Source organism: Xenopus laevis, chromosome 9_10L (assembly GCF_017654675.1).
Source record: "Xenopus laevis strain J_2021 chromosome 9_10L, Xenopus_laevis_v10.1, whole genome shotgun sequence".
NCBI classification, from domain to species: Eukaryota; Metazoa; Chordata; class Amphibia; order Anura; family Pipidae; genus Xenopus; species Xenopus laevis.
In genome coordinates, this window is record NC_054387.1 from 137,333,799 (window position 1) to 137,388,506 (window position 54,708).

General features: G+C 41.9%; 1 protein-coding gene across 2 annotated transcripts; it reads left to right on the forward strand.

Annotated features, from left to right (window-relative positions):
* The first annotated feature begins 6,276 nt into the window (after positions 1 to 6,276).
* On the forward strand, positions 6,277 to 25,411 carry atp2a1.L (ATPase, Ca++ transporting, cardiac muscle, fast twitch 1 L homeolog). 2 transcript variants are annotated; one of them, XM_041576072.1, is made up of 22 exons: positions 6,277 to 6,600; positions 10,999 to 11,016; positions 11,420 to 11,502; positions 12,598 to 12,702; positions 13,189 to 13,327; positions 14,794 to 14,874; positions 14,973 to 15,058; positions 15,582 to 15,879; positions 16,045 to 16,211; positions 16,337 to 16,425; positions 16,887 to 16,989; positions 17,367 to 17,498; positions 18,117 to 18,242; positions 18,361 to 18,579; positions 18,851 to 19,186; positions 19,690 to 19,910; positions 20,010 to 20,212; positions 20,333 to 20,418; positions 20,782 to 20,915; positions 21,086 to 21,203; positions 22,144 to 22,261; positions 24,886 to 25,411. In XM_041576072.1, the coding sequence occupies exons 1-22, from the start codon at positions 6,483 to 6,485 to the stop codon at positions 24,894 to 24,896; spliced, it is 2,991 nt and encodes a 996-aa protein (XP_041432006.1). In that variant the 5' UTR covers positions 6,277 to 6,482; the 3' UTR covers positions 24,897 to 25,411. The 2 variants fall into 2 exon arrangements, with proteins under 2 accessions (XP_041432006.1, XP_041432007.1); XM_041576073.1 differs by lacking the exon at positions 24,886 to 25,411 and adding an exon at positions 22,934 to 22,974.
* Positions 25,412 to 54,708: the final 29,297 nt, after the last annotated feature.

Genomic DNA, 54,708 nt, shown 5'->3' on the forward strand with positions numbered 1-54,708 from the left:
CTGCAGGCTGAGTTATACAGGGAACTCTGAGTATCACTCATGTATTATAAGGGATAATGTACCCCCTACTGTAAATAATAAGGATATTAGAAGTCACTGACGGGTTGTTCTGTGACCATATAAAGGCACAAGGCTGCAGGCTGAGTTATACAGGGAACTCTGAGTATCACTCATGTATTATAAGGGATAATGTACCCCCTACTGTAAATGATAAGGATATTAGAAGTCACTGAGGGGTTGTTCTGTGACCATATAAAGGCACAAGGCTGCAGGCTGAGTTATACAGGGAACTCTGAGTATCACTCATGTATTATAAGGGATAATGTACCCCCTACTGTAAATGATAAGGATATTAGAAGTCACTGAGGGGTTCTGTGACCATATAAAGTCACAATGCTGCAGGCTGAGTTATACAGGGAACTCTGAGTATCACTCATGTATTATAAGGGATAATGTACCCCCTACTGTAAATGATAAGGATATTAGAAGACACTGAGGGGTTGTTCTGTGACCATATAAAGACACAAGGCTGCAGGCTGAGTTATACAGGGAACTCTGAGTATCACTCATGTATTATAAGGGATAATGTACCCCCTACTGTAAATAATAAGGATATTAGAAGTCACTGAGGGGTTGTTCTGTGACCATATAAAGGCACAAGGCTGCAGGCTGAGTTATACAAGGAACTCTGAGTATCACTCATGTCTTATAAGGGATAATGTACCCCCTACTGTAAATGATAAGGATATTAGAAGTCACTGAGGGGTTGTTCTGTGACTATATAAAGGCACAAGGCTGCAGGCTGAGTTATACAGGGAACTCTGAGTATCACTCATGTATTATAAGGGATAATGTACCCCCTACTGTAAATGATAAGGATATTAGAAGTCACTGAGGGGTTGTTCTGTGACCATATAAAGGCACAAGGCTGCAGGCTGAGTTATACAGGGAACTCTGAGTATCACTCATGTATTATAAGGGATAATGTACCCCCTACTGTAAATGATAAGGATATTAGAAGTCACTGAGGGGTTCTGTGACCATATAAAGTCACAAGGCTGCAGGCTGAGTTATACAGGGAACTCTGAGTATCACTCATGTATTATAAGGGATAATGTACCCCCTACTGTAAATGATAAGGATATTAGAAGACACTGAGGGGTTGTTCTGTGACCATATAAAGACACAAGGCTGCAGGCTGAGTTATACAGGGAACTCTGAGTATCACTCATGTATTATAAGGGATAATGTACCCCCTACTGTAAATAATAAGGATATTAGAAGTCACTGAGGGGTTGTTCTGTGACCATATAAAGGCACAAGGCTGCAGGCTGAGTTATACAGGGAACTCTGAGTATCACTCATGTATTATAAGGGATAATGTACCCCCTACTGTAAATGATAAGGATATTAGAAGTCACTGAGGGGTTCTGTGACCATATAAAGTCACAATGCTGCAGGCTGAGTTATACAGGGAACTCTGAGTATCACTCATGTATTATAAGGGATAATGTACCCCCTACTGTAAATGATAAGGATATTAGAAGACACTGAGGGGTTGTTCTGTGACCATATAAAGACACAAGGCTGCAGGCTGAGTTATACAGGGAACTCTGAGTGTCACTCATGTATAAGGGATAATGTACCCCCTACTGTAAATGATAAGGATATTAGAAGTCACTGAGGGGTTGTTCTGTGACCATATAAAGACACAATGCTGCAGGCTGAGTTATACAGGGAACTCTGAGTATCACTCATGTATTATAAGGGATAATGTACCCCCTACTGTAAATGATAAGGATATTAGAAGTCACTGAGGGGTTGTTCTGTGACCATATAAAGACACAAGGCTGCAGGCTGAGTTATACAGGGAACTCTGAGTATCACTCATGTATTATAAGGGATAATGTACCCCCTACTGTAAATGATAAGGATATTAGAAGTCACTGAGGGGTTGTTCTGTGACCATATAAAGACACAAGGCTGCAGGCTGAGTTATACAGGGAACTCTGAGTATCACTCATGTATTATAAGGGATAATGTACCCCCTACTGTAAATGATAAGGATATTAGAAGTCACTGAGGGGTTCTGTGACCATATAAAGTCACAAGGCTGCAGGCTGAGTTATACAGGGAACTCTGAGTATCACTCATGTATTATAAGGGATAATGTACCCCCTACTGTAAATGATAAGGATATTAGAAGACACTGAGGGGTTCTGTGACCATATAAAGTCACAAGGCTGCAGGCTGAGTTATACAGGGAACTCTGAGTATCACTCATGTATTATAAGGGATAATGTACCCCCTACTGTAAATAATAAGGATATTAGAAGTCACTGAGGGGTTGTTCTGTGACCATATAAAGGCACAAGGCTGCAGGCTGAGTTATACAGGGAACTCTGAGTATCACTCATGTATTATAAGGGATAATGTACCCCCTACTGTAAATGATAAGGATATTAGAAGACACTGAGGGGTTGTTCTGTGACCATATAAAGACACAAGGCTGCAGGCTGAGTTATACAGGGAACTCTGAGTATCACTCATGTATTATAAGGGATAATGTACCCCCTACTGTAAATAATAAGGATATTAGAAGTCACTGAGGGGTTGTTCTGTGACCATATAAAGGCACAAGGCTGCAGGCTGAGTTATACAGGGAACTCTGAGTATCACTCATGTATTATAAGGGATAATGTACCCCCTACTGTAAATGATAAGGATATTAGAAGTCACTGAGGGGTTCTGTGACCATATAAAGTCACAATGCTGCAGGCTGAGTTATACAGGGAACTCTGAGTATCACTCATGTATTATAAGGGATAATGTACCCCCTACTGTAAATGATAAGGATATTAGAAGACACTGAGGGGTTGTTCTGTGACCATATAAAGACACAAGGCTGCAGGCTGAGTTATACAGGGAACTCTGAGTGTCACTCATGTATAAGGGATAATGTACCCCCTACTGTAAATGATAAGGATATTAGAAGTCACTGAGGGGTTGTTCTGTGACCATATAAAGTCACAAGGCTGCAGGCTGAGTTATACAGGGAACTCTGAGTATCACTCATGTATTATAAGGGATAATGTACCCCCTACTGTAAATGATAAGGATATTAGAAGACACTGAGGGGTTGTTCTGTGACCATATAAAGACACAAGGCTGCAGGCTGAGTTATACAGGGAACTCTGAGTATCACTCATGTATTATAAGGGATAATGTACCCCCTACTGTAAATGATAAGGATATTAGAAGTCACTGAAGGGTTGTTCTGTGACCATATGAAGGCACAAGGCTGCAGGCTGAGTTATACAGGGAACTCTGAGTATCACTCATGTATTATAAGGGATAATGTACCCCCTACTGTAAATGATTAGGATATTAGAAGTCACTGAGGGGTTGTTCTGTGACCATATAAAGGCACAAAGGCTGCAGGCTGAGTTATACAGGGAACTCTGAGTATCACTCATGTATTATAAGGGATAATGTACCCCCTACTGTAAATGATAAGGATATTAGAAGTCACTGAGGGGTTGTTCTGTGACCATATAAAGGCACAAGGCTGCAGGCTGAGTTATACAGGGAACTCTGAGTATCACTCATGTATTATAAGGGATAATGTACCCCCTACTGTAAATGATAAGGATATTAGAAGTCACTGAGGGGTTGTTCTGTGACCATATAAAGACACAAGGCTGCAGGCTGAGTTATACAGGGAACTCTGAGTATCACTCATGTATTATAAGGGATAATGTACCCCCTACTGTAAATGATAAGGATATTAGAAGTCACTGAGGGGTTGTTCTGTGACCATATAAAGGCACAAGGCTGCAGGCTGAGTTATACAGGGAACTCTGAGTATCACTCATGTATTATAAGGGATAATGCACCCCCTAAAAAACAACATTAGGCCTGCACCAATCCGAAACATCCAACAGAAGTAGATTCCAAGAGCCAAAATTTGTATATAAAAAATATAATACTTTATTTTACATTACATCTAAAAAGATAATGCCTGACGAGTTTCGTGCTGCGCAGGGACACTTAATCATATGCCTGTACTGAAGGTCTGGGGCATGAGCAACCGGACCCAACTGGGAGAGCGGGAAGCTTATCCTAATGATCCATAAGATTTATGCTTTTCATTGTATAATGAACCCCCTACTGTAAATGATAAGGATATTGGGAGAGAAGGAATAATTCTCATACAAAGATGCAGAAAATATAGAAATGGGGAGCAGGTTGGGGCTGGGTCAGAATCCTGTTAGCTGATAGATAACGTGTGAGCAAGTTGGGGAGTCTGATGTGAGGCCGCATATTTGGGGGAGTTGCAGTACATGGGGTTCAGTAGTGAAGGTGACTATGATCCTTATAATGGGGCAGCTGGTGGGGGCCGTCAGTAACAAATTAGAAGTAAAGGCCAAGACTTCAATGAGCTCAAGTTAATTTGTGACCTTCACAGAGAGACTGGAGGGGTCGGTAGCAGCACGGGGGGGGGTATATTTCTACAATTAGGGTCTCAGAGTAGAGAAAGGCCGGGCTGACCTAGTGGCTGGGATTTGATGTGAGGGGCCCGGTCTCAGGGACCACATTGGGGGCATGGGAAGGAGAAGAGACATTGGGCAGGGGCTTCACTTACATCCCCTCCTTATATGGCAAAAATGATGAATCTCCCCCTCCTGAAGGATCCGTGGGAATGAGAACAACATATGGGCCTGTGCTCCTTCCTAATCTGTCACAACTGAGCCCAAAACTCCCTGCCCAAACAATGTGACTCCCTGAGACCCCTGCCAACCTGTTCCTCTCCTCACTGCTCTCCGTGGGGGTCGCACAGTGAGAAGGTTCAGCAGCTGGGGACAGGGGGGATATTTACACAAAACTGGTTGTTCCTGGACCTTCTAAATAAAGCAACGCCTTGTAACTCACACCTGTGAAAATAAAGGCCACACAATCAGGAACAACATGGAACACAAGAGCTTGCAATCTATAAGTAGGATTTATTATCATTATTATTATTATTATAGGGGCTGCTGTGCTATTATGTGCCCTCCGATCTTCCTTCCTCCTCGTCTGCCTGTAATAATAATAATAATAATGATCGTCTGGCCCTAGCGTAAAGGAGAGGGTTGGACTGTCAGCTCATGGGACAAAACAAGTCACTTATTTGCAGAGCTTGGCTGGGGGGTCTGGCCAAGTTATCTTAGAAATAAAGAGCCACTTTTTCTGACTCTGATATTGAGCCAGTGCCTAGTGGTTAATGAGCTGTGAATGTAACAGAGTATCATCTGCGCCATGAGAATCATCTGCCCCATGAGTATCATCTGCCCCATGAGTATCATCTGCCCCATGAGTATCATCTGCCCCATGAGTATCATCTGCCCCATGAGTATCATCTGCCCCATGAGTATCATCTGCCCAATGAGATCTGCCCCATGAGAATCATCTGCCCCATGAGTATCATCTGCCCCATGAGAATCATCTGCCCCATGAGTATCATCTGCCCCATGAGTATCATCTGCCCAATGAGATCTGCCCCATGAGAATCATCTGCCCCATGAGTATCATCTGCCCCATGAGTATCATTTGCCCAACTGGGAATGGACTTATATGTAGGGGGGTAGGAGTGCATTGAAAGAACCAGTAGCCACAGTAATATAAAAGCAATGGCACTGGGCTGGGCTAGTGTAACACGTCAGTCCTTTAGACACTGGCACAAAGCTGGGTAATGGCACATTGATACACACAGTGTTGGCTCAGACAAAGTTTGGTATAAGGGATGGTGTCTGGGCACCTGTAACTTGCCATTTTGTATCACTTTGTTGCCCACATTGTGAGTGCCACCTGAATGTACATCGCAGCCCATAAAGCTGTGCCAGGGGGAGGGATGAGCCAATAAATCACTTGGGCGCAGAACTAAAGGAATTTACTAGTGAGGAAAAGGCAAAGATGAAGCGGAAGGAGAATGATGGAAGAGATAAATAAATATATAAATATAAAACAATTATGGACAAGTGACAGAAATAACTTGAATGAGTTTGGGGAGGGAGGGGGACCCCCCAGTGGAGCCATGCCTTTGATTGACAGCTCAGTGTGTGTGTAAGTGTGTGACACTAATACAATGCACACATACAAGTCAGCAAAAAGTCCCATCCAACTGACTGGTGAGCGTGTCCATGCCAAGCTGTGACATCATCAGTGTCAGCAGCCAATGGGAGCCCGGGGCTGGGGTGAGGGGGTCCTAGTTGCCTTATAAGCGCCGCTCCAGCTGAGAGTCTCTCTGACAGCATCTGTGTTGGGTCTGGGCTCTGAGTTGTCCCTTTCTCCTGCTGAGGGACCAGGAGATGAACTGTTGAGCCACGGCTCCAGAAGCAAAAAGCTCAGCTGCAGACAAGGGGGGATCTGCCCATCGTGGGGGAACAAGGAGAACTTTGTTAAACTTACGGACAACGTGAGCCCAGGGGGGCTGAGAGGCAAGGATGGAGAACGCACACGCCAAGACCACCGAGGAATGTCTGGCCTATTTTGGGGTCAACGAGAACACTGGCCTGTCGCCTGAAATTGTCAAGAAGAACTTCGAGAAGTATGGACCCAATGGTGAGAACTTTTGTCTTCTCTTTATGGGGTGTCACTTTGTATGCCTGCGGGGCCCCAGCATGTTCCCCAAACCTTGGATATTCCCTATGGGAATCAGCTGGGGGAAGAGGTTTGGATGATTGAATACAAGAAGCTTATTGATGGGCATCCAATGGCACCAACTTAGGCATCAGCAAAGCTCAGACAGAAGGACAGTGAGACACAGAGACATAGAGACAGAGTGCAAGAGAGTCTGGCAAGGAAAGGGGGGGAAGAGACAGAGTGAAAAGGATAAGGAGAGACAGTAAGAGTGAAAGGAAGAGACTGTCAGGAAAAGGGGAGGATGAGACAGCAAGAGTGCAAGAGAAACTGGCAGGGAAAGGGGGGAAGAGACAGCAAGAGTGCAAGAGAGACTGGCAGGGAAAAGGGGGAAGAGACAGCAAGAGTGCAAGAGAGACTGGCAGGGATGGGGAGGAAGAGACAACAAGAGTACAAGAGAGTCTGGCAGGGAAAGGGGGGAGGAGACAGCAAGAGTGCAAGAGAGACTGGCAGGGAAAGGGGAGCATTAATAGGGTACAAAGGAGAGACTGGCAGGAATAAAGAAACAGCGACAGAGAGCAAGAGATAAGGAGAAGGAGACAGTAAGAGACAGCAGAGCTAGAAGGTTTGTGTATGAGAGACAGAGGGGTGGAATGAGATAGTAGAAGAGAGATAAGCCGGGGGATGCGGGTGAGAAAGTGAGTGCTAGAGAGTGAGACAGAGATCAGGGAGAGAAGTGACAGTCAGGAAGAAGGGGGCCCAGGCTGAGAGTCTCAGGGAGAGATAAAGGAGCCCTTTCCCCCCGGCTTGTTCTGAGCTTTGAAAGCCAAATCAGGAGAGTCAGCTCTGTGGTTCTGACACCTCCCGGGAGAGATAAGTCTGGGGGGGGAGCAGCTGTTTGGGGAAGTGACTGTCTGTACTGGGGGGGGGGGGGATCAGCTCGGGTCTCCCATTTACTTTGCTCATGATTTCACTATTTCAGGGCTGGAGGCATCTGGGTGCACTAAATCCCCCACTTTATGGGACTCTGGGTGATCACTAATGTCTCCACTTTATTCCTCTGCCCTCTCTGTATCATCTGTAACACACTCACTCACTTACTCACTCACTCACACAATCACACTCACTTACTCACTTACTCACACTCACTCATACTCACTCACACTCACTCATACTCACATAGACCTGCACTTGTGATCATGACACACAGAGCCGCTGTACAACATGAAGTGCACACTCACACTCACACTCACACAAGTATCACTAGTGCACTATACAACTCTATATCCCATACAATTCAATGCAAAGTGATACATTTTCCTAGTGTGGCCCTACAGGGGCCTGGGGCCTATTGGCTGAACAGACAGGGGGGTTCCTGGATCCCCCCTCCCCCAGGCTTCCCAATTGCTCTGGCCAAGTCCCTCTCAGTGTCTCGTAATGTTCCTGGGGGTGACTGAGTGGAAATGTCCCATTGGTGGGGGGGGGGGGCTCAGCATTACTATAACGGAGAGAAGAAGAAGCAGCAGCAGCACAGGGGGGCCCCACAGGTGTAATTATATACAGGCAGATACTAAAATAACCCACAGGCTGACTCTTCACTTGTCCCACTCTCCTCACTCCTCAGATGGAGCTGCTCAAGGGCTACAGGGGGTAAGTGATCCTCCTGCCCATGATGTCAGTCTCCTTAAACAGCCGTGTCCTTGTGTCCTTCAGCTATTAATTACTGCAAGGTGCCCCCCTGACTCCTCCTACTTCTTAGTGACACCCTCAGTCTGCCCCCCCAGCGCACCCCAATATCAGACACACACATCGCATGCCACCAACACACACTCACATGTCATCAATGGATCAATAGACAGACAGACAAGCACTTACATACATGAGACACATACATAGAGACATATAGACAGACAGACACACAGCTATAGATATTATAATAAATAAAATAAATACATTTCCCATATATTTACTGTACCATAAAGAAATCCCAGTTTTAGTGAATGTTTCCCAGTAATTGTCGCTGAGTCTCCCACTGCCCCTTAGGGTCTCCATGACAGGGGGCAGTCATATTGGGGGGCTGTTATTCCTGGAGGGAAGGATAATGGTCACCAGACTCTGGTGCAATTGGAATGTGGCTGGGTAAGGGTTAAATATGTTGCTGGTGGGGTCTATGGCAGGGGTAGGGTAAGGGGGGGGGGGTAATCTGTAGCCATAATGGAGGGGCTCCCCACTAACATTAAGATTAGGGTTATTGTTACCCTCATTGTTCTAAGGGGCTCTCTGATTGGTTCTCCTACAGCTCATGGGGTTAATAAGGCAACTGCAAGAGAGAGGCTGTGTAGTTCATCTACCATAAAGGGTTAATACAAAGGCTCCCACAATCCACCCTTACAATGCTGACCCCTATATAAACACTGGCTGCCCCCCCCCCAGTCATTTTTGGGGCAGGATTCAAATATTGTGCTCATGGCCCTCTTGCAGGGTTAATAATAATAATAATAATAATAATAATAATGTCTCTGACAGGCCCAGTTTAATGTATAAAGCAGAAGAAGGAAGGGACTGGCACTGCTTGGGTTAAATAACCTCTTCCTTGCCAGTCTGGGCAGAGGGGGCATGTATCCATCACATGGAAATCCAGGGATAAATGAGCAGAACACGCTGTCCCCCCCCCCCCGTTATACCCACTGGCACCGTCGCTGGGTGATATAACCAGGCACAAGGGGGATTTATACACTTTCAGCTCAGTCCCCATTTAATCAGCTTATCCTGTTACACACGTATTGACCTAACAACATAGTAACAACATAGTAACAACATAGTAACAGCATAGTAACAACATAGTAACAGCATAGTAACAGCATAGTAACAGCATAGTAACAGCATAGTAACAGCATAGTAACAAAATAGTAACAGCATAGTAACATCATCGTAACAGCATAGTAACAACATAGTAACAAAATAGTAACAGAATAGTAACAGCAAAGTAACAACATAGTAACATAGTATCAGCATAGTAACAACATAGTAACATAGTATCAGCATAGTAAAAACATAGTAACAACATAGTAACATAGTATCAGCATAGTAACAACATAGTAACATAGTATCAGCATAGTAACAGCATGATAACAGAATAGTAACTCAGCCTGAGAAAAGACTCTGTCTCAGCTGTTCCACAGTTCTGTGTTAATTGATCCAGAGGGGCAAATACCCCCAGTAGGGCGGCTGCATTTCCTTCCATTCCTGACCCCAAATTGACTATTGGTTCTCTCCCCGGATCAACTACTTCTAATTGTTTAACCTGTCCTTTCTGCAACCTTACATTAAAGAAACCCTTCCTTTGCTGATGGTGAAATCCCCTGTATCAGCCTCTAGATTAAAGGTTAATCAATTCCCCAGTTAATTATCAGCTGCCTCTTGGGCTGGGGTTTCCTAGTCCCTGTGCTTGTTCTTATGGGGCGCAGATTTGGAAGAGGAATGGGCCCCAGTACCAAGACCACATGGCAGTTAGAAGAATGTGTATATTTGAGACCCAGTATCAGTTACCATAGAGACAGGGTAGGGGCACCAGGGGTAGGGGGTGTCAGTATGGATACTCAGTGTCTGGGAGAGGATGAGCAAGGCCTGGCAGTGCAGAGGTTAATGATGATGGAGTCTAATAGCAGCAGATAAACAATAATTGGCGGGGGATCCCAACTGTCAGTGGGTAATTGTGCACTTCCCTTGTGGGACCCTTTCATTGTTGTGCTGATCCCCCCGTCAGATCTTTAAATAGAGACCTCATTCCACCAATCCCATGCCAGCCGGGGGCACTGCCAGCGACCCCTCTATTCATTTATTCCTATACAAGTGCAACCCACTGGGGCTACAATAACCCATAGAACAAAGGGCAAGTAACACCTGATTGTCTCCTAAATGTTCATTTATTGATTTTATTTCTCCTGTGTCGAATTCTTCTACCTGAATCCTATCTGTGCCCAATGAAATGAATGTTTCTCTGTGTATAGACAGAACCAGTCTGGGAGGGTAGTGACAGACATTGGACCTTGCCTCTTGTCTGGCCCAAAGAACTGACAGTGAGACCCTGAATAAAATGAGTCTGATGATCTATGAGCCCAATTGCCATCTCTCCACTGTAACTAATGGGGTAACTCATGCCCAGAGGAGAAAGAGAGGGGAGCTGATATTATAACAATGGGACTGGATCTGAAGAGACTGGTGTCATTTCTTGGGCAGTACCTCTAGTCCCCTGGTGATGCCCCTTCATGTCTGGGGATGGAATCTTGTATCATCTTTGGTTCTGGGGGTCTGAGTATTTTATACTGATTGTCTCTTTCTCTTCTTCTCTCCTCTGCCCAACCTGGTCCTGCCCAACAGAACTTCCAGCTGAGGAAGGTAAGATATATTGATGACATATGGACTGGGCTCCAGACAAACAGATCCAATCTATTTCCCCTACACATGGGATACATTGGTTATAGAGACTTGATGTCTCTGCCATGGAATAAGAATAAGATATTGGCCAACACATGGCTACAGCGGGCAGTAAATACACTGGTAGAGTGTTACAAGTAACTGACCATTCACACAACAAGAGCACAGGCCAAGTTCCCAAGGGCCAATCTGTTGGCTAATAAGTAAATACACTTATGGGTACTACATAGGGCCATACTATATAGGGCCACTCTATTGCAGAAGTATAAATGTATCATATTAATGTACTCAGGATAGAGTGTGAGATGATAGAGGGGTCTGCGCATGGGACCACTCACTAACTCTTTATATTCCCCGTCTCTAGGAAAGTCCATATGGGAACTGGTGGCTGAACAGTTTGAAGATTTACTGGTCAGGATTCTGTTGTTGGCCGCCTGTATATCATTCGTGAGTATCTGCTTTTATAATTACAGCCCACTCTCACTCACTCTCACATTCACACTCACATGTAACTCACATCATACATGCAAACATCTACATGCCAAGCTCAATGTACCTCCTGCCAAGGCTGTGGCTGCCCCCCAGGAAAGGGTTAACCCAACAATCCCCTGACCTTATCTTTTCCCATCGAGTGGCACATTCTGCAAGTTAAATTTGTCTTGAAGAGAACAGGATCCGTACAGGGCCCAGCTCAAGTGTCAGACAGCTGGCGGCGGGGAGAGCTCAGGAGGAGAGGGACGAGGGTGGGCCCCTGGTGAGTGACAGCCCCGGGTGGCAAGTGTTTTCTCACGGAGACAGCTGCTTGGGGCTTGAGAGGGGCCCATAAAATAGCTGTAAATGTAACTCAATGTAACCCAAGAGCTGTTTATAATAAATGAGCAGTGCCACTGCTGTAGCCACTGTAATACTGGTGCCACTGGGCACAAACATGTCATACCTATAATGAATATATCCATATTTCCTGCTGAGCCCAAATTAACTCCCAGCTACTTGGCCATGGTCAGATCATCAGTCCATTAGACACACAACACAAAGACCCCCAATAATTATTTGATCTATTAAAGCTGCTAAAGAGATTCATGATGGACCTGAGGTTCTGTAGCAGCTTTCAGCAGAGGTCACTCACAAGAGCCAAGGTCCAAGTCTTGGTTGTGGTTCATGTGGCTGGGTGGCGGTTTTTTGTTCTACTTGACAGAAGCACCAGAAGACCGATTCCTCGTTTATAAATGTGAGAGGGTTCCAACTAGTTCTACAAAAGATCTAGGAGACTGTTTTCTCTAGGATTATTGTAGGGTGCAAATAAGTAGGTGGGTAGGTTCTGAAAATATCCAGGACACTGTTTTCCTTAGTCCAACAAACCAATTGGTGGGTAAGTTCTTGGCCAAGTCTAAGAAGTAGCAGCAGGTTGTATATCCTGATGGGTTCTAATGCCAAGCTGTGCAGAAGAACGGACAGACTTAATGGCCCAGTGTGACCAGTTTGTGGATACTGACTCATATCTACAGAAGTACCAACCAATGAATAACTAGTTCTCTCTCACAGGTACTGGCCTGGTTTGAAGAAGGTGAAGAGACAGTCACAGCGTTTGTTGAACCATTCGTCATTCTCCTTATCCTCATTGCCAATGCAGTTGTCGGCGTATGGCAGGTACTTGCGCCTTGCAGGCTTCACAACAGTTTCATTTTTCAACAATAAGTGGATGAAAAATAATTGTCATTGCTTGGTTGCTATGGGGAACTACAGTAGGGAAGTTTAGCACCTTTGCTAGTCGATTAGCCCCTCTGACTACACATCTACATAGATGGATGAAAGCTCTACTGAGGCTGACAGCTCTCCACATCACATCGTCTTAGAGCTTTCACCGTCCTGAGCACCAAACAGGACCATGTGCAGGTCTTGGACTGCCTTCAGGCCACACTTTGATGGTCACAGTAGTAGAACTTCTGACCTGCTGTCTTTACGTCCTCTTCTGGGAGTCTATTGGAGCAGTAATGAGGGCATTAATTTACTTTTAACTCTTGGGTCCCTTAATATATTATAAACCTATTAGACAGTAGAAAGAGTGTTTAAGTAGACACCAGCTGATTGTATACAGACCTTCATAGTGACATGTGCCTCTTTCTGTGCCCCTAGGAAAGAAATGCAGAAGATGCCATTGAGGCCCTCAAAGAATATGAACCTGAGATGGGCAAGGTGTACCGTAGTGACAGAAAGTCTGTGCAGAGAATCAAGGCCAGAGAAATTGTGCCAGGAGACATTGTGGAAGTAGCTGGTGAGTTGGAGGAATTCATGTTCTTGGATCTGCTTTCTTCCTATTCTGATCTGTATGAAAGTATAACAGGGAAATTAGAATGCTGTGCCCAGCTTGTACTTTTGGAGGGGGTATCACCATAACCTTCTGATCATTTTATTGGCCCTCTGAAAAGATCCCTCTCTTCTTTCCTTTTCTTCCCTTATTTCGGTCCCATTACATGACACATCCCAATATTCCTATTCTTTCTTCATATACCTCCATCTCTTTTGATTTCTTATTTTTGTTTTTCCTATTTCAAATGCTGCTCTGTTCCATCTTTGCAACCTTACAATATAGTTACATAGTTACATAGTTACATAGTTAAATTGGGTTGAAAAAAGACAAAGTCCATCAAGTTCAACCCCTCCAAAGTAAAACCCAGCCCCATACACACACCCCTCCCTACTGTCACATAAATGATATATCCCCATATCTATACTAACTATAGAGTTTAGTATCACAATAGCCTTTGTATTATGTCTGTCCAAGAAATCATCCAAGTCCCTCTTATAGTCATTAACTGAATCATCACCCGGCAGTGCATTCCCCAACCTCACTGTCCTCACTGTGATGAACCCCCTACTCTGTTCCTTTAAATGAAACTTCTTTTCCTCTAGTCTGAAGAGGTGGCCTCTGGTACGTGATTCTCTTTATGGGTAAAAAGGTCCCCTGCTATTTGTCTATAATGTCCTCTAATGTACTTGTAAAGTCTAATCATGTCCCCTCACAAGCGCCTTTTTTCCCCCAGAGAAAACAACCCCAACCTTGTCAGTCTCCCCTCATAATTTAACTCTTCCCTCCCTCTAACCAGTTTAGTTGCACTTAGTCTCTGCACTCTCTCCAGCTCATTTATATCCCTCTTAAGGACTGGAGTCCAAAACTGCCCCCATACTCCAGATGAGGCCTCACCAGGGACCTATAAAGAGACACAATTATGTTTCATCCCTTGAGTTAATGCCCTTTTTTATACAAGAACTTTATTTGCTTTAGTAGCCACAGAATGACACTGCCCAGAATTAGACAACTTGTTATCTACAAAGACCCCAAGATCCTTCTCATTTAAGGAAACTCCCAACACACTGCCATTTAGTGTAGAACTTGAATTTATATTATTTTTGCCAAAGTGCATAACCTGCATTTATCAACATTGAACCTCATTTTCATGTTTATATCTTTCTCTCCTCAAAAGCTTTACCAAGAGAAATGTTCAATTACAAATATATAGAATACAAACAACATGTATCTAAATAGTTTATGGGAGTAGGGTCGTTTCTCATAGCCAAGTAAATCGAGGTTTTTCTCTTGGTAAGCACTGCATATCTTGACAGTGCTATATAAATAAATCATGATGATGATGATGATGGTTTGGGGCTGTAATTATTCCATTACATGAACTTGGGTGAAAGGTTTTGAATTACATTATTCATGTCTTTCCTCTCTTTCAGTTGGTGACAAAGTCCCAGCAGATATCAGAATTATCAGCATTAAGTCTACCACCCTCCGTATTGACCAGTCCATCCTCACAGGTAAGGTCACAGGCAAGAAGCCTTGCCCAAGTGAACCTTTACGATTTCATGTCTTCCCTGTACTTCAATATTTTACCTCAAATGTCTATCCCTTGTAGGAGAGTCTGTTTCCGTCATCAAGCACACAGAAGTTGTCCCTGACCCCAGAGCTGTCAACCAGGACAAGAAGAACATGCTGTTCTCTGTGAGTAACTCCATTTACCATACTCCCATATAATCCCAAAATGATAGGATTAATTTACCAACCCCTGATGCAAGCACTATTTGTGCTGAAGGGTGCATGCAGTATACTGCTATACACATGCATCGGGCACTGGTGCAGAGTAGGCTGAGGTTTCCATGGAGCCTCCAGCAGATGGCTAAAAGCACACAACAAAGAAGCCCTGTGCAAGTTCAACAACTCAACTTTGTTTTCAAGTTGAGGAGCTGCAGATGGGCGTGGCTTAATTTCTTAGGGATAGGGAAATCTATCTGTGGTAGTTGAACAACATTTTTATCAAGTTGAGGAGCTTCAGATGACTATGGCTTCATAGTATTTCTTATACTCCAGAAATCTATCTGTGGTAGTTGGACAACATTTTTTTCAAGTTGAGGAGCTTCAGATGACTGTGGCTTCATAGAGTTTCTTATACTCCAGGAATCTATCTGTGGTAGTTGGACTTACACCTTCTTCACTGAGATATTCTCATTGTTTACTAATTCCTCAGGGTACCAATGTTGGAGCTGGCAAGGCTATTGGTGTTGTCATTGCCACAGGGCCTAACACAGAAATTGGCAAGATCCGTGATGAAATGGCTGCAACAGAGCAAGATAAGACCCCCCTGCAGCAGAAACTGGACGAGTTTGGAGAGCAGTTGTCCAAAGTTATCTCTCTCATCTGCGTTGCTGTGTGGTTGATCAACATTGGACACTTCAATGACCCCATCCACGGTGGCTCTTGGATCAAGGGCGCCGTTTACTACTTTAAAATTGCTGTGGCCTTGGCTGTCGCTGCTATTCCTGAGGGTAGGTCTCTTATTGCCCCTATATGTATATATATATATAAATATAACCCTGTGCACCTTCGCCATCTTAATTCAGCTTTGTTTGCAGTTAATCACTGACACAGAAGTTTGCGAAGTTCTAATGACCATGTTTTAGAATCTAATCACAATCCATTTCCATGGACAGGTCTCCCAGCTGTAATCACCACTTGTCTGGCTCTGGGTACAAGACGTATGGCCAAGAAGAATGCTATTGTGAGGAGTTTGCCCTCTGTAGAAACCTTGGGTTGCACATCTGTCATCTGCTCAGATAAGACTGGCACCTTGACCACCAACCAGATGTCTGTCTGCAGAGTAAGTTGAGCATTATCTTAGTAACATAGATTATTATTAGGTTGTCCACTTCACGGACTTTTAGTACAGTTGCAATTCAATGGTTGGTCATTTGGAAAACCTAAAAATTGTTTTCTTGACCCTAGATGTTCGTGCTTGACAAAGTTGATGGTGACATCTGCTCCTTGAATGAGTTCTCCATCACAGGATCCACCTATGCCCCTGAGGGAGAAGTGTGAGTCTACTTACTGTCTTTTACATACACATTTTACCACAGACACTCAACATCTTCGCTCCAACACCATTGGATCAAAATAGAACATGCCACATATAGTGTCACTGTGCTGATGGCTAGAATAGAAAAGGAAGCTCTCACTCACTATCAACCCCTTTCATAGTTCAATCCAACCATCAATTTTTCTTTTCTACATTCTAATTATATCAGTACACTATTTATCTTTATTTTCTCTCCTCCCCATGCCCAACTCGTGTCTTGCCTTACCATATGTCACATCCCATGTACACTTTATTATTATTTTATCACCTTAATGTAACCTTTCTGCTTATCTCTCCAATTTTCAGTTAATTCATCTTCCTCTCTCTATTTTTCTTTGTTTTTCTTTCTCTATACCGATCTTACCTTCATGTCAATCTGCACTGCCATGTTCTTTCCAATCTTTATCTGTGATATCTCAGTCTGAAGAATGATAAGACTGTGAATGCTGGCCAGTATGATGGGCTGGTTGAATTGGCCACAATCTGTGCACTTTGCAATGACTCTTCTCTTGATTTTAATGAGGTAAACACATAGATGATTAACATTTCCTACACTGGCATGTTTAGATTTTCCCTTAACCCCTATTTGGTTGCATGCTGAAATGGGCAAGTTCTAGAGGAATACTAAGTTGATAGAAATATACTGGAAAAGTTGTTGTAGTTAATTGTAAAGGTTCTAGGCCAGAACTGCTTGGTGTTGTGATGTCCATACCTGAGTCTTCAGTGCACCCTGCTGTATAATCTGGGTCTGTGGGAGGTATAGGATGGGTCTATAAATGATGTGATTCTGTTTTAGGCCTTTCAACATTTGACATATTGACATTTACAGCAAGTGAGGGTTGTGCTAATTCTAAGCCTCAACATAGAAAATGATACTGACCTTCCTTATTTCCCTGACAGTCCAAAGGAGTCTTTGAGAAGGTTGGAGAAGCCACTGAGACTGCACTGACAACTCTTGTTGAGAAAATGAATGTGTTTAACACAGACATGAGGAGCCTGTCCAAGGTGGAGCGTGCCAATGCCTGCAACTCTGTGAGTACTGATGGAATTGCCAATGTGGAAATCTAGCACCATTGATGGTCAATATAAACTGTACCAGCCTTATCACAAAAGGCCTACTACTTCCAATTCCTACAGCTAATAGCCATTACCCTTTCAACATACCCACATTTCCCCAACTACTATGGGCATATTACTTTGTCATTCCCAGAAATACGCCACATCATGTGATATGTTCCATCAGCTGCCAGCCTGGTAATGTTATTGATACCATATTATGCAACACAGAGCCTGCAATGTATCAGCAACATTGCTACACCAGGCACCTGCCTCCTACTTGTCATGAACAAGAAACTTAATGATAGCATGTTGTAACCTACTACCCCAAGCAGCTGCCATTGTAGAATTATATACAGCCAGCAGAGTGTCATGTAACTCCAGTATTGTAAGCCTGGGACCAGGTCTTTCCAAGCCTCTGCCATCCTAAGGATTTTGGTCTATTGCTGATCAATAAATGCTTATGTAGGAACTAAAAGTCTCTTGATAGACTATAATGTACCCTATAATTCCACAAAAACAACTTCATGTCACACAATGCTTAGTGATAAAGGGAACACCTGTTAACAGAAAAATCACCCCCAATATCCACAGGTGATCAAGCAACTGATGAAGAAAGAGTTCACCATGGAATTCTCCCGTGACAGAAAGTCAATGTCTGTCTACTGCACCCCAGCCAAAGCTTCCCGAGCTGCCGTTGGCAACAAGATGTTTGTTAAGGTGACATTTTGGCATAATTCTATCACTACAATACATGATATAAAGCTGTAGGTCAAGTAAAACATGTTCTGCACCCCCTTTTCTGCCTTCAATCTATATGTATTATTTTATTCGACAGGGTGCCCCAGAGGGTGTTATCGACAGGTGCAACTACGTACGTGTGGGCACAACCCGTGTTCCACTTACTGCAGCTATCAAGGATAAGATTTTGACTGTGATCAAGGAATGGGGAACAGGCAGAGACACCCTGCGTTGTCTTGCTCTGGCTACAAGGGACACCCCACCCAAGAGGGAAGACATGGTGCTTGAGGACTCCACCAAGTTTGCTGACTATGAGGTAGAGTTTAAACTTTAATTGTGGGCTCATCAGTGATAATAATACTTGATTTATTAATTTTCTGTAAACCATAGAAATCTTGAATCATAAAGATACCTTTGTGACTCCTCTGCTAAGCACAAGAGGGCAACTCAACTGTTCATTAGAAGTTATTTTAAGACAATATTAAACATTTAAATTAGGGGATAGTGTACTTTCATATTACTTTAATGAGGTATTTGCAAAGTTGGGTAACTGCAAATAATCATTGACCATGACTCTTGTCTTCCAGATTGATCTTACCTTTGTTGGTTGCGTGGGTATGTTGGACCCCCCTCGTAAAGAAGTTATAGGCTCAATCAAGCTCTGCCGTGAGGCTGGTATCCGTGTCATTATGATTACTGGTGATAACAAAGGCACAGCTATTGCCATCTGCCGTCGTATTGGCATCTTTGGTGAAAATGATGATGTGTCTGGACTTGCCTTCACTGGACGTGAGTTTGATGACCTCCCCCCCGCAGAACAAAGAGAGGCCTGCAAGCGTGCTTCTTGCTTTGCCAGAGTCGAGCCCTCACACAAGTCCAAGATCGTGGAGTTCCTGCAATCCTTTGATGAGATCACAGCTATGGTGAGTACTTCATGCTGAGCTGGGAAAGCTGAATTACGCCACCTCTTTAGTGATGCCTAGAAAGCAATAAATTCCATTCTCCACCCACTATGTGATATGTAGGTGTTCCATGTCTAGTTTACTTTATTTTGTTCTGTCATTGTGTGCAGTCATCTGTTTGTGAATTATGTCTTCGAGCCTAACAGTCATAACGTCTTATGATCAGATCAATACCAGTGGTGGAACAAGACCCCCCCCCCCCCCCAGTGTTGTTATATTTTTCAGACCCCATTTAGTGGAACATTTCTGTAAACTCATTAAATACTTTTATATTTAGAACTAAACACAACCCAGCAGTGGTTGGGAACCTATATGTCCTTCACTAACAATGTTTCCACCCCAAATGTATACTTTTATTATAATATGGGATGGGGACAAGTATCAGTATGTTCAAGCTTGTGTCAAAGAGGATGCAGAGTGTGTGTCTCGATGTGCAAGTCATTGTATCATTTTTCCTTTCACAGACTGGTGATGGTGTGAATGATGCCCCAGCTCTGAAAAAGGCTGAGATTGGTATTGCTATGGGCTCTGGTACTGCTGTGGCCAAGTCAGCCTCTGAGATGGTGTTGGCCGATGACAACTTCTCCACAATTGTGGCTGCAGTAGAAGAAGGCCGTGCCATCTACAACAACATGAAGCAGTTTATCCGCTACCTCATCTCCTCCAATGTAGGAGAGGTTGTCTGGTGAGTACAAACAAGGTCTCTGTTGAATTTCTGCTGTAAGAAAAGTGCATTAGACAAAATCCTTCACTGGTCCTGTTTTACCTTCTTTCCATTCTTCAGTATCTTCTTGACTGCTGCTCTGGGTCTTCCTGAAGCTCTGATCCCTGTGCAACTGCTGTGGGTCAACTTGGTCACAGATGGTCTGCCAGCCACAGCCCTGGGATTTAACCCCCCAGATCTGGACATTATGGATAGGGCACCTCGTAGCCCCAAGGAACCCCTTATCAGTGGATGGCTTTTCTTCCGTTACTTGGCCATTGGAGGTAATGATGCACATCATTTATCACTGCAGCTACCTGAATTATCTCACAACGGATTCTTTAAAAAATAAGGTATAATGGGTCTGTACCATGACTCATCATTGATTCACTTTGTATCTGTAGGTTATGTGGGTGCTGCCACTGTTGGAGCAGCTGCCTGGTGGTTCATGTATGCCGATGATGGACCTGAAGTTACTTTCTACCAGCTGGTGAGGATGCCTTTTTTCATTCCCTGTCCTGTGCCATTCTTCCTTTTACTTTCTGTACATCATTATCCTTCCTGTCTTCTTACAAACAGTTCCAAATTTACATTCTTGTAGCTTTTATTCTCTATCCAGAATAGAAAGATGGAGAATAAACATCTTGTTATGGTGGCACACTATCTAGAACAAATAGCCATACTGATTTTGCACTATAACAATGGCTTTTAGCGTCCATGTGTGGCAGATGGTTCAGTAAATTCCTTTCCCTCTGTAAAAATCCTTTCTTATTAAAATACCAAAATTCTTTCATTTTCTAGCAACAGACATGTTTTCACTATTCTTATTAAAACCACCTTTGCTCCCTTGCAGAGCCATTTCATGCAATGCACTGAGGAAAATGTTGAGTTTGAGGGTCTGGAATGCGAAATCTTTGAGTCTCCTGTACCCATGACCATGGCTCTGTCTGTACTGGTCACCATTGAAATGTGCAATGCCCTCAACAGGTAAGAACCATTTCAAAACTTTCTATTGGTGTCCCATAATGTGTCCCAGTGTAGACTTCTTGCTGTATCTGTGTCCCTTCCACTCTTTTGCACAAAGCCTTGTTTCTCATATCTCATAAAATGTTTGCCCCTAACCCTGCCCCTTTCATTGATGATCTTTTCCTTTGCAGTCTGTCAGAGAACCAATCTCTGATCAGGATGCCCCCATGGGTGAACTTCTGGCTGTTGGGCTCTATTTGCTTGTCCATGTCCCTCCACTTCCTTATCCTCTATGTTGATCCACTTCCTGTAAGTAAACCAGAACCTTCAGACCATCTCTATTTCTATCTAAGGAAATCATTATAAAAAGATTCATTTTGTACTGAGGTTGAGCTTTTGGAGAGTTGTTTCCATATGATTTTGTCTATAGAGCCAAATTATCTACTGATCAGTTTTTATGTATGTCAGTATCATCATCAGTACCAAATAAGCTGTTTCTCAAAAATATCATGATAAATAATAATGACTGCACGTAAAAAACATCTAAGGTATTATGGCTGCTAATCATTAACTCCTATTTCCCTTGGAAGAGATCTTCCAAATGTAGCCTTCCCTGATGCTCTGAACTGATAGCCAGTTAATGAGACACCATGAAGTCCTGATGACGACAAAAAGCAATAAATGGACATTTCTGTCACTCAATTTAATCCAGGGGTCTCAAACCTTTTTTACCCATGAGCCACATCCAAATGTAAAAAGATTTGTGGAGCAACACAAGCAAGAAAAAGTCACTGGGGTGCCAAAATAGGGCTGTGATTGGCTATTTGGTAACTCCTATGATGACTGGAAGCCTAAATGAGGCTCTGTTTGGCAGTACGCATTGTTTTTATGCAATTGAAACCTGCCTCCAGGCCAAGAATTCGAAAATAAGGACCTACTTTGAGGCCACTGAGAGCAACATCCAAGGAGTTGCTAACAAGCCACTGGTTGGGGATCACTGGTTTAATCTGTCTTAATGTGTCTTTTGGTATAAAATGTTAGTAATTTGAGATAGAAAAATAGAGCCATTGGCTAATACAAAATCATGTGAGGCAATTTATTCTATATGATGTTGATGGACCATTTATACAAACAACTTTTGGACATTTAGAGTATTTACCATGAGTAGCATAGTGATTTATGTAAGGTTAGCAGCAGATTTAATTTTCAGAGTTCACGTGATGAACCACTACAACATTCTTCCCTACAGATGATCTTCAAGTTGACTCCTCTGGACCTCACTAAGTGGCTTGTTGTCCTGAAGATTTCCATCCCTGTCATCCTATTGGATGAACTGTTGAAATTTGTTGCCCGAAACTACTTGGAAGGTAAGTCCCGCCTATTCTTTTTGCCATCATTCTCAGAGACAACATTGACCATTTCTAAAAGAACCTTTAAGGACACCATATGCCTTTATATCTGAAATGAGCACTGATACCTGATTTGTACACTCTACCTGTTTGGTGTAGAAACTGGACAAACCTGATTCTCATCACTATGGATAATTACTTCTCCCTCCTTATCTCAATAACAATCAGTTCTCATACTCTGAAGACTGGAGAGTAATAGTCTTTTCTAAACCTTCTCCTTGGTTTCAACATGAAATAGTCAGTGATGGTACCATCCAAATGTCCATATCTGTCCAACCCCTGTCCGTGCCTAAAACAAGGGCTGTTTACGAATCCATGTAGGATCCAACATACCGTTTCTTCTTGACCCACTGTATTTACTTATTGTTATGCCAGCCCAGCTTTACAGGTAGAAGGCAGTCAATAACCCTTTTGTACCTAATGACAAAAGCATAGACTTGAGGTTGAGGTTTGAGGGAGATAAAACCGGTCTAATGAAATTTATGAGAGTTTATTGGATGATTTTTGGTTTATTTCAGTTTGATTTCGGTTACATGGTTTCAGTTCCCCTTTATGTGATATCTCATAAGCAACTTCATCATTATTTACTTTAATCTCTATTATGACTAATCTTTTTATCCTTTCCCTTAGTATAATCTTTACCACTCCACCTCCTTGTTCCTGCCTAACAGGTATCCCATAATTCTTGCGCTTCCTGTCTCAGCCAACTTTATTTTGTGCAACAGGCTTTTTGGCTTCCCATTTTTATTCCTCTCCACTATGCTCCCCCATCACAACCTATTTCCATTGGCTTCTGGTCATGTTCTGATGATTCAGGTGCCTCTTGGGACATCACTCCCTGTATGTGACACCTGGATTCACCATAAGTTCCTGTGATTCTCTCACAAACCTCTTGCCTCCCTATTGTAAAATTGTAGGAAGCTTACAATAAGTTTTATCTCCATGATCTACAATGCCATCATACTTGTGGTCCACTAACGTTAGACTTGCCTTTCACTACAATGACACTTCATAGTTTCCACCATCATGCTGCCTGTTCACTTTGGGCACATTGGAGCACAGAGCAGTTCAGCAAGACTACCCATGATTCTCTATTTCTGTTCCCTAGTATGATAGCCTCACCCACTTAACCATGGCTCTGTTACTAGCCACTTACTATTTGTTAGTCATACACATATTGAATACTATGACACTTTCTGGTCACTTTGATCTTTAAAGAGCCCAACGCAGAAGAGCATCAAAAGTTTTTATGGTTTCTAACTAATCAATACTATTGACTACCATGACTTTTCTACTTCACTTTGTACCCTACTGGGGGAACCCACTATGAATACCTGTGGTTGCCTTACTTGATGTACCTTACAATGATATATTTCTGTAGATCCCCCTAATGTAATACAGTCCCTATACTAAATAGCCCTTTCTCTAAACACTTACCCTCAACAATCACTTCCACTCCACACCTGCTTTATCTGTCCTTTCACCTGATGGTTCCATTCCAGAACAATTGCTGCTCCGCGCCTACTCTTTCTGTGCTAAGGCAAAATGGGGGGTGTCATTGTGCCCATTGGTGGCTATGCTGTGCCACTTGCCTCTGTTTTTGTAAAGCACTTCATGTGTCTGTGCTCTTATGTGGCATCATGTTGTCCTTTGCTCAGATTTACTGCTGCAGCTGATTTTTGCAGGACTCGTGTTAGTAAAGACATGGCACCCCAATATGCCAAACTGACGGGCACATTTATTAGAGACTTTGTTACATCAGGCTTAGGTGTAAAGTTTCCTCTACGTCCTCTACAGTTAATCAATTAAAACTCTTTTCTAGAATCCTGAAGGAACCTAGAATCTCAGCAATAACCAATGAGCTGTAATGACCAATGTGTTGGATATTGTCCTGTGCTATAGACTGGAAATGTAACACTGGTGGGAGTTAATGTTCCATTATAAATCTATATAGATTGTTATGGCTCAGAGGAGACACATGGAAGGGGTCCACTATCTTTCTTTGCTGATATGTATTCTTTTTGGGACCAGTGAGTCAGAGGGGGGTAGATCAGTATTCAGGTCAGGACTGGTGAGGAAGAGGAGGGTACATAGGTATTCAGGACAAGACTGGTGAGGCAGCAGCTTATATTGATGGTTATGCCTTGACTCTTGTACCAATCAAAGTCTAGCATGGAGATACATTCAGAACAAATGTGTCTTAATTTGTGGAAGCTTCTTAATTTGTAGCTTGTCTCAATATTTCAGGTAAGTTGCATGAGATCCATGGTTCTTATCGAAGATAAATATATTAAATGGATATATTAATGAACATATTATGAGTGTGGAAGCCTATAAGTAGCCTCCTTCAACTACACAGCTCAGGCTCCATGGATATTCATTATCATTAGGATGAAAAAAATGACTTCATGACACATGCGGCCACCATGTTGGTTTGCCATTGCTTCCATCGATTCTTGGATATTTAGCGCATGAGGCTTGCTGTTGTGGGGCTGTTGTGGGGCAGTTAAAGGCCATGACGGGGGATGATGTGCATTACGACCCAGAATTCTCATTATCTCTCTTGTTTTCTCTCTTCACAGAAAAAAAGTAAAGTAAAGCGAACTCAACTTTGTACTGATTACAAAAATCAGATCTCAGCCCAAATCCTCATTTCTATTTTTCTTCCCCCCCAACCAACAACTCATCTTTTTCAATTTCATCACTGCCAAACCTTTCCCCCAAACCCCTTCTCCAGAGCCTTCCAATTTGGGGTTCTCTAAACCTGGTCCCGAGGGTGATGGAATTCTTGGGCTGTTGTTCTGTAGCCAAGTGCCTTAATCTTCCATACATGACCCTTTTTATAAAGTGACCCCCCAAAACCACACCAATATACTGTACATATAGAACCGGTCTCCCCAATCCGGACATCTCAGAGCTAAATTCTAGTCGAACTCGGCGAGAGAGAAGAACACATGGTCGGTGTTGTGTAAAGTGCAGTATCACATTGTTGATTCCTCTCCAGCCCCGCGAGGGAGTTGCCGCGTGTAGCAGAGATACGGACGCGAGAAAACTACGAGGAATCTCTTATAGCTATTTATTGAAATTAAAGAATAATTTAAACTCTGAGCTGCCTTGTTTTTGGTCTGTTCATTTGGGATCTCTGAGTGGCAATGGCACTATGGGATAATGCCAAAAAGGAAACATTAGCAATGGTAATATAAAGCTGGGGTGGGACAACCTACCCTTATGGTGCAACCAGTTGGCAACAGGGAGTACTGGGATCCAATAAATACCTGAAACCTGAACCCTTGAGGTGACACAAAGTAACAAAGAACTTTAGTTTGCCTTCAAGAAGAGACTGTAAAGTGATATGTTGATTGGCTGAGGTGGCCTGGGCTACTTAAGCTCTTCAGAGATGGTGTTGCCAATTGGCTATGAGATCCAACCTCAGTGCAGTGTGTGATTGGCCGTAGTGGCCCGTGTGTCTGTGTCTTCAGGGATGGAAATTCTTGCAGATTATTTGCCTGTGTATCAAAATTATGGTCCCCCAACTGTTATCTGACCGGGTTTGGATACATATTCATGGGCAGGAAGTGACATTACTTCAGGCAAGGATTCCCCAACACTGTCACTCTGATGTTCTCTCAATGGGTCTGTTTGTCCCCCAGGGACTAATTCAAAATCAGATAAGACTGGTTTGGGCGAGTTTATGTCCGTAAGGCTACATTCGTTTTCTCTTATATAAAAGTCCTGAAGCACCAGAGTGACACTCACAGCAATGAACTCACTCACTCAAACAGCAAATCTGCCACATTGTAACTCGACTCAAGAGCTGACTATTGTCTACCTCCTGTCAGAATGTAAATAATTTGGTTGGGAATCGTACAAAGTACTAAGTGCTAAGATTTCAGTAAAGTTGCCTGATAAAGAGAGCTGGAACCTCTGATTGTTCCATAGTTACATAGTTAAATTGGGTTGAAAAAAGACAAAGTCCATCAAGTCCAACCCCTCCAAATGAAAACCCAGCCCCATACACACACCCCTCCCTACTGTCACATAAATGATATATCCCCATATCTATACTAACTATAGAGTTTAGTATCACAATAGCCTTTGTATTATGTCTGTCCAAGAAATCATCCAAGTCCCTCTTATAGTCATTAACTGAATCATCACCCGGCAGTGCATTCCCCAACCTCACTGTCCTCACTGTGATGAACCCCCTACTCTGTTCCTTTAAATGAAACTTCTTTTCCTCTAGTCTGAAGGGGAGGCCTCTGGTACGTGATTCTCTTTATGGGTAAAAAGGTCCCTGCTATTTGTCTATAATGTCCTCTAATGTACTTGTAAAGTCTAATCATGTCCCTCACAAGCGCCTTTTTTCCCCCAGAGAAAACAACCCCAACCTTGTCAGTCTCCCCTCCCCATAATTTAACTCTTCCCTCCCTCTAACCAGTTTAGTTGCACTTAGTCTCTGCACTCTCTCCAGCTCATTTATATCCCTCTTAAGGACTGGAGTCCAAAACTGCCCCCATACTCCAGATGAGGCCTCACCAGGGACCTATAAAGAGACACAATTATGTTTCATCCCTTGAGTTAATGCCCTTTTTTATACAAGAACTTTATTTGCTTTAGTAGCCACAGAATGACACTGCCCAGAATTAGACAACTTGTTATCTACAAAGACCCCAAGATCCTTCTCATTTAAGGAAACTCCCAACACACTGCCATTTAGTGTAGAACTTGCATTTATATTATTTTTGCCAAAGTGCATAACCTGCATTTATCAACATTGAACCTCATTTTCCAGTTTGCTGCCCAGTTTCCAGTTTAGACAAATCACTGTGCAAAGTGGCAGCATCCTGCATGGAACCTATAGTTCTGCACAATTTAGTCTCATCTGCACAAATAGAAACAGTACTTTCAATGGCACCTCCAGGTCATTAATAAAAACAAGATTGGTGTGAATATACTGGCAATAATAATAATAATAATAATATGACACAGAGCAAAGTGGTCACTTGAGGGTTATATCAAATATCGCTCTGACTCACTTCATGCAGTCACATGACAAGGTCCACCAAACAGCCAATTGGGAGTGGTTTTCCCTTGGTTTTCCAGGCTATAGCGCATACAAGAAAGAGGGTCATTAAACACTGAAACACGTTCTTGATTAAAAATGTTCTCCTTTATTACATACATGAAAAAATATGCAGCACAGAAAGCCTGTCGCGTTTTGGTCGCTTGCATAACAGCAAGGACAGTAGAACACAAATATAGCGCCATCTAGCGGCACCTGCAAATATACAAGTGCTTACAATGCCAGTACAGTTGACAAAATACAAATATATTGTATTATATTTTATGTACCGGTATATAAAAGTATCTACAAAAAAACACACAAAAATATGTTATAAAAAAGAGAAATGAAAAAAGAATAAAAGAACGAGTAACGTCAGATTGTGTATTAAGAACCAGAGGGCTGAGTGTAGGAGGGTAAAAACCCAATATACTGTAGAAGGTAATGTATCTCCCCATAGTCTTTCAATAACTGACAGTTAAATCAGTCACTCCTTGTCTGATCAGTTTATTTGTCTCTTGTGTCACAATACAGCGCATGAAATGTGTAGGGGGATGTGTATACACTTACATGGGACTAGTATGGGGGGCAATGTGGCATGTGCATGAGTTTAGTCCCCCAGTTTAGATGTGGAAATGATTTGCTGATGATTAACAGATAATGAAGTCCGTTCTGTAGCTGCAGCCTGAGGTTTGGGGTGAGAGAGGCGCAAAGACAAGTGAGAGGCTGCAATTCACTGAATTAACCCACCAGTAATAATCATAAATAATAATCATATCAATGGCTTTTTCTTTCTAACGCTGATATATATGAGTTTGTAATGATTGAACCCCAACACCAGGGGGCTCTGAAACACCAATTAGGAGTCAGTTAAAGGGATCCTGTCACGGGAAAACATGTTTCTTTCAAATCAGTTAATAGTGCTGCTCCAGCAGAATTCTGCACTGAAATCCATTTCTCAAAAGAGCAAACAGATTTTTTTATATTCAATTTTGAAATCTGACATGAAACAGTCCTTCTCTTTAGATTTAGTTGTGACTTGTGCTCACAACGTACAAAACGTTTAAACAACAGATATACAGAGATACACAACAGATACACAACATATGCACACAGATACACAACAGATACACAAGAGATACACAACAGATACACAACAGATACACAAGAGATACACAACAGATACACAACAGATACACAACATATACACACAGATACACAAGAGATACACAACATATACACAACATAAACACAACAGAAACACAACAGATACACACAGATACACAACGTATAAACGATATACAGAGATACACAACATATACACACAGATACACAACAGATACACAACATATTCACAACATATACAAAACATATACACAGCACAACAGATACACAACATAAACACAACATGAACACAACAGATACACAACGTATAAACAACATATACACAACATATACACAACAGACTGTGCCATACACACAGATACACACACTCAGAGTCTCATACAGGCCCCACACTGACCTGCACCCGCCCGAGCCCAATATCTGGGTTCCTTTTATAGACCTGCCCCACTGATGATGTCACAAAAGGGGCGGAGCAAGAGGAGTGCGTCTATAAAAGTTCAATCCGGAAGTCGGCATTTGGAAGGTTGCTGGTGGGGAAAGCAGTCCGAAAAGCTCAATCGACACCCGCCTGCGACCCAGAAAGAGGCGTGCGAGGTCGGCCCGAAGCTGCCCAACCCTTGGGTCCCGTGGGTATTGGGCCGGCCCGCACATCACTACCCCACCCTGAATCAGAAGAGATTTGTAGTTGTACATATATATAATAAATATTTCAGGATCTCTCAAATACCCACCCAGAATGCCCCGAGTTTCCCAGGGGCAACTGCTCTGCCCCCAGTGCTCTGCTGCTTCCTAAGAAGCTGAAGTTGTTATAGAACAGGGGTCCCCAACCTTTTTCACCCGTGAGCAACATTCAGATGTAAAAAGAGTTGGGGAGCAACACAAGCATGAAAAATGTTCCTGGGGTGCCAAATAAGAGCTGTGATTGGCTATTGGTTGGGCTATGAGGACTGGCAGCTACAGGAGACTCTGTTTGGCAGTACAACTGGTTTTATACAACTAAAACTTGTCTCCAAGCCTGGAATTCACAAATAATCACCTGCTTTGAGGCCACTGGGAGTAACATCCAAGGGATTGGAGAGCAACATGTTACTCACGAGCTACTGGTTGGGGATCACTGTTCTATAGACAGAGAAATGAAATGGCTAAATCATTTGGGCAATGGAACACAAGCACATATATATCTATATATACCTTATAAACGGTGAGTAGTTATGTCATTTCTGTCACATGACTCACTGAAATGTGTGTATTATAATAAATAAAGTACCCCCTGTTGTAAATTATGAGGATATTAGAAGTTACCTCGGACTTCCATGACCTGTAGAAAAGCGCTCTTTCTTTTATATGATCATGAAACTCATAATATCCTTATATTTTACAAGAGGGGGTACTTTATTCACTATATACTGACACTTTTCATAACGTCTGAACTTGAACTCATCACTGGCAACATTATCTGAATCTCCCTGGAGTTCCCGCCTCCTCCTTCTCTTTCTATGTAAGATTGCCAGTGACACTCTCCAATCAGCTTCATTCTGACACAACACACGCCCCCGTTGGACTACTTATTAACTCATGTTGGGTCCAGACCAGACCTGGACTGACAATCTGATGGTTCTGGCAAATGCCAGAGGGGCGGCTGTAAGTTGCCATAGACTCTCACTATTTAGTGGGCTGCTGGGGGGCTGTTTGGGCCCCTGTCTCTGGGTACCTGAAATTCCAGGGCCTATTTTGATTCTCAGTCCAGACCTCGGGGTCAGTCCCAATGATCTCAGCCAACGGCCTTTTCAACGTTTCAATGAGAGAAGGAAGTTTATTGAAGCAGAGAATACAGAAGAATTCGGGGAGAACTCTGTTATATATTTATCACTTATCATATTAAAAGCTTTCTCTTACACATCATTGGTTAAAACATTTCTACATCATAATACTTGGTACCTGGGCACGTGATTCCAGTTAAACCGCATTTACTTTCTTAGCCCGAATTATACGTCATGTGACCTGTTCACAAGGGCTCCACCAAAATACACGGATTTGTTTCCAATAGACAACACTCCAGTTTAAATAAAACCTTCTTTAATGTTTACAGGAGAACAACATGATCACAAAGTCCAGTTGTTTTCTAATTACTTCTATTAGATATTCCATGACCTGGATGAATGCTGCAAATCTTCATAGTCACCAAACAGCTGACCTTCAATACCATGAGGCACACGCCCCCGGGATCATCACATATTTGTACAGAATATATAAGAAAGATACATAGAAATATATCATCATGTGTCTATATAACTTCCTGACATAATTATCTTCAAGTGTATCCATAATACATCACACAGTCCATAATACATCATACAGTCCATAATACATCACACAGTCCATAATACATCATACAGTCCATAATACATCACACAGTCCATAATACATCATACAGTCCATAATACATCACACAGTCCATAATACATCACACAGTCCATAATACATCATACAGTCCATAATACATCACACAGTCCATAATACATCACACAGTCCATAATACATCACACAGTCCATAATACATCACACAGTCCATAATACATCATACAGTCCATAATACATCACACAGTCCATAATACATCATACAGTCCATAATACATCATACAGTCCATAATACATCACACAGTCCATAATACATCATACAGTCCATAATACATCACACAGTCCATAATACATCACACAGTCCATAATACATCATACAGTCCATAATACATCACACAGTCCATAATACATCATACAGTCCATAATACATCATACAGTCCATAATACATATACAGTCCATAATACAATCACACAGTCCATAATACATCATACAGTCCATAATACATCACACAGTCCATAATACATCATACAGTCCATAATACATCACACAGTCCATAATACATCATACAGTCCATAATACATCACACAGTCCATAATACATCACACAGTCCATAATACATCATACAGTCCATAATACATCATACAGTATGTATTATGGACTGTACAGTCCATAATACATCACACAGTCCATAATACATCACACAGTCCATAATACATCACACAGTCCATAATACATCACACAGTCCATAATACATCACACAGTCCATAATACATCACACAGTCCATAATACATCATACAGTCCATAATACATCACACAGTCCATAATACATCACACAGTCCATAATACATCATACAGTCCATAATACATCACACAGTCCATAATACATCATACAGTCCATAATACATCACACAGTCCATAATACATCATACAGTCCATAATACATCACACAGTCCATAATACATCATACAGTCCATAATACATCACACAGTCCATAATACATCACACAGTCCATAATACATCATACAGTCCATAATACATCACACAGTCCATAATACATCACACAGTCCATAATACATCATACAGTCCATAATACATCACACAGTCCATAATACATCAACAGTCCATAATACATCACACAGTCCATAATACATCACACAGTCCATAATACATCATACAGTCCATAATACATCACACAGTCCATAATACATCACACAGTCCATAATACATCATACAGTCCATAATACATCACACAGTCCATAATACATCATACAGTCCATAATACATCACACAGTCCATAATACATCACACAGTCCATAATACATCATACAGTCCATAATACATCACACAGTCCATAAATACATCATAACAGTCCATAATACATCACACAGTCCATAATACATCACACAGTCCATAATACATCATACAGTCCATAATACATCATACAGTCCATAATACATCACACAGTCCATAATACATCATACAGTCCATAATACATCAACAGTCCATAATACATCATACAGTCCATAATACATCACACAGTCCATAATACATCATACAGTCCATAATACATCACACAGTCCATAATACATCACACAGTCCATAATACATCACACAGTCCATAATACATCATACAGTCCATAATACATCACACAGTCCATAATACATCACACAGTCCATAATACATCACACAGTCCATAATACATCACACAGTCCATAATACATCACACAGTCCATAATACATCATACAGTCCATAATACATCACACAGTCCATAATACATCACACAGTCCATAATACATCATACAGTCCATAATACATCACACAGTCCATAATACATCATACAGTCCATAATACATCATACAGTCCATAATACATCACACAGTCCATAATACATCACACAGTCCATAATACATTATACAGTCCATAATACATCATACAGTCCATAATACATCATACAGTCCATAATACATCACACAGTCCATAATACATCATAACAGTCCATAATACATCACACAGTCCATAATACATCACCACAGTCCATAATACATCATACAGTCCATAATAACATCACCACAGTCCATAATACATCATACACAGTCCATAATACATCATACCACATCCACAGTCCATAATACAATCATACAGTCCATAATACATCATACAGTCCATAATACATCACACAGTCCATAATACATCATACAGTCCATAATACATCATACAGTCCATAATACATCACACAGTCCATAATACATCATACAGTCCATAATACATCACACAGTCCATAATACATCACACAGTCCATAATACATTATACAGTCCATAATACATCATACAGTCCATAATACATCATACAGTCCATAATACATCACACAGTCCATAATACATCATACAGTCCATAATACATCACACAGTCCATAATACATCACACAGTCCATAATACATCATACAGTCCATAATACATCACACAGTCCATAATACATCATACAGTCCATAATACATCACACAGTCCATAATACATCACATCAGTCCATAATACATCATACAGTCCAAATACATCATACAGTCATAATACATCCACACAGTCCATAATACATCATACAGTCCATAATACATCACACAGTCCATAATACATCATCCACAGTCCATAATACATCATACAGTCCATAATACATCACACAGTCCATAATACATCACACAGTCCATAATACATCATACAGTCCATAATACATCACACAGTCCATAATACATCATACAGTCCATAATACATCATACAGTCCATAATACATCACACAGTCCATAATACATCACACAGTCCATAATACATCACACAGTCCATAATACATCATACAGTCCATAATACATCACACAGTCCATAATACATCATACAGTCCATAATACATCATACAGTCCATAATACATCATACAGTCCATAATACATCACACAGTCCATAATACATCACACAGTCCATAATACATCACACAGTCCATAATACATCATACAGTCCATAATACATCACACAGTCCATAATACATCACACAGTCCATAATACATCATACAGTCCATAATACATCACACCCAGTCCCATAATACATCATACAGTCCATAATACATCCATACAGTCCATAATACCATAATACATCATACAGTCCATAATACATCATACAGTCCATAACATCATACAGTCCATAATACATCATACAGTCCATAATACATCATACAGTCCATAATACATCATACAGTCCATAATACATCACACAGTCCATAATACATCATACAGTCCATAATACATCATACAGTCCATAATACATCATACAGTCCATAATACATCATACAGTCCATAATACATCATACAGTCCATAATACATCACACAGTCCATAATACATCATACAGTCCATAATACATCATACAGTCCATAATACATCATACAGTCCAAATAAAGTGACAAATAAAGTGAATTGCGCCAGCGTTGGCTAATTTACATACAGCGGGAATTTAATTTCAATGGACGTATATGTAGCAGCAAATACACTACACAAGCCTGGGAAACCTTAATAAAATAAAATAAAGTTGTTATATTGCCCTACACAGGAGCCCAGTGTATAGTTTATGTGCCATATGTTAGGAAATGTAGGGGAGAAGCCGGGTACCCCAGAAAAATGTTATGCTCTTTTGCAGTCTATCACCCTGAAAAATGAAAAGTCTCCAGCGTTTTTTTGGGACTTGGAAAAATTTTCAAGTATTTTTTTTGAGGAACTTCTATCGACTCTATTGCACTTCCCCTGGTCTGAGGTAACGAAGGCAAGTCTGGCGCAAGAGCTAACGTTCAGTAAAATCCGCATCTTAGTGAATTTGCACAGTTATGTCCCTTCGCCAGAGCGCAGATTCGCCAGGCGTTAGGGAGCGAAGTACCACTAGAGTCGATCTCCTTCACTAACAAAGTTACACGGCGACCGTTAGTAAATCGTCAAAGTACTGAAATGACGTCACGCTGGCTAATTTTCACTAACGCTAATCACTTCTCTCTCTTTGTAAATCTGCCCCGTAGTTCCTAATCTCCTTATCCATTCTGCCTCTCTACATAATAATTCCTTATCAGGGTCTCCCCCACGTCTCCTTCTTGGGACTGAAAAACTTGCAAACGATGTGACCACTTTCATTAACATTAATTAACATGTTTAGCATCTGGCTGATCCCATTTGTTCCTAATGGGCGACTTTGTTCTGTAAGTCTGTCCCTCACACACCGGATAGATTTTCTCTCATACGTTTTCACACATGGACATTAATACTATAAAGTGCAGAAGTGGAAGCGCAGGTATAGAAACCCCTGATAGGAATACGGGTGCCCTTCAATGGCCGCGATATCCATTCCCCTTTCAAAATGTTACTGCAACATCCACGGTCCCATTTGTACGTCTTTTCAGAAGTGTTTGTACATTCCTTATAAATGGACCCAATTCTGCTGCAATTGTGTCTGCCTTTATGTAGGACATAACTGGTGGGGATTTAACTGCAATTTTATCTGGAGTCAGCGAGCTCCACACTTATTACCCTACAGATCTCATTGCTTAGCATATTATACTGCTTTACAAATAGAATCCTCTTTAGATTTTCATTCACTATTTTATTATCAGATTGTCCAGGCCTTTCAGTATCTCTCTCAATCCTCTCCAATATTCTATCTGAGCAATGTCAGGATCAGCCGGGACTCAAACCCTTGTTTTTGAGGTTCTGGACACTGGATACTTGCTGCATTTGCCTTGGGAGCCACTGGGGGCTGTTGGGGTTGATCCTGAGCTCTTGTGTTTAATGTTTCTGTTTATCTGCCTGTTCACAGTATGTTTCCTCCCTGTTTTCCACCCACCTCGTTTACCCTCATGTGTCTCCCATTCCTAATCACCTTCCCTTTATAAACCCCACCCTGAGCTTTGCTCAGGGCTGAGTCATTCAATGTAATTTGTTTGTTCCTGAATCCTGTTACCTGTATCGTGTAACCTGGAAACCTTGGGGCAAATTCACTAAGATTCGTAGTTGCGTCAGGCGCAACTTCGCCGCACTTCGCCAGGCATAGTTTCGCCAGCGCTCCGCAAATTCACTAAAATCCGAAGTTGCGCACAGGGGTAGCGTAAGGTTGCAAAGTTGCACTAGCGTTGATTTACTAAGCGAAGCGAAGTTACGCTAGCGAAGGTTAATTTGCATACGGCGCCAAATTCAAATTTCAATGGAGGAATACGTATCTGCACTACAAATGCCTAGAAAACCAAATCAACAAATAAAATGTTTATTTTGCCCTACACATGTGCCCACTGTATAGTTAAGTTGCCATGAGTCAGGAAATGTAGGGGGGAAGGAGGGGAGCCCCAAAAAATTTTTCGATCTTTTTCAGCCTATCACCCATAATATAGAAAAAAACGCCAGCGTTTTTTGGGACTTAGAAAAAAATTGACTTTTTTGGAAACAATCCCTATCTACTCTATTGCACTTCGCCAGGTCTGAGGGGGCGAAGGAAGTCTAGCGTAAAAGGTAGCGTTCAGTACACTGCGCAAGTTAGTGAATTTGCGTAGTTACGTCCCTAGCGAAGATTCGCCTGGCGTAAGGGTGCGAAGTAACACTAGCGAATCTACGCCAGCGTTCGTTAGTGAATTTGCGAAGTAACGAAAATGCCAAACGCTAGTGAATTGACGCTAGCGTTCGGTGCTTCGGCGCTTAGTGAATTTGCCCCCTTGTCTTTGAATACACAAGGGGGGTTGTGGGAGCAGCCGCATTGCTAAGTAGAAATATATATAAGTATAAGCGAAGTGACATAACCAAATGGGTCAGTGCACATTCCCTGGTCCCGTCTCATAAGTAATTCAGTAAATATACAACAAAACAGGGGTTTTTAGTTACAAAGTTCTGATCATAAAGTTGAAAAGCCACCATACCACGTCAAGGAAAACCCCATATGGTGGTCCCTAACTTATTTACCTACCAGTCATAGTATTGAGGATCCTGTGTCTCTCTGCATAATAACAATAGTAAAGTAAAAAGTAAAAGTCTGCTGATCCTTGGTTTCTGTCTGAGGGCTAAATCCTCCCCCGCTGCTGAATTGCAGCTTTTAAGAGAGAGTGATTGCCCAAACCAACGCCCCTTTTTTGACAAAAATGTATAAATATGGTGCAGTTAAAAGCATAGGGCCACTATTAATTAATAGGGGTGGGTATGGGGGGTGCTACAAGCCACAAGAAGCTTAGCCAAAGCTACAGGCTGTAAAAGCAAATACACAAGGGGGGTTGTGGGAGCACCCGCATTGCTAAGTATGAGCACCCGCATTGTCTTTGAATACCTTGTACTTTGTTCCTGAGTGAGTACCTTTGTTCCTGTGTTCCCCATTTTTTCCCTCAACTTGTGGATACCCTGATTAGCCTTTTTGCCTGTTCCTGCCTTTTTGTTTTCTGTGTTCTGACTGCCAATAAACCTACCATTACTTTCATCATCATCATGTCTTTGCCTCCAATCACCTATGGCTACACCCCTGGGCTCCCACCATATCCACTACCCATAGAGTGTCTATCCTCGGTTACAGCAGTTCCCCGTTGTAAACCTTACAGGTACCCTCTTATTCTAAATTTCTATGCGTTTTACCCACAAAACCTGTGGTTTAGGCAGGGATTTTTTTATATGGGGAGGATGGAAGAAATCATATCATAATAATGTATTCCTATCAGTTTATTTCATATATAAGTCGGTATCCAAATGGCCCTCTGTGGTATTTTTCACTATTGCATCTAGAAAGGGGATAGTAACCAAGTCACAATATATAGTGGATTTAATTTAAGGGGTACATCTTTTTAGTCTATCAACAAATTCAATAAGTTCATAATGTCGCCCCGTACAAATTGAAAAGATATCATCTATAGTGATGGGCGAATTTGTCCCGTTTCACTTCACCACGAATTTCCCATGAAATTTGCCGTAGCAAATGTTACTTTTTTTGGGCTCCATCCAGTGAACTATCCCTGTCCAGAAGGCAAATTACCCCCTCCCCACCCCCATCATGTGGAATGAAGGTGTAGAGGCTTTCCTCATCCAGGGTAACCAAAATGGCATCAGATGGTAAATCAGGAATCACGTTGATCTTATTTATAAAGTCCCCACTATCTCTCATATTTGACTTTATGTTTAAAACATATTCCTAAGGACTCTATCCCAGAATTGTGCTAGAAATTTCCCAGCCACAAATGACCTACCAGTGGGTTTGTCCAAATTCTTATGGATCTTAGGGAGGATGTATAAAACAGGTGTAATTGGATTAGTCTGAAGTAAATAGAATCCCAATTTGTTATCAATAGTCTCGAACTGTAAAGCATGATCAACGCATTCTTTGTGCTAGTGTCACAATTGTATTAACATAAAACTTTTTATCCATAACCAGCACTGCTCCCCCCTAGGGATGGGCGAATTTTTTGCCTTGTTTTGCCGCGGAAATGACACCCATAGACTTGTATGGCAACGTGCGGCAAATAAAAAAAAAACAAATTTTTGACGGCCATAAACTTTAATGGGCGTCTGCGCAATTTCGCCGGCTGCAAATTTTTGATGAAATGGGTCAAATTTGCCAAAATCTATCCCTTATCTGCTGGTTTAATCACCACATTTTTATGATTTTGCAAAGACAAAAGTGCTAGTCTTTTTTCTTTTGAAATATTTTCCCTTGGTACATTTATTTCACGCTTTTTATATTTCTCTTCAAGTTTCATCATCTCATCCCAAACCCCCTGTAGATGTAAGTTTCCACTACATGATTGGTTTTAGAGGGCACATACGTGCTTGGATTATACAAATGCCATTCCTGTAGAAAAGAAAGTGTTACGATAGTCATTTGCTTTAGTGCTAATAGTATCCCCATTGTCATTCAGTTCAGCCGACAATCGTGTCCTCCTAAAGAAAGCCTCCAAGTCTATGTTTGTGTCCTCCTAAAGAAAGCCTCCAAGTCTATGTTTGTGTCCTCCTAAAGAAAGTCTCCAAGTCTATGTTTGTGTCCTCCTAAAGAAGGTCTCCAAGTCTATGTTTGTGTCCTCCTAAAGAAAGCCTCCAAGTCTATGTTTGTGTGCTCCTAAAGAAAGCCTCCAAGTCTATGTTTGTGTCCTCCTAAAGAAAGTCTCCAAGTCTATGTTTGTGTCCTCCTAAAGAAAGCCTCCAAGTCTATGTTTGTGTCCTCCTAAAGAAAGCCTCCAAGTCTATGTTTGTGTCCTCCTAAAGAAAGTCTCCAAGTCTATGTTTGTGTCCTCCTAAAGAAAGCCTCCAAGTCTATGTTTGTGTCCTCCTAAAGAAAGCCTCCAAGTCTATGTTTGTGTCCTCCTAAAGAAAGCCTCCAAGTCTATGTTTGTGTCCTCCTAAAGAAAGCCTCCAAGTCTATGTTTGTGTCCTCCTAAAGAAAGCCTCCAAGTCTATGTTTGTGTCCTCCTAAAGAAGGTCTCCAAGTCTATGTTTGTGTCCTCCTAAAGAAAGCCTCCAAGTCTATGTTTGTGTCCTCCTAAAGAAAGCCTCCAAGTCTATGTTTGTGTGCTCCTAAAGAAAGCCTCCAAGTCTATGTTTGTGTCCTCCTAAAGAAAGTCTCCAAGTCTATGTCAATGAGGAAATGTTGTTATAGAAACTTGGTATCTGTGCAGAAAGTTTGCACTTGGCCAGACTTAACTTCTAAGCCACTTCTGTTTCTTAATAACCATTTACCTAATTTATTTATATAACTGTCTGCATCTTAGTAGCTTGAGTTAGTAGGTTCCACGTTTTTTTTGCTCGAAGCTGAATCTTATAAAATACTATTGCTGTATATGGAAATATATGTATTACATGTGATATATCAAAAGGAAAAATATAAAACAAGTGAAAGATCATTTAGGTCCTAAGGTGGGCTGCCAGGTACATCAGGACTCAACAGCACCGCCCCCCATTGAAAATGTATTTTCACACTTTAATCAAGTTATTTAAGTAGTTGGGTAATCGTAGTGGGAATCAGATGGGGTTTCTTGAGGAAAGCGGACATTTGTTAGGAGATTGGGAAACCATACAAATGGTCAATAATGGCAAAAAAGACAACAGGTGGTTCTTCTGTTATGTTTATACCAGGAATAGTATATTAGACATTACCTTGAGTTGGGCATAATGTACATTTGAAGAAGAAGAGAAGGTTTTGGGATTATGTGATTTACGACAGGATTTGGCCTTTAAAATTAGTACTCTTATGAGCAGATTTGATCGGAGTTTGAAGCAGAAAATATTGAGATAAATTCTGACTTTGATAAATAACCCCCTTGGTCATAGGCTAAAGGTGGCCATACACGGGCTGATAAAAGCTGGAGACAGACCGAGTCGGCAGTTTATTGGCCCGTGTATGGGGGCCCCCGATGGGCTTCCCCGATCGAGATCTGGCTGAAACTCGGGCAGATCTCGATCAGATGGAACTAAAAATCCAGTCTGATCGCGGCCGCATCTGTTCGTTGATGCGGTCCCGCAATCCGACCGTCCGTTCCCGTACGTTAGGATCCGATCGTTGGGCCCTAGGCCCTAGGAGGGCATATCGGAGAGAGATCCGCTCTTTTGGCGACATCTCTCCATGTATGGCCACCTTTAGTGACTAAGTGTCCTAGTGACACAAAACGCGTTAGGCGTGAGATGTTTCTATAAAGAAAAAGTTTCTCATTTTTACCTATTATCAGTCTGATCTATGTGTGACCTACTAGAGTGTCTGGCTCCAGCATTTGTTTATCTACAGATGGATTGTGAGCTCCCTTGGGCCTGGGGCTGGAGCAACTAGACCACCTATTTGACTTGGTCAGTTGTTCCATTGGCAAATGGTTATTCTTAAACACATATATTGTATATTTGGTTTGTATCCTAATGCTTTTACTTAGATTTTATTATACTATTTGTTCTTTCAACTAATCCTGATGCTTGCGGTCTATAAGGGGTATGAATTTGTTGTGAGATATTAAGAACCTTAACATTAACATTAAATGGTTATCAAAATGGGCTCCCCTGTTGTATTAATAGGAGTTTTTTCAATAATGGCTCATGGTAATACTCTGATTAAACCCAATAGCTCATCGCAATACTTTGAGAAAGAACTGTATAAAATATAACACAAAGAACTGTTCTACTGTTGAACCCAATGTCGTATATTGAGCCCAATATAGTGTAAAAAGACAACTTTATAACGTATAATTGTGTATAACAAAGCTTTGTATGATAGTATACAAGGCGGCCTTATAATCCATAATCCTGTATAATGAAGTGTTGTGCAAGAGAAATCATGGGAAGGAATCAACTCGATGACCTAATACTTGTTCATTATTCTCATATGTATTATGTCTTATGATTTCTGAAGCCCTTATCAGACTCTTCTTTATTATAGATAGGGACACAATATGCTATTCAGGTACCAGTTAACTAAGATAAGATCTCTGCTGCGGATGTGCTTGTTGGGAGTCTGGCCATGATGAGCGCATGGGAAGCAACATCTGTTATTAACCAAACCATTATATGAATAATATGAGCTATTGATTAAACTACTATATGAGCTCATTGTTTGCTAAGCCTATATAAACTGGGGGTCTACATTCGGTCAGTTGAGATCTCACTTGTGGGGTTGACACGTGCCACCATAGGACCTTCCGTGCTCCGTTTGAGGGATTCAATCTGCTGACTGTTCCGGGATCTCCCAGTCTTGGTTGTAGATTGTCTGCTTCGCTCTTTTACTCATTCGGTAATGTATATTCTTCTTCATTCTATGTATGTAATAAACCTTTGCTTATATGTAGCTGGTGTGTTTGAATTACTTCCGAGAGACTCATAGAACCACAATTAAAACACCTGTCTAAGCTGATTTGCAAGGGGACACTAATTCTACGTATAACTTCTCATAAAATAAGTTCCTATCTCTATCCCTATAGTTCAATTCTTTTTTTCAAAACGTTGCCTCTATACAGATGCAGCCACTTTGGTTTGTCTGTTTGACACAGAATAACTAAACACAGATATCCCATTTATCTCATTTAACACAGAAAACTGTGACACAACATCCCATCTAATTAAAGCATTCACCATTGTGAACAATGGTGCTTTGGTATGCTAATGAAAAGGTTAAATGCATTAAATGAGTTAAGATAACTTTAGATAACACAGTTTCTTCAATTAACTCTGAGTCATGACGCATTTAACTCACAAATCCAAGTGGCTTCATCTGTACATATATATATAATAGTGAGTATTGTTGAGAGCTAGCATTGTACACCGTATCAACCACTATTACATTTAATTATAACCCAAACTATGAATGTTTATAAAAACAGGGAAACGTTGTACAATGAGAAATGTTATTGCAGCTGATTTTATTTGTTAGATGAGAAAACTGTTGACATTTCATGTATGAATGATTTAGAAGAAGGAGATGGGGTATGAGTGAAAGAAAGAGATATTCCATTCTATTATCTGCAGGTAAAGTGGATCAGTAGTAACAGAACCCCAATAGGAAGAAAAGCCTCTCCCTACAGCCCAGTGACTGACAGCAGTGTCTGCCAATCAGCACATCCAGACACACCCACATAAAGCTCAAACTCCCAATGAGATTTATTGGCAAGATTTAGCAATACAGAACATCAGACGGGTCCAGACAGAGAATTTTTTGCTCTTCACACTTTTGTTTTACAATTTTATGCCCAGATCAAAACATTGTCAACATTCTGGATGACGTATTTTACTTGAAACAATCTCATTGGCCATCTGAATTTGAATTTGATGTCATTGGGTTTTATTATTAAGCATCACTTGTTGTGAAGCAGATTGTTCTGCATTAGTCTCTAGACACAACTTTTTCTTATATTATTTATGGTCCTGGGGCTTTTTTTAGTGACAAGCAGAACAATTTCAGTTTCTATAACATTTTGTACACGAGCAAAGACTTGAAGCTTAACCCTTTACTAGACAACATTGTTAACTTGACCTGACTTTGTGTCAGTAAATGGAATCTTACGAATCACTGAATGAGTGATAAGGAACCTTTTGGGTGAGATATAATGTATATTGCAGTGGTATAGAAGATTAGTTAGTTGTTTCAGTAATTATAGGCAGCTCAATAGAGTTCTCTCTATCAACAGCAGAAATGGATGAGTCATGTATTATCAGGGCCGCCATCAGGGGGGGACAAGTGTACTGGGCCTGGGAATGAAGGGGGGCCCGGCAGTGCTGCATAAGATCTGAGCCCCCCTTACGAGCACCCGAGCCGTACGTCTTGCCTGTGAGTTGCCGAATGCGCAAGTGCCATAAAGCCAAAGCCGATGCGCTGAAAAGACCCGAAGTCACGAAAGGAGGCGAAGTTGAAGTCCTGAAGCCACGAGTTCAATTCTGCTGACACCAATGTGGGGTTTTTTTTTAATCCTCTGGCCACCAATGTATTATTTTAATATTCTATAGGTCCCTGACACCAATCTTTTTTTAAAACATTTTTTTTTGGGGCCCCAATTTTTTTTAACTGGTAAGGGGGCCCCTGCCACCAATGTTTTTTTTTTTGTAATTTTTTTTGGGGCCCCAATTTGTTTTTAACTTATAAGGGGCCCAATGGGGGGTTTTTAAAAAAGATTTTTTTTTTTTTGGGGCCCCAATTTGTTTTTAATTTATAAGGAGGCCTCTGCCACCAATGTTTTTTTTAAAAAAAATTTGTTGGGGCCCCAATTTTTTTCAACTTGTAAGGGGGCCTCTGCCACCAATGTTTTTTTTTTTTTTTTTTTTGGGGCCCCAAATTTTTTTAACTTATAAGGGGCCCCTGCCACCAATGTTTTTTCTAAAAAAACATATTTTTTTTTCTATTTTTTTTGGGGGGCCCTGCCACCAATGGGTTTTTTTTTGGGGCCCCAATTTGTTTTTAACTTGTTGAGAGCTAGCATTGTACACCATATCAACCACTATTACATTTAATTATAACCCAAACTATGAATGTTTATAAAAACAGGGAAACGTTGTACAATGAGAAATGTTATTGCAGCTGATTTTATTTGTTAGATGAGAAAACTGTTGACATTTCATGTATGAATGATTTAGAAGAAGGAGATGGGGTATGAGTGAAAGAAAGAGATATTCGATTCTATTATCTGCAGGTAAAGTGGATCAGTAGTAACAGAACCCCAATAAGAAGAAAATGCAGCTTGTGGAAAAGCCTCTCCCTACAGCCCATTGACTGACAGCAGTGTCTGCCAATCAGCACATCCAGACACACCCACATAAAGCTCAAACTCCCAATGAGATTTATTGGCAAGATTTAGCAATACAGAACATCAGACGGGTCCAGACAGAGAATTTTTTGCTCTTCACACTTTTGTTTTACAATTTTATGCCCAGATCAAAACATTGTCAACATTCTAGATGACGTATTTTACTTGAAACAATCTCATTGGCCATCTGAATTTTAATTTGATGTCATTGGGTTTTATTATTAAGCATCACTTGTTGTGAAGCAGATTGTTCTGCATTAGTCTCTAGACACAACTTTTTCTTATATTATTTATGGTCCTGGGGCTTTTTTTAAGTGACAAGCAGAACGATTTCAGTTTCTATAACATTTTGTACATGAGCAAAGACTTGAAGCTTAAACCTTTACTAGACAACATTGGTGGCCCCTGCCACCAATGTTTTTTCTAAAAAAAAAAAAACATTTTTTTTTTTAATTATTTTTTTTGGGGCCCCAATTTTTTATAAGGGGGCCCTGACCATCAATAGCTTTTTATAACTTGTGTGGGGGGGGTTACTTTTTAAGCACTGATGTCTGTGTGGTCTTTTAACTGTGATGTGGAGTGGGCGGGATATGGGGTGGAGCTTGGGCGTCAGTGTGGGCGTGGTCCAGGGGGCCCCAAAAATGTTGCTTTACGGGTCCCCGTATTTTCTAATGGAGGCCCTGTGTATTATGGTCTGATATTAATCAATGTTGGGGCTTGATTCACATGAACTAAGGGCTTTTAATGGACACATTTTAGATAACCAGACAAAAAACCAATGACTATGACTAATCCTTGCAAATGCTCCAAACCATGCACTGCGGTAATGAAATGGTAATGGAATGGTAATAAAATGGTTAACTTGGTTTCTAGGGTTTGAATATGTTTCATTTGTCCTTCAACTCCACCATGATGATCAGTAATACTCGTGCAGCATTCCCAACCAATGAGGCTGCTCTTCATTTCAATCCTTTATAACATCATTCGTTTCATTAACATTTGCATCTACAGCTAGCGGTCTTATTGGTTTTACCGTTTTTCTTTTTTAAGCCACACAGAGACCCCACAGAGACCCCACAGAGACCACACAGAGACCCCACAGAGACCCCACAGAGACCCCACAGAGACCCCACTTAGAGGAGCTCAAGAGTCGTCTTCTTGTGGAAGCAGAGAAGGTACAGACATTTAGACTGCAGCCTATTGATTCTTGTTGGGATTGTTTTACAGGCAGATCCTTTATATTCAGTGTTGGAAACCTGACCCTGATGGTTTGGGAAGGTTAAGCCTCCCCAAAAGCTTCGTTATAATCTGCCCATGTGTGTGACGGGCATTTATATTGTAATTGGCAATTGATTGGCTAATAAGAAATTCATTGAGATGCATGCCGCAGACTGAACAGATTGTTGTGCAGCCATACAGTGTGTGTGTAAATGAACTACTCATTAGCCACAGAGGATGTGATTCAATACAGGCTTTGTATTAAAGGGGTGACAACCCCCCAACACCTGTGTCCAACTGTCAGTTATAGGAAGGAGAGGACTGTAGGGTGGCAGTGGGACCTGAAGTTGGAGGGGGAAGGGAGGCTGAGAGTGAACTGACTGGGGACAAGGAATGATTTTGGGAAGGACGAGGCTGTAAAGCATGGGCTTTCATAAATAGGGGCAAGGGAGGTACTTAATATTAAATTATATTCTCTTACCATATATACAGTAAATATTCTTTTGTTTTGTTATACATTTCTTTTGAGTCCCATTAAAGAGCTGCAAAATTAGGGTTTTTTTCATTCATCCTATATGTCTTCTTTAAGATAAACAGGTCCCTTGGGAGAATTTAGGTTAAAGGGCAATTCACCTTCATAAGCAAAACTGTAATAACTGAAAAAAAAGACAAAAAAATGTGTTCAAACATTCATTACCTGCTCAATTTTTTTTAAAATTTTTAAAATGTACATGGTAATTTGGGTGTCACAAAAATGGGCGTGGTCAAAAAATGTTGCAGCGCTACATACGGAAACTCTCTTTGTCCCTCTTTTTATTTCCAAAATATTGGGAGGTGTTAGTTTGACTACAATGTTCTCCATTTGCCACAAAGCAGATTGGCCCCTTCAGTTCTTTCTCCTACTTCTCATTGACTCTTTTAACTCTATTCACTTCTCAGATTTATATTGATAGTTTTATTCTGCTCTCAGTTCTGTATGTCCCTATTTCTCCTCACTCCTCTATATATTTGTATAGCTATAAATAGCTCTAATATTAGATTTATTATATTAATATATCTACAGTCAGGTCCATAAATCTTTGGACAGAGAGAACGTTTTGTCTAATGTTGGTTCTGTACATGATCACAATGAAATAAAACAACTCAGATGCAGTTGAACTGCAGACTTTCAGCTTTAATTCAGTGGGTTGAAAAAAACATAAAAATGTGAGGAACTAAAGCCTTTTTTTAACACAATCGCTTCATTTCCAATCCGCTTTACACATTTTCCCGTATTCGCATTCTATTGTGTTAACCCCTTTGCAAATGACCTAGAAAGCAGGTTATTGGCAGCCAAAGTACTATTCCCAGCATGCCTAGTACATTAGTGACTTGGGAAGTGTCAGAGAGTAGTTCTATATGAGTATCCGTGTCCTTCACTTACACCTTGTCCCACTCACAGTCCCTCAATATGAATATCTGGATGTAGTTCTGTTCTTATCTGGATCATAAGCAACTTACAAATGTACCTGTCATACAGTAAATGGTTAACTACTTGCACCATCCAGTCTCTCAATCAGGGTCGGACTTTAGATAGCGGGAGAGGGGGTCTGGCCCAGCAGGGGTCCACGAGGGTCGGGGCCCACCGGGTTATTTCCCGACTCTGCTCTCAATCACTATAGTAACACCTCAAAACAGCCCCAGCACCCCAAATACTTGTTGCCACCAATCCCACATTCAATTTGCTGTTGCTCAAACATCACAAGGTCTTGTGAGACAAGTGGCAGTTTAGTTTATTCATTTAAATCAAGGACAGACTTACCAATGTTTAAATCCCAGTTTCCAAGTTTGTCCTTTATCCCCATGTCTCATTCCAGTGTCATATAATGAAATAAATAAAATAATGTGTGTGTGTAACATAAGAGCAAGATGGCTGACACAGTGCTGGGAATCTGCATTCTCATTGGTCACTTCTCTTTCATCTGTAATTAGGTTTTTGGTCAGTAGAATTCTAATTGGAGAATTGGTTTCCATGTGTAATTAGGTTTTTTCTCAACTTCTATAGGGGTGACAGTTATATGGGGTTATATGCTTGGGGTTAGTGAATGAATTGAATATAATTAGTTGATTGCTCTAGTGAATTTGCAGTGTATCTAATGGAATTGCTACGATACATTTGTCAGACTACATGAGGTTATAGGAACATTTATAGTGATATAAATGTAGAGGACACAGTTTGTTTTCTCAATAGCCAACAAGAACCCGCCTTCCACAGCCGCTCTCTTACCTGCAGTGGGGAAAAAGAGTGCAAATCAGCATGGGGAGGAGAGTGGGTGGAGTTGGGTGGAGAGCGGGCGGAGTCTGGACTGAGTCTGGGCAGCCAGTGTCAGACTGGGACACCAGGGGCCCACCCAAAAACCTTTGACTAGGGGCCCACCAATTAATCTTAGATCAGGGGCCCACTCTTAGTACTATTATTCTTCCTTTCCTCACTCATCTATTCTCCTTTTCTTTCCATACTATAATCTATTATTCCATCTATTTAGCCACTTTGTGGAATGGCCATGAAATAGGCCACATGTTTAGCAGCATGAGGGGCCCCTGACACCTTGGCCCACCTGGCCTTTTCCTGGTATCCCTGTGGGCCAGTCCGACACTGTGGGCAGCCATCTTCGGGGTCTTCGTGTCCTCTTCCGGCTCTTTGGCAATTTCCTTCCATTTTGTCGCTGACCGGGAAATTGCTCCACCTGCGCATGCGCCGCTCCACCAGTCTCAGTCTCAGATAAACTGAAGACCCGGAAGATGTCTGCCGTGAACTCCAATCCTTGAATCTGCACCGAGGGGTAAGTAAAAAGTTAGGGGCATTTGCCCGGGGTAGCAGCTAGGCTGGGGGGGAAGAGGGAGGTCTATGTGGGGTAGGGTTTTTTTTAATAAGGGGGTTGTTTCTCCTTTAATAAATAGTGCAATATAAAATGAGATCTGTATAAACAGGTAAAGTATGAGAAATTGTACATCAATGTCATTTATAAAGAAAACCCCTAATGGTGTGTAGCATGGTTGGAAAAATCATAGGGGCAAATTTACTGAAGGGCGAAGTGGCTAACGCTAGTGAAAATTCGCCAGCGTGACGTCATTTCGTTACTTCACCAATTTACTAATGGACCCTGGTGTAAATTCGACAGCGAAGTCGACCTACTCTAACCATACTTCTCAACCTTACCCAGTGTCGGACTGGCCCGGCAGGACACAGGGAAAAAACCCGGTGGGCCCCCGCCGGGTCAGACCCCCTCTCCTGTTGCTCTTTTTTTATTTTTTAAAAAGGATTTACGCGACGCACATGCACGCTGATGGGGCGTCTTGTCTGTATATGCGCCGGGGGCCAAGGCGATGGCGCACAGCAGAGCACAGCACCGCAGGTTGCGCACAGCAGGGGGACAGGGGGCCTGTAGGGGGCCCTGGACTCCAGTCCCAGTGGGCCCCGGGCCCCCCATTCCGACCCTGACCTTACCCCAGGCGAAGTTGCTATCTGGTGAAGGGACGTAACTACACTAATTCACTAAGATGCGGATTTTACTGAATGTTACCACTTGCGCCAGACTTTTCTCGCCACCTCAGACCAGGCGAAGTGCAGTAGAGTAGATAGGACTTGCTTCATAAAAAGTTGACATTTTTTCTAAGTCCCGAAAAACGCTGGCGTCTTTTCTTTTTTAAGGGTGATAGGCTGAAAAAGATCATACCGTCATTTTTGTTTCCTAGTTACTATGGGCAGCACTCACACCTCTGGTTATCCCCGCCCCTGCTTTTAATAGGACAGAAACAATGAAGCTAATTCAATGAACCCATGATTATATATACACCCCTCTCCCCTCAGACCAGTGTCTTCTAAGTCTGAGCTTTCGTTTCTTTGGGAGGGTTTGGCCCATAGTAACCAGGAAACAAAAATTACGGTAAGTATGAAATCGATTTTTAGTTTTTCCTGGTCACTATGGCAACACTCACACCTTTGGGTCAGTACCTTAGCAGTCACCGAGGGTGGGAGAAAAAAATTGAAATAAACCTTTTAACTTGCAGATTAGTGTATTTATTTAGCAGATTTTACTGCTGCCAATACTCTCTTGCCAAATAAAGTATAATCTGGTGAAAACACATTAACATGATAATGTCTCAAGAATGTGTTGGCTGAAGACCAAGACGCTGACTTACAAACTTGCTCCAACGTGATTCTGCCTGAAACGCCCGAGAAGCTCTCAATGCTCTGGTGGAGTGGCCTTTACCCCTGTAGGAATTGTATGGACTGAAGACTGATAAGCCAAGTGGATACATTTTACTATCCATCTACTTATTGTAGATACTACAGCGGCTTGTCCTTTCCTGGTGCCGTCAGGAACTACAAACATTCTGTTACATTTTCTCCAATCTTTTCATCTCCTTAAATATACCGATATGCATCTAACTAGATCTAGAGTGTTCCATATTTGTTCCTGTTCTGAAGCAGGTTCTGGAAAAAGTACTGGCAAGATTGATTCTTGATTTATGTGGAAACCACCTTGGGCAGATACTCCGGCACTGTCCTTAACACCAACCGATGAGGTGGAATAACTGTAAAAGGTGGTTCTGCTGAAAGCGCTTGTAAATCACTTACTCTCCTCCCTGCCCAGCCTCTGCCGTTTCTTGATACCCCTATCAGCCTCATTAAGACAAGCAGTGAGGATGTTTAGAATCTCCACGTCAGTCTCATTGTCGCGCTCAGGCTGCTCCATCTGGAACTTCTGCAAAGCAAAGACATAGCTGGCGCCCAACATGTGGAAGTTATTGCTGATCTTCTCCTGGTTATATGGCACAGTCTATAGAAATATATGGCACTGACTATAGAATTGTATGGCACTGAATATAGAATGATGTGGGGCTGGAACTAGGGGTAGGCAGAGTAGGAGGCTGTCTAAGACGCCATCATTAAATAATATTTTTTAATTTTTTCAAGCGTTTATTTAATAATTAGTTTCAGTAATCATGGTCACTCAGTTGTGTGGAACCCCCCTCCTTCACCTTCTCCCGCTTGCCAGCAAGTAATGGCTCCTTCTGTGCGGTTTGGCAGTGCGTATACGAGTATATGACATCACTGATATGTTGGGGGACAGAGAGAGGCAGAGAGCTGGGGGGCTGCTTGGTGTGACTCTCTCTGCTCTCACACTTGCACAGTTACACTGAACTCAAGACTTTATCTCTATTACTGTAAAGTGTGAAGCCTCCTGCTGGCACAGCCACGTACAGATTTGGGGCACTTATATTTGCTGTTGCTGCTGGGCGCTGGCACAGGTACATAAATACTTGGGGGCAATATGATGGGATCAGATTTATTTTTGGCTGCTGCTGCCACAGGTAAAGATTGGGGGCAATATGATGGCTGCAGGAGGGCTGTATGATGGAGGGCTGCTGAGCTTGCTGGTACAGGTACAGGGGGCAGTAATATAAATGAAAGTCTTGTACATTTTCCTGCTCTCTTTATTTAATAACCATCATGGTAAGGAGGGAAATGGTAATGCAGGACAGGGGGGCACTGATTGAAGCTCTTGCCTAGGGGCCGAACTACCTTGTGTCTGTCCTGCAGGGATGTCACTCATATGGGAAAAAAGCTAAGTCATATTAAATCCATATGCCTCCTCCTCCCCTGTGTATAATACAGTACCCCAGCATATGATTAAACACCTTAGGGGCCACTAACAATCATTTCCAAATGCTAACAAACCCCCAGAACAAATACAAAGTATGAGACACACAGGGAGGGAATACAGAAGAGAGCAGGAGACAGGGAAACCCATCAGGACAAGTCTAATATGTACTACATACAGTGACACAGGTAGAACAGTACAGGGGCTTTAGGATATAAACAATAGAGGGGTCTCAGGTAGAACAGTACAGGGGCTTTAGGATATAAACAATAGAGGGGTCTCAGGTAGAACAGTACAGGGGCTTTAGGATAGAAACAATAGAGGGGTCTCAGGTAGAACAGTACAGGGGCTTTAGGATAGAAACACTAGAGGGGTCTCAGGTAGAACAGTACAGGGGCTTAAGGATAGAAACAATAGAGGGGTCTCAGGTAGAACAGTACAGGGGCTTTAGGATATTACCAATAGAGGGGTCTCAGGTAGAACAGTACAGGGGCTTTAGGATAGAAACAATAGAGGGGTCTCAGGTAGAACAGTACAATGGCTTTAGGATAGAAACAATAGAGGGGTCTCAGGTAGAACAGTACAGGGGCTTTAGGATAGAAACAATAGAGGGGTCTCAGGTAGAACAGTACAGGGGATCTAGGATAGAAACAATAGAGGGGTCTCAGGTAGAACAGTACAGGGTCTTTGGGATAGAAAAACTAGAGGGGTCTCAGGTAGAACAGTACAGGGTCTTTGGGATAGAAACACTAGAGGGGTCTCAGGTAAAACAGTACAGGGGCTTTAGGATAGAAACAATAGAGGGGTCTCAGGTAGAACAGTACAGAGGCTTTAGGATATAAACAATAGAGGGGTCTCAGGTAGAACAGTACAGGGGCTTTAGGATATAACAATAGAGGGATCTCAGGTAGAACAGTACAGGGGCTTTAGGATATAAACAATAGAGGGGTCTCAGGTAGAACAGTACAGGGGCTTTAGGATATAAACAATAGAGGGTCTCAGGTAGAACAGTACAGGGGCTTTAGGATAGAAACAATAGAGGTGTCTCAGGTAGAACAGTACAGGGGCTTTAGGATATAAACAATAGAGGGGTCTCAGTAGAACAGTACAGGGGCTTTAGGATATAAACAATAGAGGGGTCTCAGGTAGAACAGTACAGGGCTTTAGGATAGAAACAATAGAGGGGTCTCAGGTAGAACAGTACAGGGCTTTAGGATATAAACAATAGAGGGGTCTCAGGTAGAACAGTACAGGGGCTTTAGGATATAAACAATAGAGGGGTCTCAGGTAGAACATACAGGGGCTTTAGGATATAAAACAATAGAGGGGTCTCAGGTAGAACAGTACAGGGGCTTTAGGATAGAAACAATAGAGGGGTCTCAGGTAGAACAGTACAGGGGCTTTAGGATAGAAACAATAGAGGGGTCTCAGGTAGAACAGTACAGGGGCTTTAGGATATAAACAATAGAGGGGTCTCAGGTAGAACAATACAGGGGATTAGTGTGAATTTGAGGATTAAACAATACAGGGGCCAGTTAATCTCTGTACTGATACCATTTAAACCTTATATATGGTAATCAGACACAGCAGGCAGACTTTGATATGGAGGCCACATAAGGGGGGGTCGCGTGGCCACCAGTTGCACAGCCCTGGCACAGACTATGGCACAGACTATAGAATGAGGTGGCACAGACTATAGAATGAGGTGACACAGACTATAGAATGAGGTGGCACAGACTATGACACAGACTATAGAATGTGGTGGCACAGACTATAGAATGAGGTGGCACAGACTATAGAATGAGGTGGCACAGACTATAGAATGATGTGGCACAGACTATGGCACAGACTATAGAATGAGGTGGCACAGACTATGACACAGACTATAGAATGAGGTGGCACAGACTATAGAATGATGTGGCACAGACTATGGCACAGACTATAGAATGAGGTGTCACAGACTATGGCACAGACTATAGAATGAGGTGTCACAGACTATGACACAGACTATAGAATGAGGTGGCACAGACTATGACACAGACTATAGAATGAGGTGGCACAGACTATAGAATGAGGTGGCACAGACTATAGAATGAGGTGGCACAGACTATAGAATAAGGAGGCACAGACTATGGCACAGACTATAGAATGAGGTGGCACAGACTATAGAATGAGGTGGCACAGACTATAGCACAGACTATAGAATGAGGTGGCACAGACTATAGAATGAGGTGGCACAGACTATAGAATGAGGTGGCACAGACTATAGAATAAGGAGGCACAGACTATGGCACAGACTATAGAATGAGGTGGCACAGACTATAGAATGAGGTGGCACAGACTATGGCACAGACTATAGAATGAGGTGGCACAGACTATAGAATAAGGAGGCACAGACTATGGCACAGACTATAGAATGAGGTGGCACAGACCATAGAATGAGGTGGCACAGACTATAGCACAGACTATAGAATGAGGTGGCACAGACTATGACACAGACTATAGAATGATGTGGCACAGACTATAGAATGAGGTGGCACAGACTATGACACAGACTATAGAATGAGGTGGCACAGACTATAGAATGAGGTGGCACCGACTATAGAATGAGGTGGCACCGACTATAGAATGAGGTGGCACAGACTATGACACAGACTATAGAATGATGTGGCACAGACTATGGCACAGACTATAGAATGAGGTGGCACAGACTATAGAATGAGGTGGCACAGACTATAGAATCAGGTGGCACAGACTATAGAATCAGGTGGCACAGACTATGGCACAGACTATAGAATGATGTGGCACAGACTATGACACAGACTATAGAATGAGGTGGCACAGACTATAGAATGAGGTGGCACAGACTATGGCACAGACTATAGAATGAGGTGGCACAGACTATAGAATGAGGTGGCACAGACTATGGCACAGACTATAGAATGAGGTGGCACAGACTATGGCACAGACTATAGAATGTGGTGGCACAGACTATAGAATGAGGTGGCACAGACTATAGAATGAGGTGGCACAGACTATAAAATGATGTGGCACAGACTATGACACAGACTATAGAATGAGGTGGCACAGACTATGACACAGACTATAGAATGTGGTGGCACAGACTATGGCACAGACTATAGAATGATGTGGCACAGACTATAGAATGATGTGGCACATACTATAGAATGAGGTGGCACAGACTATGACACAGACTATAGAATGATGTGGCACAGACTATAGAATGAGGTGGCACAGACTATGACACAGACTATAGAATGATGTGGCACAGACTATAGAATGAGGTGGCACAGACTATGACACAGACTATAGAATGAGGTGGCACAGACTATGACACAGACTATAGAATGTGGTGGCACAGACTATAGAATGAGGTGGCACAGACTATGACACAGACTATAGAATGATGTGGCACAGACTATAGAATGAGGTGGCACAGACTATGACACAGACTATAGAATGTGGTGGCACAGACTATAGAATGAGGCGGCACAGACTATAGAATGAGGTGGCACAGACTATAGAATGAGGTGGCACCGACTATAGAATGAGGTGGCACAGACTATAGAATGATGTGGCACAGACTATGACACAGACTATAGAATGATGTGGCACAGACTATGACACAGACTATAGAATGATGTGGCACAGACTATGGCACAGACTATAGAATGAGGTGGCACAGACTATGGCACAGACTATAGAATGTGGTGGCACAGACTATGGC

Coding starts and splice junctions, on each gene's coding strand:
- atp2a1.L (XM_041576072.1), top strand. CDS start 6,483: ATGGAGAACGCACACGCCAAGACCACCGAGGAATGTCTGGCCTATTTT. Junction 20,213..20,332: donor CCGTTACTTGGCCATTGGAG/GTAATGATGCAC, acceptor TTGTATCTGTAG/GTTATGTGGGTGCTGCCACT. Junction 20,916..21,085: donor ATGTGCAATGCCCTCAACAG/GTAAGAACCATT, acceptor TTTCCTTTGCAG/TCTGTCAGAGAACCAATCTC.